Source organism: Urocitellus parryii, chromosome 13 (assembly GCF_045843805.1).
Source record: "Urocitellus parryii isolate mUroPar1 chromosome 13, mUroPar1.hap1, whole genome shotgun sequence".
NCBI lineage: Eukaryota > Metazoa > Chordata > Mammalia > Rodentia > Sciuridae > Urocitellus > Urocitellus parryii.
In genome coordinates, this window is record NC_135543.1 from 12,768,493 (window position 1) to 12,829,440 (window position 60,948).

The following is a 60,948-nucleotide window of genomic DNA, read 5'->3' on the forward strand; positions in this document are numbered from 1 at the left end:
AGGAAAGGAGGGGTAAGACAAGAGAATACAAATGGAAGAAATGATTTACAGTAGAAGGGGTAGAGAGAGAAAAGGGGAGGGGAGGGGAGGGGAGGGGGGATAGTAGACAATAGGACAGACAGCAGAATACATCAGACACTAGAAAGGCAATATGTCAATCAATGGAAGGGTAACTGATGTGATACAGCAATTTGTATACGGGGTAAAAGCGGGAGTTCATAATCCACTTGAATCAAACCGTGTAATATGATGTATTAAGAACTATGTAATGTTATGAACGACCAATAAAAAAAAAAAAAAAGAAAATTAACTAAAAATTGATCAAAGATCTAAATGTAAGAACTAAAACGAAAACACATTTATTAATCCATTATAGTTACTCATGACAGTGTGGTTCTTTTCTCCATAATCATACATACGTGGAATGTAATCTGCTCCATGTAAGTCCCCAGTACCTCCTTTTCCCTCCCCTTCTCTCACCCCTGTTCTCCTTTCTCTATCTTACTGGTCTTCCTGCCATTTATTTACTATATTTGTAGTTGGTGCTTTCTAAGTACATACAAAGGTGGAACTCACTGTGGTATGTTCACATATGTACGTAGCATAGCTTGGCCAGTTTCATCCCACAGTTCATTCTTTTCCTGTCCCTCCTCCTCCCCCCTCAATCCCTTTCTCAAAGCTAAGACATTCTTTGAAGAAAATATAGAAGTAAACCTTTGTGAACTTGGGTTAGGCAATGATATCTAAGATGCGATACTATAAATGTGCCACCAAAGGAAACAGTAAATAAACTGTAATTCATCAGAATTAAAAACTTTGTTTTGTAAAAGATGGCATCAAAATTTGAAAAGAACCAATTGGTGGCGATGCACGCCTGTAATTCCAGCTTCTTGGGAGGCTGAGACAGGAGGATTGAAAGTTCAAAGCCAGCCTCAGCAACTGGGAGGTGCTAAGTAACTCAGTGAGACCCTATCTCTAAATAAAATACATGTGGCTCAGTGGTCCAGTGCCCCTGAGTTCAATCCCCCGTACCAAAAAAAAAAAAAAAAAGATAGCTGAAGATATTTTCAAGCTATATCTTTGATTTTAAAAAAGGCTTGTATCCAGGGTTGGGGTTGTAGCTCAGTGATAACGCACTTGCCTAGCATGGGTGAGGCACTGGGTTCGATTCTCAGCACCACATACAAATAAATAAAATAAAGGTCCATCAACAACTAAAAAATATTTTTAAAAAAGACTTGTATCCAAATTATACAAAGAACTCTTAAACTCAATAATAAAAAAGAGAAATTACCCAATTTGAAAATGAGCAAACTCTTTCAATGAAAAATTTTTCAGAAGGAGATAGACAAAGGACCAATAGCTGCATTTTAAAATTTTCAACATCATAAATTGTTAGGGAAATGTAAGTCAAAACCACAAAAAGGGATCACTTCATGCCCCCTGAAACTTTTATAATAAAAAAGACATAATAGCAAGTGTAGGCAGAGATGTGGGAATATTGGATCCTCATACTTAATGTTTTGGAATATACTGTGAAGCCACTTTGGAAAACAGGCTGGCAGTTTCTCACAATCCTAAACACAGAATTACTCTATGACCCAGCAATTTCATGCCTAGGAGTATATGCCCAAGAGGATGAAAATACATACCTATATTAAAACTTGTATGTGAATGTTCATAGCACTACCATTCACAATAGCCAAAAAGTAGAAAAAACTTGAATGTCCATGAATTGATAAACAAAACGTGGTATGTCTATCTACCCAGCGGAACATGATTCAGCCTTTTAAAAAAATGTCATGTGAAAAAAAAAAAAAATGTCATGTGTTTGCCACAACATGGATGAGCCATGAAAACATTATGCTAAGAGAAAGAAGCAAGTCACAAAAGGCTACCTGGTGTCTCCTCCATTCACAGGAATGTCCAGAATAGGCAAGAGCCACAGAAAGCAGCTTAGAGGTTTCCAGCACTATAGGAAGGTAGAGATGGGGGTTGCCAATGAGCACCCCGTTTCTTTTGGGGGTGACGGAAATGTTCTAAAATTTGTTGTGGATTTAGTTGCACAACTCTATTGGTATAATAAAAACCACTGCATTGTACACTTTAAAACGGTGAATTTTGTTGCATGGGAATTTTATCTCAATAAAGGAGTTTTCTTTAAAAGAACGAAAATGTTCGATATGTTGCTTTCAACATGTTTCTTCCACCAGAAGTCCAAGTGCTTGAGATCCATCCATACTTCTGTATCTTGTTTCCATGTTGCTTTTATATGAACATAAAAGATTATTGAATATCAATTGTATAATAAGCTGGATGCTCCTAGAAATTAATATGACAAACCCAAAGTTAGGATCAGCAGAATTCCCATGATATATCTGGAAAGCGTCAACCATTGCCCCCAAGTCACCAGTTTCAAAACCATCCTCTTTCCCTATCCACTCCCCCAAATATGTTCCCTTGTGCTCTAAACCTATTATTTAAGTGCAAAGACTTTATAATATTTTAAGATAATAGTAGCAGAATACTTATAAATATTAGTCATTAAATATAAACTAATAATATAATCTATCTTGTGAAGATTATGTTTAATATGCATTTAATACTTGAGTATTTTTAATACCAGGCACAAGGAGGGCTTTGTGATGACCTTTGGTTCACATAATGTTATAATTTGATTGTCTATAGTTGCCTCCCTAGAAAATCAGGATTCTACTGCTTTGTTTTAGTTTCCCAAGCTTCCAATAACAATTAATTGGGCACAAAAGAGTAATCATACAATTCATTCACATTCAGAATGAATTTAGAAATATGGGTGTAGGCATCAGTCAATCAAATTATCTTTCAAGCATTAAACTGTCCTAGCTCTATCATTAACCACATCACATCACCGGTCAAATAAGCCTATTGTGCCTTTCTATTATTCTCCTTTGGTCACACCCGAATGCCATTTTTTCATGTTCTCAGTCTATCAAAACAGAGAACAGAGTGCACCAGGTGAATTAGGTACAAGACACCAGTAACCTACAGGTGAACAGGACACAGTCTTTTCCCAGAGTAACACGTAGTCTGTTGGGAGAGATGCAGAGTGGATTCTTGGCCAGCCTGATTTCTGCACACCAGCCCCCTCACAGGGCCCAGCTGACTCAAAAAGAAAAAAAGTTGAAATGAATATATACTTTTTTGATTCTGATAAACATAGTTTTATGTAATAAATTTAATCTTTTCCTTGATAGTTTCTTTGGTTACTTTATAAAATCTCCCCCCTTCCAAAAAACAGATGATGCTTCATTTTTAGTTTCTCCTAGGTTTTATTTTTTAACTTTTTCTTTTTAGTTCCCCCAAGAATTTATTTTGTTGTATGGTGTGAGGTAAGGACTTGAATGGATTTTTTTCCCATTAAATACCTAGTCAATGTTCCCAATACCATATTGGGAATTATCAACTCCTTCTCCTTTGACTGCTTCTCTTACTAGTCAACTAGTTTTTTATATGATAAAACTTTGGTAAAATGGAAATAATAATAATAATGGTACCAACTCTATAAAATTTTTCTGATGGTGAATGAATTAAGGATCGTCTAATATAATCACTTAGTGCCTCATATACAAAATCCCCCAGTAGAAGATACCAATTAGGTAAGTCCAGGGGAGATCAGGTTCCATCCCATCTAAGCAACCTTCCTTGGGAGGAATAAATGGGTGTAGAGATTGATGGAAGCCTTCATCCATCTCTTCTTCCTTCATGGGAATAGAAAAAAAAAAAAGAAGCTTCTTCTATGAGAAAGACAATGTCTCCAAATACTAATATTTCTAACTTTGGCCAAAATGACAAAGAAGAGAGTCTCTCTTGTTTCAATTTGCATTTCTTTGATTAATTCTGTTAAGCATCTGTTTGCGTTCTTTTTTTTTGGGGGGGGGGTAGTTGTGGATGAACAGCCTGCCTTTATTATTTGTTTACTTTTATGCAGAGCTAAGGATCAAACCCAGTGCCTCACGTGTGTGAGGCGAGCTCTCTGTCTCTGAGCTACAACTCCAGCCCTGTTCATGTCCTTCAACAGCTGGATTTTATTTCCTTTTCTGTTAAGTATGTCTTTGTATCCATTACCTCTTTGTTTCATGAGGTTGTATATATTAACTGACCTGTTGTGGAGGTTCTCCCATTTCTGTTATTTGACCTTCAAACTGACTGTTATTTCTTTCAAAGTACATACATTTAAAATTTGTGTTAAATCAAGTCTGTCTCTGGTTTTCTTAATGACTTTTCTGAGAGAACTTTTTTTCTTCTTTTTTTAAAATTTGAAACCAATTTCAAACCTACAGAAAGTTGCAAGAATACTACAAAAAAAATGACTACATACCCTTTACACAGTTTTATCAATTATTAATGTTTTGTCTCATTTCCTTTATAATTCCTTTTCTTCCTCATTCACACACACACACACACACACACGTGTGTGTGTGTGTGTGTGTATGTGTGTGTGTGTGTGTGTGCATTCAGAACTGTTGGTGAATGGTGAATAAGTTGTAGGCACCATGCCTCTAAATATATTGTTGTGAATTTCCTAAGAAACTTACATTCTCTTACATAACCCACAGTACAATTATTGAAATATGCTCATTTAACATAATTCACACTTTATATATCCATTTTTACCAATTGTCCCAAAAATGTCCTTCATGGCAAATTTTTCTCAGTCCGGGCTTCAATGCAGCATTGCAGGTAACATTTAGTAGCCAGGTCTGTTTTCTCTCTCTTTTTTTTTTTGAATTTGTTCTTTTTAGATAAACATGGCAGTAATGTATTCTAATGAGGATCCCATTCTTGCGATTGTACCTAATGTGGAGTATCTCTGGTCATGTATTCATATACGTTTCTCGACTTCCATGAAATTGACATTTTGAATGGTACAGGCCAATCATTTTGTGAAATGTCCCTGTTTGGGTCGTTTGTTCTTTTTTTCCAGTTTTTTATGAGTAGATTCAGGTGGCCTGTGCGGGACAAGAGCATGAACTAAGCAGCCCTGGGCCCTTCTCAGAGCCTCCCAGGGAAGACCAGCTCCTCTTTCCCCTGCTCCTGACTTTGCCTCGATTACCTCGTTGTGTGTGTGCCCTTTAGGTCTCTGCACTGTGAAGTTACTACTGTCCCTTTTACTGGGTAAATTTAATATAAAGGACAGAGGTTTTGAAACTATAAGTTCCTTGTTCTCATCAAACACTGTCAGTTTTCCCATCCATTAACATTTAAATCAGTTATTACTATCATTGTTGCAAAATAGCGATTTTTAAATCAGCATTCCATCTAATCTGTTAGTTGGTGATATGGAAAGCCATTAAAATCAATAAACCACTGGAGAAAACCCAGCTGAGCATAGTGTATTCTTATTTTGCTTTCAAACACTCATCTAAAATATTTTTCAGAAAAAAAAATTCTCCTTTTTTTTTTTTTTTTTTTTTGAGACATTGGCTCTGTTCCTGGGAAATCTGAGGCTGTCCCACATGAATCTGTGACTGGTCTGCACTAATCTGTTGGTCTTCGTGTGCTGTGAATAAGTCCATGTTTTGCAGTTTCAATTTCCAAATGAGTTGGTTGCCAAGCACACACCTTTACAGCCACCCAGTCATTATACCAAAAGAAGCCTGAAGACAAAAGGACTCTTACAAGGTGTAAACTACAGAAAAAAGCAACTCGCAAGACAAGTCCTGATGACGAATGGACAGAGGCCCCATATTCCACTGCCAAGGGGTGGGTTACTGGGGATTCTCCTTGGTGGGTTCCCCCTCAACACCACTTCTTTCTTCTGGGGAAAAGAGAGATGAGAGAAAAGAGGGGGAAAACTTTTATGAATTTCAGATTCTTTCCATGTTCCATTAAATTAAAACCTCAAAAATCAAATATAAGATCAAAATCAGTAAGAGTCCAGCTGTTCCGCCCTGCCAATGTCATGCATTCGTGATAAGCTCATAAGACAATTTTGTGAGTGGGAGGTCATTTGGAAAATCCAGTCCTTTTATGAGATAAAGGATACAGTAAGGAACAAGATCACTGAACTCAGGGCCCTCTAACTTCAGTATGCACCTGCAGCTGTCCACAGGTGGTTTTGACTTATTGCGTTTTTGTTTGTTTCTTTGTTTTTGTTTTTTTTTTTAATGGATGGTTTCCTTCAAAATAGAATATCAGTTATTGTTGACTTTACCATTGCTTTTGATTACACCATTGAGCCATTTTATTGGATTTTGTTCTTCATTTACACAGACACGTTAATTTGACAATATTGGTGAGAAATCTTTCACAAAGCATGTGAGTCGTCCAGGGAGTGGGATCAATTTTAATAATCATGCAGCAAAGCAAAGATGAATCAAGTCTGGGACAAGCAAAACTGGAAGCAGTAACGTGGTCCACGAAGTCCAGATTCTCAACACAGTAGTCTCTCTGCATCCCCGCCTACCACCCCCACAGACTTTTCGTCAGAGGTGATAAACAATACTGAACAATTCAACCCATTCTCATGCAGGAAGCATTCTTTTTATCTAAACCTATAGTACATCCCCCAAATTTCAAAAAGCCATTAAAATTTCCACCTGGAAAGATACCAATCGGGGGAAAAAGAAACTACCCCTACTCCAAATATGTATCTTTCCCACAGACTGGAAGGTTCCTGTAATTCTACCTTGCACATACATTATTTTGGCCATGAAAATGCAAGCGTTGGGAGTGTGCACTCAGGGGGAGTGGCCAACTCACAGCTGTGCTGTCATCGTTGTAGAAGGAGTTACGCAAACTAATCTCCAAAGCACAGCTCTGGATCTGCAATGGCACAATCAGAACCTGTTCATTATACCATGAGGGAACCTGGATTAACATGTTTCTGGAAGGATTAAAACTATCACTCTGTTTCATTATCTCTACAATTAAGGGGTTGGACACAGGAAAGTCTCATGCCTCCCAGGTCTGACACTCTGTCATTTCAGACTCAGCAGGAAGTGTAATAAGATACCACATTTGTTCACAGGAGAGTGAATGGGAGGATAGTGACTGGATTGACTGATGATCACATCAAGATGTCAAGGCTGGAAGACCCCATACTTGTGATTTAACTTTCTTAGAACCCCCAACATTAGAACTTAATTTTTTGCGGGGGAGGGCAGTGCTGAGGATTGACCCAGGGCCTGGTGCATTCGAGGCAAGCACTCTACCAACTGAGCTATAGCCCCAACCCTAAGAACTTCATTTTTGATTCATTCGTTAATAAGCATGTAGTAAGTGCTTACTATATATCAAAGATTTACATGATAAGGATCTTTTATTATACCCCAAGTCAGTTATTTCAGGCTTAAAAGGTTTGGGGACACTCTATAAACATATCTTGGGTCCCTGAAAACAAGAACAGTGATAAAGTTTGCAGTTCTTGCTGTGACTGCAGTCACAGTTGTTTTTTCCATCTTTTTAATCATCCTCAATATTAAACATCACCTAGAAGCCAGGATTTGTACCACCTGGCTCGTAGATGCACCCTGGAGACAGCAGCTCTTTAGCAAACTCTTTCCTACCGAACCCCAAGAATCATTTGCAGGTACCATGGAGACAATCTATTTGATCTTTAACACCCATGCTCTTGAAGATGAGTACTGGGCGGGATAAAAGACAGAACTGTGGAGTAAGCAAAATTTTTCCAAAGTTTATGTCTCCACCTCCAACATCTGCACCACTGTTCTGGACACCCAACCCAGGACTACATCATGTGAGACCCATTCTTCTCATCAGCATTCTCTTGCTGTCCCTCAAACTCCCACCATTCAGCCCCAAGCAGAAACTGACCTTTCCATCATTCCTACTGAGGTAGAAGATGTCACTCAGTAACTAAGATCTAACAAGGTAATGATAAGTGCCACTTTAGCATCGTGCATGTGGCCTTTTCTAGGTACCCCTGGCTATAATGGACACCCATTGATATTTGACTGTATGGAAATACTCCATGGGGAGAATCTTCAACCACATGAAAGAGGATCTCAGGGTCTTGATGAACTTGTAAATAGAAGGCGAGAAGTAAACAACTCCCAAGTCTTGGAATTCATGGATGACTGTGTCCTGCATCTGTCTGGCACTCTATGCCATCAAAATGGTGTCCCCGGTCACCAGGTGGATGATAAGGAATAAGCAAAAGTAAGAGCTAACATCCAAATGACCCTGTGAACTGTCTGATGGGTTCATATTAATTATAATGATGCTATTGCCAAGATATTGGATTTAATCTTTTGAATCCATGAGAATCATGCAATTTCATGGTATCTGCATGATATGGAACGGTAGCCATCTTAGGTCACAACTACTGGAGGTATTTAAGCTCTGCTCCCAGAATGCCCCAGGTGTCACAATTTGGATAAAAAGTTCTTCCACTACAACCAAATACTATTTCCTCAGTACCCAGACCGGAACTATTAATAGACATGATTATTTCATTTAAAGGATCCCTTAAATATTTGGTATTTATTGCAAATTATGCATATTAAAAATAGGTATAAGGCTGTGGTTGTAGCTCAGTGGTGGAGCGCTTGCTTAGCATGTGTGAGGTACTGGGTTTGATCCTCAGCACCAGATAAATAAATAAACAAACAAACAAATATAAAGGTACTGTGTCACCCACAACTAAAAAAATAGTTTTTTAAAGAAGTTATAGGATGATATTTAATTCAGGATAACAGAGAAATATGTCTTAAAGATTTACTGTTGCCAGGTACTAAACAAGGTATTTTATTACTTTTTTTCACTTGACCTTCAACAGAAGCTGGGAATATAATCTCAGTCTTACAGATTAGGAAATGAAAACTCAGGAGGTCCAGTGCACCCTCAAGGCCTGTGAGCTCCTTAAACTCTCGTGATTCAAACCTGCCTTTCTTACTCTGAAATCTGTGTTGCCTCTGTATTTTTCAATTGTACATCTGTATTTTTCATCCAACCAACAATATTTATTAGCTTCACAGTGAAAATCATGTGGCCATCCATCCCTAAAAGAGTGAAAGTTCCAGGTGTGGTCTATGTCTTTGACAGTTTCTCCTTCCTCTCTGTGAAGTCAGTGCTAATTGCAAACTCCTAAGTTGATTGGAATTCAGCAAAGGTCTCAAAAAATCAAGCAAAGGACCCTAGGATCAATAAAAAGAAGGCAAATTGAACAACCCAAAGGGAACACTCCTAATCCATTGTGTACATGAATTCATTATTATCAACAAATGCTAATTGAGCTCTCCCAAGTATGTGAGGTTCATCAAACCCCAGTTGTATCCCTGGCACACCCGTATACACTCTTCAGATTGTAATGTTGTCATGAAAGATTTAGATCCATAGTGTCCTGGGGAATTCTAGGATTTTCAAAACGTATTGTTTCTCCCTGCCATGCAGAGAATAGTGAAGTATAAATTATAATTCTTAGTGAAAGAACAATGTACATGGAAGTACCTGGGATTTAGTAGCTTATCCGTAATGTTTATTAAATGTGAATCGGAGTTGCTGAACTGTTCAAAGTCCACCACCTGCAAGAGGCTTTCCCAACTTGTTCTCCCCCTCTCTAGCCCACCCCTCCCATTTAAGGATACTGTTTTAATTATTGCTCTTTTTGTGACTCACTTAATTATACACTTGTCCCATGCATATCATTGAGGGAGTGCCGCAGTCTGTGAATGGCATGTTAAATAACCTGCAGGAGTTGATAAGTACTCATGGTCTCATTCTGTTGACTGACACAGTTTGATTCCAGGGGCCCAGGGCAACTCTCGGACAGAAGACATATTTTGGAGACAGCACCATGACAACAACTTCTGACCTTCACCAATATTATTCTGATCGAGGTCTCTCTCATTCTAGGATAAGAAATGGAAGCCAGCCCTGAATCCAAGGAAAGAGAAATCTTCCTTCTTCAAAAGCCGAGATGTGGAGGTCAGGGGAAAGGGGTAGGCACAGACCTGGCTGTCCTGCAGCGTCCCTTAGGAAAATGGCAGGGAGGGTGAAAATTGATGGACAACAGCAACAAAATGGTGATGTCACCATGCAGACCTGTGGCCCTGAAGTCTTCACCACTGAGACATCCCCCACCCTGTCCCCAAAACAGATCTCTGGGCTAGCCATGTTAGTGTAAGCCTCCGATCACCAAAGAGCTTTGCTTTAGTGGACGGAGACAAGGCACCCCTGCAGAGCCACCTGGCTGGGGAGCTACACTCCCAAGTCACCTGGATCGTCCAGCTGGGGTGACGTATCCAGGATCCTGGTGTTTCCAGGGGACAGTGACTATCACAACAGAATGGGACACCTCTACAGATTTTCTCATTTCCTTTCCTCAACATCACAGCATCGAATCAGGAATAATTTCTGGGAGGGAGCTCCTGAAGAAGAGAAGAAGTATGAAATAAGATGACTCATAACAGAGCCGCTTAATCTGAGTGGGGGGAAGGTAGCCTAACCTTGTGCCCAAAATCAATGAACAAGACATTTTTAGGTGATATATCATTTTTTAATTGCATGATTCTATTTTCTCTAATTTGAACTCCTCCTCCCACCCAAACCCCCCCCTCTCTCTCTCTCACACACACACACACACACACACACGCATTTATGCATGATACTCCACCAGTTCATACAGCAAAACTTGGCTGGTTGTTTACTCTTATGAAAAAGTATCCCAATACATGACTTTATATTGAAGTCCTGAAATCTGGGTAGTAGAAAAGTGTCAACACATGAAACTCAGCTCATGAAAAACTGAGATCTATCTATTTCCTCCAAACTGGCCTTCCTCCCGTGTGTCTTGTGTCAAAGAATGGCCTCGCCATCTGTTCCTTTACTTCTGTCTGAACATCTGGGGAGTTTTGTGGATTTCTCCTTCTGTTTTAGGCACTTCCACCATCCACTGAGCATCCGGGTGCTTGGTTTCTACCTGTGGGTTTTGCTGCCACTCCCTCTCCCCTGCTGTCCACCCTCCTTCCACTGCCTTGGTTGAGCCTTTGTGATCTTTATTCCCAACTCCTGCAACAGCCTCCCACCAGCTGTATCTCATCCTGAGTCCCCGAGTTCCTCTATGCAGGCTGCCTCCCCTTTTTCTCAGCACATCCATGTGCAAATGCACATCTGCCCCCGCCCCCAGTGTGAAGGATGATTTCCTGGTGTGCTGTCCGGAGCCTTCCCACAGCCTCCTTCCCACTCATCACACATACGCAGTATACTTCAGCCACATGGGCCTCTTCTGTGCCCCCAGACACATCTTGACCTTTCACTGTCCCTGCTTTCCTCTCCCAAAAATAGCTTCCACCCCACCCTCACCCTGCCTGAGCAATCCTCCTCATCCTCCAGGGCTGGGTGGCATCAGGGCTTCTGCCACCATTGTCCCATCCTGCAATTCTGGTCCTGCGCATGGTCCACATTAAGGCATTAGATCTCTCAGAGCTTGGGCTGTGCATAAGGCCACACCCTGCTCTCAGGGGACATCTCACCTGCAGGGGAGGGTTACTCATGGCAAACATCTCTGAGGAAGAGCAAGAGCCTCACACTTGGAAGCTGAGGATAAAAGCCTTGGCATGGATGATAGATGGTCCCAAGGGGCTTAGAGACAGCTCCCTGACTGGTGGGTTGCACAGGCTAACCGCACAGAGACAGGCAGGGGGTGCACCAGCCTCCAGGGGCTGAGATTCTTACCTGGGATCCTTGGAAACTGCCTGACTCAACTGTGGTGCTTGGCTCAGAATACTTGCTCCTGGGCCCCACCTTTGAAAATAACCAGAACTAGGAGATTCTGATGCACACAGAATTTCTCAGAGTCTAGGGAACAAAGCCAGGAAGGCAGTCAATTGGTATGACAAGCTGAGAGGGAGCACAGGGGTGGGACTGAGGAGGAAACAAAGAGCAATTAGCAAAAATCCAAGAAAGAAAGCCCCTCCCTGACCGCTCCCAGTCCCTACTGATGGGGTTCTCAGGCTGCAGGTAGATGCAATCATGTATATGAAGCATCTGGTGTTTGCCAGGACAGTGCAGATCCCCAGCAGGTGTCAGCTGACCCAGGATTGTTTCCAATAGGTTATCCTTTTAAGTGTATTGTGCTAAGCCCCTTTTGAAGATTCTAAAAAAGGTAAATCATGATGGTCACTGTCCCCCAGCCCTACACACCTGGTGCTCATGGAGCTACATCAGGTAAGTGGGGACTGAGCTCACTGGCCTCTGTAGGTAGGCATGCATGCAGAAATGAGGCCCTTGGGCATTGTCCCTACTCGCTGAGACCCACAGCTGCTGGCCTCCACAGGCTACTCTACCAAATACTCTGGTCTCCCCACACTGAACTGTGCAGGTAACCCATAGTCACACAGGATGCAAGATGAGGTCCAGAAAAACTGAAAGTAAAGAAGCTGTGAAATCAAAATGAATGTGCACAGAAGGCAGAAGTGGACAGTACTCACAGAGAGTCCTGGAGCTATCTTCCAACTTTCCTCTGGGCCATAGGACTCAAATAACCCAGGGGAGAAGGGGACAGACAGTGTAGGTTTGCACTCCTCTCCTGATGTGCAATGCTGTTTGCTGCGGCTCCCTTTAACTCAGCGTGGGACCGCCTGTAAGTCTTCCTATGTGGTACTTAAGTGCCTCCAAAACACTCCCATTGTTGCCTGAGCACCCCCAACACAGAGGGTCCCAATCCCTACTTATCTTCTTGTTCTTTCTCTAGTATTGCCTACTCTGACTTAAAGTAGTTGGTTTTCACACTATAGGACAGAGTCCTGTGGTTCTGAGAGCTGGAATAGCATAACGGACTAAGCAGTAACCTCGAACTCAGAAGATTCAAGGGTGGACCACCTCTCCTACTCTCCAGCTCTACTACCTTGGACAAGTGTTAAGACTTCCCCCAACAACATTTTATTCTCCCTTCAAATGCGGGGGAGAAATAATGCCTAACTCTTTTATAGGGCTTTTTTGTTGACTTTTTTATATAAAAATGTTTATACATTATATAAAAATAACATAGGAAATATAGAAGGTCAATTATCCCCAGAAGCAAAATCCAAGCACATCTTTGTAAGGAACAAACAGTTCCAAGAGCTTAGACCGGGACTTGGGAATGAAAACTCTCACTGGTCAATGTTAAAGTGGGTCCCCTGGGCTGCTGTTTGAAAGAGAGTCCAGCTGGTGCTCTGGCTGAAGGAAGAAGACTGCACCTGAACTCTAACATTATTCTCAAGTCCAGTTCCAGCACATGGTGCCCTGGAGACAACTCCAAGCAACTCCCTGAATGATATTGACATGTCTATTCAAGGCTATGAAAGTTAGTTGAACTCTTGGTATTAAAAAATCCATGAAGCCTACAAAGATGCAAAATGAGGAAAATGTTATGTTGCCTTGTAGGGGGTGGGAAGGACAAGACCCTCAGAAAGGAAGGTGACATTGAAAAAATTCTGGTGGGAACCCAATAAAAATGAGTGGGAAAATCAGCTCTGCCAGAGAAAGCATCTGGTCTCTTTTGTCCACCACTGTACACAGAGGCCTAGAACAATTTCTTGCAAGCAATAGGTGTTCAATTAATGTTTATTGAACTTGAGTTGAACTGAATGAGCCCAATCTTGTTGTGCCTTTCTTCCCTTCTGACAGTAACTGCAGTTCTTATTTTGAATTCCAAATTTTCCAGTAGTCAGTTTATATTTTCTACCAATGGTAAAACCCCAGTATTATAAGTAGCACATATGACAAAGGCATAACCCATCAATACCTTGCATTGCTCTAACCTCGACACTTCATACCCAAACTATGACACTTACTGAGTGTTTACTATGTTTTGGGAAGTGCTGTAGGCACAAAACACACAAGGTCTCTGCCCTCATGGAGATTTCCCTGGAGAAGAGGAAGAAACTATTGAACAATATATACATACATATTTCTTAATACATATTTATTCTTACATGTATGCATGTATACATGTATATAAGTGTGTGTGTGTGTGTGTGTACATGCAATGTAGACTGAATAGACAAAAAGTAACACATAAGGTAACTTAGGAATCTATTTCAGTAATCCTAAAATCATGGAATTTAGATCAAGAGAGGCTCAGCACAGAAGTGGGGGAATTCGAGAAATATCAGGATACAGCAATCAGTGCATGGGGCAAAAGAGAGGAATTATTGCAGAAAATTAACTGAGTACAACTTGGACAATCGGGGGGATGATGTTGCCATATAAAAATAAAAGGAACAGAAGAAGAGGAGCAAATGTGGGAAATCATGATTTCAGCTTGGGTGCCAGCACTCGGGTATCTCTTTGACAGTCTTAGGCAGGTGTCCATTGGGAAATTGGATATGTGGTTGGAACTCTGAAGATTTGAGAGCAGTCACTGTAGAGCTAGTAATTGTATTGATCAGAGACCAGAGAATGAACATATCAATAAGGGAATTGCATCAATAACAAAAGGAACCCACTGGTTTAACCTCCAAGTTACATAAGGAACTTCAACTCAGTTGTACTCTTCCCCCCAAAATAACTGATAACCTAATTTTAAAATGGGCTAATGACTTGAATAGACATTTCTCCAAAGAAGACATACAAATTCCTAACAGGTATATGAAAAAAAATGCTCAACATCACTAATCACCAGGGAAATGCAAATCAAAGCCCCCATGAGGTATCATTTTACACCCTGTAGGATGGCTGTTATCAAAGAGTCAAAAGATAACAAGTGTTGACAAGGAACTGAAGAAATGGGAACCCTTGTACACTGTTGTTAAGAATGTAAAATGGCATAGCCACTAGGGAAACAATATGGTGGTTTCCCAAAACATTAAAAATAGAATTTCCATATGATCCAGCAACCCTACTTCTGGGTATATATACCCAAAAGAATTGGGAGCAGGATCTTGAAAAGATACTGCAACTCCACAGTCCATGGCAGCACTACCCACATTAGCCAAGATATGGAAAGAGCGGCCCATGGTAGAAGGAGAAGGAGGAGGAAGAGAGGGAAAGGAACGGGGAAGGCAGAGGTAGGGAGAGGCAGTATAGACCAGCACAGACCCACAATGGAACCCTGCGCAGCATTAAAAAAAAAAAAAAAAAGAGTCTGCAATATGCAAGATCGTGGATGGACTTTGAGGACACTGGGCTCAGTGAAATACCCTGGTCACAGAACAACAAAGCATGATTCCACATATAAAGGTGTCTAAAATAGTGGAATTCAAAATGTGTACATGTATCAAAACATCCTATTTTACCCCCATAAACGTGTAGCGAATTATGTGTGAAAGTTTAAAATAATAGTAAAATAGTCAAACTCATAAAATTCATGGATGGTGGCTCGCAGGGAGGAGAGGTGTTCCTGGTGAGCAGGAGTCAAGTTTGGGAAGAAAAAGCCCTCAAGATCCGCTGTACACCGTTGTTGTTAAAGCCAATGTTACTTTTTTTTTTTTCCCCATTTTTTTTTATTGGTTGTTCACAACATTACAAAGCTCTTGACATATCATATTTCATACATTAGATTGAAGTGGGTTATGAACTCCCAATTTTACCCCAAATGCAGATTGCAGAATCACGTCTGTTACACATCCACAATTTTACATAATGCCCTATTAGTAATTGTTGTATTCTGCTACCTTTCCTATCCTCTACTATCCCCCCTAAGCCAATGTTACTGTATCGCTGTACGCTTAAATTTTTGTTAGAAGGGTAAATCTCCTGTTAAGCACTCTTACAGCAAAAAAAAAAAAAAAAACAAAAACAAAACAAAAAACCCTAACTCATCAGGGAAGGCTGTGGTCCCGGGGCTAGAATACAGCTCTAAGGAGTGTTAACATCCAAGGGGCTGGCACGCAGGAAGACTCGGAGGTGTCTGTATTTCGGCGGCAAGGGCAGAGAGCGCTTCAAGAATGTCCCCCAAGAAGCTGGGCAGAAGGTCCCAGCACTGGGCACTGCCGGAGTGGACAGGTCTAAAGGGCAGCGGTGGCTGCGGATTGGAGACCCTGCGCTGCGCAGCTATAGCGTGACGAACAGCGCCATCTCGTGGAACGCGAGGCGATCAGCAGCCCAGTGACCGGTTTTCTTGATGAATCTTCACCTTGAGTTTGGAAGGAACCTTGTAAGAGATTAATATCTTACAGAAGAAACAAACGCCACGGAGACTAAGTTTGATTTCCCCACGAGTTACAGCAGCTCTCGGGTGACAGAGCTGGGATGGACTCCTGGGTCATCAGCTTCCAAGACAGTCCCCGTGTTCAGGCCTCCCCGGGGATGCAGACTCCCCAGAGAGCTCAGAACCCCATTAACTGCGACCTGAATGGGGGCAGCGGGGCAGGGGTGTCATCCTGCTCCTTGAGGCCTGCACAGGTTTGGATCAGATCCACAATCTCTGCCCTCTGGAGTGTCCACTACCTTCCCCAAGCCCTGTGTGGGTTCCTGGTTATCTCTGGTTCAGAACCTTCCTCCAGAGAGTTTCCCTCCACAACTCTTGTGTCTTGGGGCGCTTCCCCTACTCAACCCAGGTTCCACACGAACGTGGAGACAAAGCCTTTCTGCTGTGTCATGGTTGAGCCAAAGCATAACCTCAACCCAGACCAGCACAGAGAAGAAGGAGATAGCATTTGAATACACTTTCATCCAAATTGTATTGTGTGCATGTACAAATACATAATAAATCTCACTATTATGTGAAATTATAATGCACCAATTAAAATGGGGGAGACTCTTTCTTTATATCATTTTTGACTAGCTCATCACACTACACAGAAACTGTGAAATATAGTTAATCTCCCAAAGCAAGACACTTTGAAAGTGAAAAGGGCACCAAAAATAATTAAAATTGTAGGTGGAAACATGGAGATAGATGAACTCCTCACCTGCTTGTCAACTGGTTTTATTATATCGAAGATATACATGCATATATCTCCTTTAAAATCATTCTATGCCCCCCCAAAAAAATGCTCTTAATTTTTTTAGCTCAATGTTTCTAAAAATGTTTACCACAAAATTAGAAGGTATGACCAAACACAATAAATGACATTGATAGACTCTCCCCATACAACATGTGACAAAACCACAGGTGTGTGAAGGCCTGTCTGTGTGCCTGGTAACAGGACTGCTCGGCCTCGATTGCCCAGTGTTTCACAAATTCTTCTCTCTTTCCACCCTCTTCCTGTCGACCTCACCCAATGGCAGCCTTGGGGCTTTGCACACATCAGGGGCTGAGGCCTTGACCCTGACACAAGCAGCCTCTATGTCCAAAGCCTCTTGCAGCATTTCTCCCAGAGCTCCCAAGGAACTGGTGTCAGCCCTTGATTTTACCTCCAAAGGCCTCACATAGTACCTTGAAAGAATGATGTTGGTTTCATCGTGTCCAGAAAGACTCCAGGGAAATCAATGAAATGAGTGAACAAATCGATGAATGAATCAATCAAACAAACACTGGTTTTGTTATTATGAATCACCTTTCAGATTTGACCATTTGTTAACATGAAAATTCTGTTTGCTGCATGTGAGTTTCACACTGTTAGAGAAGACGGAGGTAGAGCTAGAAGTTGGGAAGGAGGGTTCTTCCCAACTCATTCGGGATTATTTTGAATTTTATGCAAACATTAAGTGTAATCTATGTATTAGTCCATTCTCTGTTACATGAGGCTTAGTAGCTTCACAAAAAGCTGGGGGCAGGGGGTCCTTAGCTCACTTGGACTTCAGACTGATAGTCCAAGCTTAGGCAGCCCCATTGGTCAACCTCTGGTGAGGGCCAAGGGCAGATGGCAGGTGGGAGCACATGTGGGACCCAGAGGTCACGGCTTGCTCTTGTATGAACGCAGGGGTCCCACCAGAGCCACCTTAATCCCTTCCAAGGTCAGGTCCCCAGGGATCGACCTAAGGACCTCCACTGAGAATTTTCATATTAAATGATCAAATCTGAACAGTGATCCATAATAATAAAGCCAGTGTTTGTTTGATTGGTTGATTCATTCGTTCATGCCTCAATTTGTTCACTCATTCATTGATTTCCCTGGAGTCTTTCTGGACATGATGAAACCAAGATCGTTCTTTCAAGGTACTATGTGCAGCACTTGGAGGTCAAATTAAGTTCCTAACACATGAACCCTCTGGCGACACACTCCAACCACAGCACTACACTGAATGAAAATTTAAATCTGGGACAAATACTAAACCAGGCATTCTGAAGACAGAGGTAAAGTGAGCACAGTTGCTTGGCTTACTTAGAACAATTCCATGCTCTCCAATGCCCCCAAAAACATCTCCAGGTGCCTTTGCAAGTTGGACAGCAGGTGAGTTTGGCTGGGTTTTCAGCAAGCACTCTGCTGCCCTCTGGAGGTCACTGGAGGTGGTTCATTCTTCCCCTTCCTTCACAGAGCACAGAACTAAGCTGTAGACTACTCGCCAATGGTTACTTACAAAACCTTAAATTAGAAAGAAAACTTAGAAAGCTGGTGATAGAGCTCAGCTGGCTTGCACGTACAAAGCTATGGGTTCAATCCTCAACACCACAAAAAAAAGAAAAAAGAAAGAAAGAAATTGAGTGATTCCAATGTAAGAGGAAGCCAATCAAATTTTTCTCCACTTTCAGAAAAGGAATTACTTTGTATTTGCATTCTTCAGTCTTTGAAAATGACTTGTCAGCTCACAAGAAGATCCTTTGGATAACTGGTAAGCAAAAGTTGTTCCCTTAAGTTTGGGTGTTTCTGTCATAACTTTATTCTAGATCAGGAGCATGTAATCCAGGTGGATTCACGTATTATGTGGACGATATAATCCTCCTGATAGAGCAGGAAGACTCAGATGTTCCTTTCAAATCTTGCTCAAGTCAATGAGAGCCCAGCAGATGCTTTCTGCAGCTCTTGATGCTTTGAATCATGTCCTACTTGGTAGGACTCCTCCCACCTCTCTGTGGAGACCATTTCCCTCTTCCCACCCTCCTTCCCGAACTTCCCAGAGTCCAGCCGTCTGCCCACTTCTGTCTCCCACTGTACTACCAGGCCATGATTCTGTCTCCACCCTAAGCTGTTAGTTCCTGACCCTCTCTCAACCTCTAAACAGAATAATAAATGTTGGCAAGGATGTGGGATAAAGAGTTCCCAACATACATGTTTGGCGAGACTACAAATGGGTATAACCACTCTGGAAAGCAGTATGGAGATTCCTCAGGAAAGTAGGAATGGAACCACCAATTTGATCCAGTTATCCCACTCTTTGGTTTATATCCAAAGGATTTAAAATCAGCATACTGTAATGACACTGCCACATCAATGTTTATAGCAGCTCAACTCACAGTAGCTAAGCTATAGAACCAACCTAGGTGCCCTTCAACAGATGAATAGATTTTTTAAATATGGTATATATACACAATGGAATATCACTCAATCATAAAGAAGAATTACTTTATGATGTTTGCCCGTAAAGGGATGGATCTGGAGATTATCATGCTAAGTGAAATAAACCAACCCCAGAAAACCAAAGGTCGAATGTTTTTTCTGATATGTGGATGCTACTAACACACAAGAAAGGGGGAGCAGAGAATAGAAGTTCAGTGGATTTGACAAAGGGAAATGAAGGGAAGGGAGGAAGGATGGGAGTAGGAAAAAGAATGGAATGAATCTGACCTAAATTTCCTATATACATATGTGAATACACCCCAGAGAATCTCACCATCCTGTACATCCACAAGACAGGGATCCTAATTAGAATAAGATATATTCCATGCTTGTATATCAAAATAGATTCTATGGTCATGCATAACTAAAAAGAACCAATAAAAAATAAATAAACCTCTGAACGGAAGTCTTCCACCCTGTCTCCTGTTGAGCATTCCCTACGTACCTCTGACTCAGCGTGGCTAAAACAAAAATCATCATATTAAAAATTAAAACAAAGAATCAAAACAATTCTACTGCTCACCCTATACTGCCCAGGTATGGTTCCTGATGTTGCAGAAGCCTGAAGTCTACCGAGGGCCGCACTGCCTCCTATAGGGCCTCACCTGTAATCCATACTCAGGAACTTGCCGCAGCCTTTGGACTTACATTAGGTGAACAGCTCTCTAGAGGTGTGTGTTCTGTGCCCTGCTGTCTGTCTCCACCCAGCGGCTCAGGCCGTCCTATTTTCTCCTGGGTTCCTGTCAACGGCCTTCTTTCTTGCCCACCACCAGCCAGCAGCAAGGACACCTTTCACAATGCAGACTGAAGCTCTCCTTCCCCTCCCTGTAGTTTAGAGATTCAAAGAGGGTTTCCCTCAGGGTCGGCCTGTGGATCCTGCAACTCAGCTATCTTTTTTTTTTTTTAATTTTTTTTTTTTAAAGAGAGAGTGAGAGAGGAGAGAGAGAGAGAGAAAGAATTTTTAATATTTATTTTTTAGTTCTCGGTGGACACAACATCTTTGTTGGTATGTGGTGCTGAGGATCCAACCCGGGCCTAACGCATGCCAGGCGAGCGCGCTACCGCTTGAGCCACATCCCCAGCTCCAACTCAGCTATCTTGAGACAAGATAGAAATGGAAAGGGCGTGCGCAGAAACCTCAGGGCAACCCACAGAGTGATCTTATCTATGGCAAATCTAATCATAAAAATCTGGGGCTTGGATTTTGAGTGTCTTCGTTTTTTATTTTTTATTCTTAGCAACTTATTTCTGTTTTGTTTCATGTGGATCAAATATTGATCCATGACGAACTGGAAATTACAAAGGAAAAGCAAAGCCTGTTCCTCTCCCAGGGATGCTGGAAGGGCACAGTACCCTCAGCCTCCTTCACACACCCTCCCTCCAGCTCCCCTTCCCAGGAGTCCTTCCCAGCTGGCACCCAAGAGCCAGCCCCACCTCCAGCTCCTTGGCCCTGTGATTGCTGCTCCCTTCCCTGGTTCCTTCACTGACTAGTGCTCTCCCACTCAGCTCAGCTCCTGGAGGCTCCCTCACACGGAGCCCGGGGTCCTCCTTCTCTGCTCCGTGCACCTCCAAGACCCCCATCAGGCTCTGACATTTGCTCATCTTTGTTACATAACTTGACTTCAGTGTCTTCTTCCCATCTCTCATCTGCACACGTGGCCAGTGTCCAACACAATCAGTCAGTATCCAGTGGGTCAGTGAGTAAATAAAGGGTCGGATTGGTGAGAACTTCCCGGAGAAGCTTGTGGACAAGACGAAGCTAGGAAATGATGGTCTGTTTGGTAGTTTCATGGTTGGCTGTCAGACAGCGGCCTATGGGACACTCCATATGATTTTATTAAGGGAAGAAACTATTGGATACAGAAGTGTAAGTCTCATTCTCTGCTGATGTTCCCACTGAGATAAATTTTGGTGACACTCAAGATGACTCTGGTGTCAGCGGTTTTGCAATGATGCCTCCCCAAGGATGGGCAAACCTGTTCTCTCCATGGGAAGCCACTGACCTAATTACCCTGCCCATCAAGTTCCCGCTTTCCCCTAGGTCAGCAAAGAAGAAGAATTAGGAGCAGGGAAAAGAGCTCACCTGATTCCCATAACTGGCCTTCGGTGGCTGACCAACTGTAGCAATCACCACTGGCTCTTGACAAAGGCCTGTGCACGAGTGCCCATCTCTCCCAATACCCAAGCTTTGGTTCTTAGGCATAAAACTTCCTTTGTGCCAATGCCCTCCCTAAGAATGAGGGAATTAGAGATGGTAATGACCCCTTTTGGGAACCACATACTTAATGATGTGGAGGCAAGGATGAAAACCAAGGAGTTAAGATGGTCTCAACTTGCATCACAGTGAGCAGGATGCTCCTTGCCACATTCCTGCTATTATAGGTACCCAGCCCAGTGCTCCCCACTAGTTCCCTCCCCAGGGGAGGCACAGTCTCCTAAGCATGACCTGTGTCCTGAGCTGATTTCCTCCTCCAATCTACCCACTTTTAATTGGTCTAATTTTACATAGGATCGTTGTTAGCAAGGCAAGACCTGGAATTGATGATGTCGATATCAGCCATGGTAGTAATAATAACAATATTGATGAGTGACTGGTTTCATTTCTCTTGCAAATGTTACCGAGGACTGAACATGCCATTGCTGGCTTTCACGGCACTTTCTGGGAATTCAAAAAAGACATCTCCTCCATCGCTCCTCAGACAGACCCAGCCCACACCCGGGTGCACTGCTACGCCAGTCAAGGAGGAGCTTGACTCCAGCCTCTCTCACCCTCCCCCAAGGAGGCCCTGGTGTAAGGATCCACCTGCACAACTGTAGGCAGCAGTGCACAGATCAGGGGAAAGCCCAGATGAAGAGAACAGCCTGGCTAGCCTGCAGGGAAAGATGCAGTTCTGGTTTTTATAATTAGGAAAGCAACTACGTAGTAAGGGGGGAAAGCTGGTTGTTCTGCCTTATGACTTCTGACCTCCCTCGGTGACTTTTCTGGGGCACCTGGAAGGAGAGTCGTTTCCGCACTAACGGGAGGTCCTGGAAATGGCACACTGAGTCCTTGTCTCAGATGTCCCCGACCACCTGCCAGTGGGAAGGGGAGGACTCCACAGCCATCACACCTGCTCACCTGGGGGAAGCCACCGCGGTTCCTTGTGTCAAAGAGGAGCCTCAGACCCTTGACCGTGGTTTCGGGGTCAGGGGTGGTGGTGGGTTCCACCCACATGGATGGAAGATTTGAGTTGTCTTTGGACTGTTGGTGTCGAGAGGAGTCCCAGAAATCCCTAAGGAAAAGGCCTCTCCCTCCGCTGCAGGGACAGCCTGAGCCCCTGATAAAGTGGGTGGGTGGATGTTGGGATCCAAGGCTTCCTGCCTCCCTCTGTAGGTCAAATCTGGGTTTTTCTCTGCAGGTCAATTTCCCAGGTAAGTGGACTCTCCCCCAAAACTCAATACTTTAAACAGGAGTCCTCCAAGACGGGGTGTGACCAGCAGGTTCAGAGGTCATAGCAATTTAAGGAACAAGCACTGCACCCTCTCTCAGAGATTCAGAAAACAGACTGCCTTCCCAAAAGCCTAAAAATGGATTGCAGAACTTGCTTAGCGATGTTCAACACAAACTTTTCAAGGTTTCTCTACCATGGACTCCTGTGGTTCTCATCCCCTCCGCTCAGGCTTTTGGAACACTGAAGACTCTCCTTTGCATCTTGAAGAAGAAACCCCTTGTCCAGCCTAGGGGGTGACCAAGACAACCTCATACATGGACGATCCACCCAGTCAAACCCTGTTTTCCATCCTTCAAAAATATGCCTTGATATTCACTGTTTGTGAGAGTCTAGACAAGGAGAGGTGGCAGGTACAAAGGAGCCAGCGATGGACACAGGGAGAGTCCTCTCAGAGACAGGGGCCTGGCGGGACTCCGGGAGGCGGTTCAGAGACATGGCCACGTCCTTCCCCTCTCTAGTGGAGAAGGGGTGCCATTTGCTTGTTCTGTTCCAGGCTTGGGCAGGAGCAGCGCTTCAGTGTGGATGAAAGGCTTCCCTCTCCTCACTTGAAAGGCTCTCCCAAATCCAAGCAGCTATTATGGTCAGGGAAGAGGAGGGTGACAGAGACAGAAGCCACCGAATGGGAAACGCCCGTGTCCTAAATCCTCCTTGACTGTGGGGTGGGGCTAAGGGTAAGAATGTTGTAGAAGTGGTTTCCAGTCCAAGAGCCAAAACCAGAAGAGAGGAGGCTTTAATCCACTGTCAATCGCAAATGGCACACAGTGGACTGAACAGTACCCCTGAGGGAAAATGGAACTTTTGAAACATGTTTCACTGTTACATTTAGCCAGAAATATTTGAAAAATAAACACTTATGGAAGGTTTACTATTACCATGTAAATAGTTAAGTGTGTTTTATTTTTATCCACATTCTTCTAATATAATAGAAGAAACTCTGCCTTTGAAGGTAAATCGTTTAATTCACCAAGTAAAAGTAATCAAAGCATAATGATCAAAGGTAGGGATGGCTGAGGGGGCGAGAGAGCTGGGGATGGAATCTTAAGCATAAAACTCCCTAGCCATGTGGACTCCGCGTGATTTTCTATTAGGTTTCTGAACTTCAGACCTCAAACAGGTGTAGATAAGGCTGCTGTGGAAGCCAGATTCTAATGTAGGTCATGCTCAGCCAAGTTCCCAGCTCACAAGACTGACTCCAGGAATGAGTGATGATGGCAGGACTCATAATTAGGAAGAGTCATGAAAGTCAGAGAGAGGCACCAGGAAGAACTGCTTTACAAGACCATTTGACACTAACTACCCGAACAGTGACACAGTTTCTGACACAGAAATCCCATCCCCAAGTATATACGTGTGTACATATGTACGTATGTGTGTGTGTGTCAGGATTGTGAACATATTCCACCAAAATAATTTGCTATGAAGGCTAGATTGTTCAAATAATAGTACTCCTCGTAGTTGCCCCAAACTGGAAACACCCAAATGCCCATCAAGAATAGAATGGATAAATGTGTTGAGATGAATTCACAATTCATACGACAGGGTACAAGATAAAAGATGAGATGACCTACAGCCACATGCAAGGACATGGATGACACTGGCACAGCCACATAGAAAAGAGAACATGCTGTAGGGTTCCACTGATATGAAATACAAAAACAGATGAAAGAGAGAGAGAGAGAGAGAGAGAGAGAGAGAGAGACAGAGTGTGTGTGTCTGTGTGTGTGTGTGTGTGTGTGTGTGTGTGTGTGTTAGAAGACACTGGTTCCCTTTGGAGGAGGGTGGCAAGGAGAGTGACAGGAGCCCACCTGAGGAGTTTCAGAGGCTCTGATCTGGGTGCTGGTCACGTGGGTGTGTTCAGTTTGAAAACGTCACTCAGCTGTGCACCCACATGTACTTTACTGTGTGTATTAGACTTTTGAAATTTTTAGAAGGAAAATTACAGAGAGAGCACTGTGTGTTGTGCAGAGACAATAACTCACGGATGTTGTCAGCAAGAGCCATACAGCCTCGACTTCCCAACTCCTGCACTGGGGTTTCTGGATCTACCATATGTGACAGCGTTCTTGGGGGACTGGGTAAAATTAATGTCTGTGAAAACATCCAGGTGCTTCGGGTCCTCTGTGAAAGGAGGCGCCACCTCACACTGCCGTGGGGGATTTTCTGATATTTTGATTGACATGAACGTGGGGTTAATGTTGGAGATTGAAATGTTATTAAATGTCATCTTTAATGTAACTTCCTTCCTCAAGTATAAAGTTTTGAAGAAAGAAACCAACTATTGTCTCTCTTTTAAATCTTCACTTTCCTTGCAGCAAGGTAATTCAAACATCACTGATGGCTCATTAATTAAACAGCTTAAAAGAAGAACTTAGGGCTTGTGAGGAAAATTATTCAAATGCAGTTTTGAGATCATTAACACTTGATGTGCTTTGGCAATGACTCACCTATCCAAAATTCAGCTATACGTAGACTCATCTTTTCAAAATCCAGTTGTGAATCCAGAAGAAAGGAAAATCTGAGCTGCCAAAGATGATGTTAAATTTAAAAAAAAGTTATTCATTGAACCTGAGGAATGTTATACCATGAGAAAGCCTATTTGTTACTTTCTCAGCCAATTAACTTTTACTTTACAAACAATGCCAACAAGTGAATGCCTAACTTCCCAGCAGCGAGGGTAGCTAGAGGGAAGTGGCGGCTGTCACCGGGGTCTCTGTGACCTTGAGAAGGGAAGTTTGCCCTAACCCTACCTGACAGGACAAAACTGGAAAATGCTAAAATGCACCTGACCTAGAAAGCTAAAACTTTGTACAGGGAAAATCAGTTGGAGACATCTCAAAAGACCTTGGAGATCATCACAGTGGAATAATGAATGAGAACAAGAAATGAGCCATAAAGAAAGCGAAGGTATGTTTGTTTTTTCTAAATTTTCATTCAAAATGGTTCAAATAAATGTACTGAAATTAAAATTCAGAGGAGCAGAGCTTTCACTTTGGGAGGCCCTGACCCAGTTGGCGTGGGCTGGAGTCCAGAGCCTTCCTTTCCATCTTTCAGGGAAGAAGCAGCAGGCCGTGGCCGGGAGGTCTCTGTGCTGCTCCATCTCGCTCTCCATTCATCAGCAGACTCCAGAAAACTCCCCTCAAAATGTTTTCTCCAGAACTTTTCTTTCCAACTTGTCCTTAAGGGACAATCAGTTCATTTATTTAGAAAGAGAAAGGAAAACAAAGTTTCTGTTTTTACGCCCCTGGGGACCTGAGGTCGCATTTATTCTAAATTTCTCAGTCATTTGAGATGTCAAATGAATCAGAGACCTAGAACTCAAATGCCTGGACTCTGGCTTCTGAAATGCGGCTCACCAACGGGGCCTCCTGTGGGCAGGGGGATGCTGGAGGAGCACTGGGTGGAAGGGACGCTCCCCTCAACCAGGCCTGCGTTCAGAGTCCCAGGCTGTGCTGCAAGCAGCCCGGCCAGCATCTGCCCTCCTCTCCCGGGAGGCTTACCACAACAAGTCGGTCAGCAGGCTGGGTAGGTGGCACTGGGCTCCTGTCCTTTCACAGGTGCTCACCCTCCCAATTTCAAGCACTCGGGAAAGCACTCTGAAGTCTGACATTTCCTCGTGATGTGAAGGGGTGGCGTGGAGCAGGCTGCCTTTGGCTGTCCCTCTGGACCAGAGCAGGGAGGTGCAGAACTTACTGAGCTACACGCTGGCCCATCAGAAGACGGCACAGGCAGTAACGTCCTGGGCCCTGCTGCCATCAAGCCATGGGGTCCCCAGTACCTGGGGCAGTCACAACTTTGACCTGGGTTCCTGCCCTTTCCCTGCAGGGAAATTAGCCCCTGACTCTACAGTTGCTGTGAGAGTAGGCAAGTGCCATGACTAAGCCCGTGGCTGGTGGACCCTCTGACACGGAGATTATTCTGGATGACAAGAAAATAACTGCCAAGATGAAATGATTATTCAGAAACTTGTAAAGAAAGAAGGTATGAAAGAGAGAGGAACTCTCTCCAGGTACCCCGATGTCCATTTGCCAGGGATTAGTGCCAGTTGGAAAATGGGGGCATTGAGCATGGGAGCTCTGGCTCTGGCTGCAGTGTGCATGGGTTCAGATCTGGCCACCAACACTCAGCTGTGACCGTGAGCTGATCAAATGTCTTGTCCATTGTCAGATCCTCGTTGGTGAGAGGGGGTCATGGTCTCCTCTTTGAGTTTTTTTGAGGGGAGCATAGTGGTTTATCAGCGGGCTGCCCTGGGCAGGGTACTGGCAAAGCAAACCCAATTCTTTCTTTCCCATGCCTTTTCAGCCCTGCTCTGCCCGATCTTCTTCCCATCCCCTAGACGAAATCCCCCAGACTAAAGCTTCCCCAGCCATTTTCAGACATTTTCAGAAATGATCAAGCCCAGAAATCTAATTTTGGATTCAGTCTCTTCTGACTTAAAGCCTGGCCATCCACCACAGCTGGGCTGTGACCGAGGCTCACTCACCCACGGGGAAAGGCAGCAGAGGTGGCCTTGCTCACCATTTCTCCCCTTCCCATCCCCCCCATTCTCACACCTCAGTGGGGCAAGGGCAGGAAGCAGAGGGCTGAGCAGAGGGGCCTTAGGAGACTGGTGCGTGGCCATCTCCTGTGGGACTTGCCAGGCTCCCAGGGCTGGCTCCTCCTCACGGTGCTCTGTGGGTCCTCTGGAGGCCCCTCGCCCTCACTGCACAGACCCTCTGAACAGAGCCTCCTACAAAATGACCAAGCCCGGCTAGTCCCACCTCACTGTGGCTGACAGCACGCAGGTGTCCTTCCTCCTCCATCCAGCTCCAGCCCTTCTTCATGCTCTGCCTTAGGGACCCTGCACACTGCACCTGTCCTTTGGGTAGAGGCCTGGCCCTCTCTCCTTTGCACTATTGGTCTCGTGGGCCCAGAAGCTCTGCAGTGGGACCCATTCTGGACATTTTGGGTGTTTAGAGATGTCCTCCCAGAAGTCACAATAAAAATGACCCCTAAAGGACAGAACAGCCCCAAGCCCAGTTGAAAACCACCAGTGTAGACTGTCCCAGGCAAGTGTTAGTCAAAAAGTTCAGTGTTTCCCAAGTTCCAGGAGACAGTGGAAGCGCCCTGAACACTTGACTCAGGATACTGAGCCTTGACACTGCCCTCCTCTAGACACTCACGGTCCGTTTTCACTGTCATCCGACTTCTCTGTCATAACCCGGGAAGATAAGGAAGACGAGCCAAGAGTGGCAAAGGTGAGTTGGGGCCACTCTCAGGAATCCTGCACAAATGGCCTTTTTTTAGATCAGGGGGGTGTTGATCAGCATTCAGACTCCACTTTTATTGCAAGAGGACACACATCAGTCCAAGAACGCCGCAGCAACCGAAGGGGGCTGATGACTCTGAGATCCAGAAACGACATGAACCATTTAAAACAAATGAATGTGGCACTGAGAAAATGCACTTAAGAAGAAAAGCAAATAGCTTAAACCTGCACAGCTTACTTAATAAAGTTACATTTTGAGGGAAGGACCCAGGAGAAAAGGGCTGGAAATCAGCTCCATGTCCTCCTAAGGTTTGGAGTCATGTGACTCTTCAGAGGTTGAAAGTCATATGACACCTCCCTCCCCACCCCTGTCCTTTCTTCCCTTGGAGGAATGGTGCACAAAAACCCATGGCCAGAACGGAAGGAGAAAAGGGTAGCATTGCAGTTCGGATCTGGAATGTCCCCCAGAGGTTCCTTGGTGAAGTCGTGGTTCCCAATGCAGCAATGTTCAGAAGTGACTTAGGATGTGATTGTACCCTAAGGGAATCTGATCTCAATGGATTAACCCATGGATGAGTTCATAGTTGAAGGAAATATTGGGAGGTGGTGAAAACTGTAGGATGCTAGGCCTAGTTGAAGGAAGTAGGTCTCTGGGAGCATGTCCTAGAAGGATCTTATCCTTGGCCCCTTTCTCTCTCTCTCTCTCTCTCTCTCTCTCTCTCTCTCTCTCTCTCTCTCTCCTGGCCACCATGAAGTAAGCAGCTCTGCTCCACCATGCCCTTCCACCGTGATGTACTGCCACCACCCCAGAAACAATGGAGCCAGCTAACAATGGACTAAAACCTCTGAAACCATGAGCCAAAATATTGTTTATATTGTTTTTCTCAGGTATTTTGTCATGGCAATGGAATACTAACTAAAATAGGCAGTAATTATCCTTACTCCTTTTTAGTTTACCTCAATCCCTAAAAAAAAACATTTTTACACAGGAATGTAAACGCATGGCTTGGTTCTGTTTTAAAACAGTAATTCTAACATAGTGAGAAAGAAATCAAGACACATAATTCAATAATATTTTATTGTCAATAGCACAGAAAAAAATGCAATATTGAACCATCAGATGAGGAAAACCCTATTTACAAGGAACAGATAGAAGGAAGGCTGTCACAAAATCTGCAGTAAATATATCCTTTTGGTAGTGAATTAATACATGAGCCTGCAACATAAATAGCCAACTAGAAACACTTTACAATTACTATCAATGTAAATTACAAAGTCACAATCTAAATTAACTATAGTCATATGGTGAAAAAAATGTGTCAAAACATTGTAAGTATTTTAATAGCTTTACTTCTAAAGGTTTTGGGTTCCTTTCCTTTTCCACTATTTATCACATTAGACAAAGAGACAAGTTCTTTTAACATTCATAAAATGATTTTGTTGACTATTTATGAATCCCTGTGTATTCCAAGCCCATGGTGTCCAACATCCAAACCATTCTGAGTCAGCTAGAAGACCCTGCCACCAGCCCAGCAGCAACCAAATGACCAGGTGGGACAGCTCTCAAAAATTAAAGTCAAATTTTTTTTAATAAAACTGAGCTTCTCCTTGGGGTCTCATATTTCAGCTACTTTATCTAACATTTCACTCTAAAAGTTCTGCAAACTGTTTTCATAAGCTAGTGACATATTCATTTGTCAGCAAAATTTGACCACTTATGGGCTGGAGTCTTGATTTGTCTATTTTATGTGAATATTTTGTATTTTGTTGCAGAAATAATATTAGGGTGTTGATTTACAGAGTACTGTTTCAAACCCTGTTGATGGAGCTCCATAACATACCAAAAGTGCTAGGCCCGATGTGCAATATATGTTTCTAAAAATCCCAAACATTCAGAGTTTGAAAATACATGTATCTCTCAAGGCTTAACATAAGGACTTCTGTGCCTACAGTAGAGAAAACAGGTGTCCAAGTTTTGTAGGTCCTATGCACCATAGTTTCTTTAGACTTTCAGGAAGTGAGAGTATCTAGAGTATTCTATATCCCTGTGAAGAAAGGCGAAGTTCTGGCAATAAGATCCTACAGACCTTCCTTATAGGAATTTCTGTATGGAACACTGTATGTCTCTCCAGAATCCTGGACAGTTTGACAAATAATGAATAAATATTTTTCCTCTAAGGCAATTCCTTTTCATTAAAAGCATATGTCCTTTTTTATGGGGGAAAAAAGGAAACAAAAGAAAGAATTAGAAAAGAAGGGCCTGTTGTGTGAGGGCTACACATGACAAGGACCAGCTGCTTCCTGATCTAGCAACAGTAACAATTTATTGTTTTTAGGAAATGAATCTCTGGATGCAGAGTTTATAGAAATCTGCATCCAGAGACAAGTCAAGTGGGTCTTAACTTGGGCTAAGCCACTTCAGGAGAACAGAACTTGCCAAAGAAAATGATGTTTCGGGTTTTGTTGTGCCTGATGATGTAAATAAATGGGTGGTCGGCGTTAAATTCATCCTTGTGTTGCAGGATCCGGGATCCCGGTACCTCGATGGACTCCCCACCATCTTCGTTTATTTCTAAGCACGCTCTGTGAATGACATTCGACAGGGCCACTCCCTTGGTCTCTGACATTCCAGAGAAATCAGATGTATCTTCGTTAAAGGTATTTTTCAGCCCTAGGTTTTCCAGACTAGACTTGGGGTCAATGATCTTTTCCACCTTAAACTTGGGAAGGGAGAGTTTGACTTTGGCATTGGCCATGGTGCTGGGATTGGTCCACTGCAACAGCGTCTCTGAGTTGAGTTGTTTTTCAATCTGAAGGACAGAAAGGAAAGGAAATTAGTTTGATGTATCTCCCACTGTAAGAGACCTTGCTTGATGGAAAACATAAAAGTTTTCGTGAGTCCGATTCTGAATCAGTCTGGGTGGAGCATCATCAGAGATGGTGGAGTACTTATGATAGGAACCAGTGTCTCTTGTAAGACCCACCAGCCACGGGCTCTGTTCTCCTCCTCCCCTACCACAGTGCTCCCTCTGCCCTGAAAGTTAAGAGGGCATGGTTTTAATTGGTTTGCTTTAAATTACAAACTAGCTTTTCAGAAAACAGATGCATGGGGTATGATGCTGCACACATGAGAGTTTTCTGGATTATTATTATAATTTCTCTGTAAGGAAATCTAGAATACCCATGGGCTGGGCATGGCATAAAATTTAACAACTCAAGTTAAAGGTAAAGTTATTCTTTTTAAAACTGGAACTTGAACTTGAGTCATTCTTCAAGTCATGGGTGGTAAAGTGAGAAGTACCTCGAAATGTGACATTATTTGAAATAAGGTCAACTTCAGGTATAATTAGCTAAAATGAGGCCATTAGGGTGGGCTCTAATCTGAGTTCCTTATAAAAAGTAAGAAATTGTACAGAAACAGACACACACACAGGGAGAATGCTATGTGAAGGTGAAAGAAGACGCCAGGGTGGAGTGTGGAACCGCCAAGAGACAGCAAAGGCTGCCAGCCACCACCAGGAGCCGGGCGAGAGGCACAAGCCCGCTCTCCTTGCAGCCCCCAGAAGGAACCAACTTGCCAACACCCCAGCCCCGGGACTGTGGCCTCTGGAACAGTGAGAAAATAAATGTGTGTTATTGAAGCCACCCAGGTGTGGTTCTTTGTTATGACCGCCATCACAAACTCATCAATGTGTATTCTTACACATTCCTTTCTGAGACTCAAAAGACCGTTTTCTTTAATTCTATTTCCTTAAGAAAAATATTGACACATTTATGAGAGTATTTTAAGTAAGATAAAATCCAAGACAACCGAATAATAGCCGAAAGAGCAAGACATGAAATAAGAGAATAAAAAAAAAGACTAACACATCAAAGAAGAATGAGGGCAGAAATTCATTCAGGTCATAAAAGGATGGAGGCAACAGTAACAGGTAAGAGGGGGACTGGTTAGACTGCCCCCACCCCCCACACCCAGCAAATCAGGGAGTACCAGATGCCTAATGGGAACATACACAACCTCTGCTCTTCAAGAGCCCCCCTTCATAGGTAGACCCCTCTTCATAGATATGTAGACCACGGCCCACAAGGCCTAGGGCTGAGGCCCAGGTGAGGAGAGCTAGAACAGAAGCCAGGGAGGGGAGGTCCCAGAGGGAACAGGGGGGCCTCAGGCAGCTGGGCAGAGACTGAGCCCAGGGGGAAATTAAAGCTCATTCACAAGCAGATAGATCTGCCACTTTCATTGAACTTTGTGGCTATAACAATCTGTATAAGTGTAATAATATCATAATTGATATCACATAAAAAAATATAAACTATACATAAGTATACCTTTTATATTATAAAATAACATAATATAATAACCTGCATAATACATAAATTTGAAGCATAATAAAATCTTGTGTGGGGGTATATGTATATATATATGTGTGTGTGTGTGTGTGTGTGTGTGTGTGTGTGTGTGAAATTTATTACACAGAATTAACCCTAGGTAAGCTAATGATAATGTATCAATGCTGGGAGGGGAAGGAAAGGTACTGGCGAATGAGATTGATCAAACTGTTATGTGCATGGATGACTATGGCATAATGAGTCCCACCGTTAGTATAATTATAATGCACCAAAAAATTCAATAAAATAAAAAGCAAAGAAAATTTCAAAAAAATATTTCAGTATTGGCTTTTCAACTATAACAAAAGTATCACCCTAATGCAAGATGCTAATAACTGGAAACCAATAGGATTGGGAGAGGGAGAGAGAGCATACGGGAATCCTCTGTACTTTCCACTCGCTTTTCTGAAAACCTAAAACTAAAACAGTGTGCTAATAAAGAAATAAATGAAGCTTCTGTTCTCCAGACGGTGGGCCATTTGGGCTCTTCCTGCTGACATGAGGGAGGCACCCTCGCCTAGGGGAGAGAACGTACCCAATTTCCCAGGCTCAGATCCTGGGTCTACATATCATTGACTAGTTCTGTGACCATGGACTGGGTACCTACCCCTCTGTGCCTCAGTTTCCTCACTGTTTCTAACCACAGGGCTGTCGGAAGAATTAAATGAGATCATACACACGGGGAATGAAGCACCATTCCTGGCACATCCTAAGTGCCAAATAAAAGTTGGCTGTTTCTCATATTAAAGAGGAAAGGCCCCTGAAGCCCATGGAGATGACTGAGCCAGTGGTGTGTGAGGCAGTTGGCCACAGGCTTCTCACGGCCCCACACAGCACAGTCCAGGGGCCTCTCTGCCCTCTCTGCCATGGCAGGGGCTCCTGCCTCCCTGTACATAAGCACTGCCTCCTCCTCACCTTCTCCAAGCCCGTCGACTCATCCTCCACATCCTTGGGTAGCAGGATGAGCATGCTGAGGTGCTTATTTTGGAAAGGAAGCTCAATGATCTTGCAATTGATGTCATCAATGTTGCCCATACAGAATGTGGCCTCCATGTTCATCATCTGCACAGGCTTGGTGTCTGTCTGTTACAGGAGACAAGTTTGGAAACATTAACAAGCAATTACTTTCAAGCACAAATATATATACACCATAAATACACAAAAATATAAATACACACACCACACGCTTACATAGGAACATATATAAATACATAAATATATAAGAAGATACCTATATACACACAAATTTGTTCATATGGTTTTGGATCATTGTGGCTCATGATCCAGCCTTTGGGATTCAAGCCACACTGCACCCAAACCATCAAGCACTGACCTGTGTTGAGTTTATAAATCCTTTTCAAAAATTATCCATGTCCTTTATAATTCCATGTGCTATATATTATATAAACTATATATAATACTGTACTTGCATATATAAAATATTAGCAGTAAGACAGTCTGAAAATATATGAAAAGTTTAAGTTAGTCTCTATAGACACTTATGATTTTGAGATCTTTAAACAAAGTCTTGGTGGAGCTGACTTCAAAGTAAATTCTACTTGCAAACCCATATACCTATTTGCTTCCTAATCAAAAAAGATGTGGCATATAGAAGGACAAAACCTTATTTGGTCTGCCCTTTCTGTTCATCTTTGAGAGCCCTCCCCCTGTCTTGTACCTACTCAGATCTGAGCAGATGGAGAGTCTGGATTGGAGATATGAAGCCCAGGTCTTGGTCCCAAATGTGACACAAGCAGATGCTACAACCTAGAGCAAGTCTCTCAACCTAAGTCTCTGCTTCCTTGTCAGTGGAACGAGGAGATTGGAAAATTCATAATAATAGCTATGGCTGGGGAGGGAGGAAGAGAAGAGAACCAACGGGGTGGGAGGTGGGGGGACACACACAGCAGCCCAGCTGTTGTGACTTTTTTTAAAAAACTCTCTAAAATAAGTAAGACAAAATGTTAAGTTCATGAAGTTGGTTGGTAGGTACACTGGTGTTTCTTTTATTATTCACTATAATTTTTGTGTGCTTGAAATATTTCATGATTTTAAAAGATGAGAGTGCTTCTTTTTTTTTTCCTTTTTTCTGAAAATCCCTTCCTCCAGCTTCCATACACTCCACACTCCTCTTGCAACAGGGCCGTGAAAGGGCCATAACTATCTCAAGGGACCACGCAGGCCTTTCCCTCTCTGGGCTCCCATTAAGATCCAGTCTCCTATCTCTGCTATCGAGGGTTTCTGAAGAAAAACTAATTCATACTAAGAAGCGAAAGACTGATAGTAGTTTAAGGTAACTTACTGTCTTCATATGCACCTCCCACAGGATAGTTTCCTGTTAACCTAATCTCTTTAGGGGGAGACTTCCAGCTTCATGTCAGTCCTTCAGGGATAACATCACAGTAAAACCTGTACCTCTCCGGAATTTTTCAAACAGTAAGCCGCACCTTACCCAGCACCGCTCTCAAAACACAGCTATGCCTTCCTTATTTTGCTTTTTGTACATACCTCTATCTTAGCACTTGCCACAGTGCTAGGAATATTTTGTGGTTATCTTTTCACCTCCCACCTCAACTGGAATATAGTCATGGCAGATACAGTCATGTCTTGGTCCTGGGATATCCCACCAGATAGTACCTGTTTACTAAATATTTGACTGATGGATGATTGAAAACTTCAGTGCTAAAGTGTTGAGAGCCACAGCCGAAGGGGCCCCAGCAAACTTTCAGACTGCCAGCTGATGATTGGCTCACAGCGGCCCCAGCAACATCTAGCTGATTGGCTCCTCTGCAATGATGCTCATTGGGCTGTTTCCCTGCCCTTTCAGACCACGGAGCTGCTCATTGGGAGACTATTTTGGCTCCGCCCACACGACCCAGCCAATCGGTCTCAAGAGCAGGAGGATTGTGGGAGGTGGAGAGGCTTGTATTTGTGGGAGAGGCTTGTGGGAAGCCGGTGGTGGCAGTTGGGCTCTGAGGGTTTTTCCTGAGGAGCTATTTTGTTTGGCTTGTGTGGTTCTAAAAATAAAGTTTGTTTCTTTTGACAAGTGGCTCCTGAATTGTGCCCAGCCAGACTGCGGCACTAAAGTATAACCAGAAAGCGAATTATGATAGGAAAACACGTTGCTTTAAAAATTTACTGATAATTCTTCCATTTTTTTAAGATATAGATTTGTCTAAAAATTTCCATCAGGCTAGACTGCCAACAGTTTCTGAACATGCCACAGAGTTGTGTCCTGTTAGAGTTTGTAAACAAGTCAGGACGGCGCCTGGCAAAATGCCAGAGGGAGTGGTTTGTGAAGTAACGCCAGCGAGCCATTAAGTGTGGAGATTTCTTATTGGTTGACTGCTGTATCTAGTTTATGTTAATTAAGAGAAGCTGTGTGGAATGTATATATACCCCTCCTGTCCTACAATAAGGGCTCTCACTCCTGCTGTATCAATGTACACAAGTTGTTCGTCACCCCCCAGCTATTTTGCTGCAGCCGGACTGTGGCAGTGTCCTCCAAAAGCTATCGTCGATTTCACTTGTCAGCACCAAATTTAGGCACAACAATCCCATTTTCTGAAACACGCATTGAGACATATTTTGAAAACAGGACTAAATAAAAACTATCCCAGAAAATACAATATAAATACAGATTAAGCACCCCTAGCCTGAAAACCCCAAATGCTCTAAACTCCAAAAGTTCATGAGCACCACCCTCATGCCTATATGAAAACTATGCCTAACATGAAAATTCCACACATGACCTCATGTGACAGGGCAAAATACAGAGCACTAAAAATGCTGCATGAGATCACCTTCATCCTACGTGCATAAGATGCAAATGAAACATCAATGAATTGTGTGTGGCCCTGGGACCTTAAGAGTGACACCATTAAAACACATGTTAGATTTCACTTCAGCAGGCCCAGGGACCCTCTGCCAGCTCTTCCTATGAAGGAGAACCAATCACCGGTCAAATGAGCCAGAGGAGGCTGGCTCCAGGATGGGACAGTGGGGTGGACCACACTCCTCCAGGACTCTGTAGAGGCTCTAAGGTCACCTTCCACTTCAGCTCCAAAGGAAAGACAACACTAAGAAGTTCCAAAGCCATGCTTAAATCTCAGGAAACGGTAAGTGAAAACTTCAGAGTATGAAGAACCCAATGTGTCCTTGGTTCCCAGGCAGGCCTCTGGTGCAGTCAGTCCTGTCCCTAGCAGCTAGCTTTGAGAAGACCACTGCAGTTGGGAAGCTAAGCTCAGGAAGAGGAAGGGGAAGGAGGACCTCCTGGCTCCCCTCCACACCCTGGATATTTGAGTAGGTAAGAAGCAATAATGGTGGTTGTTGGCCTCTCCTGGGAAAATGTCCCAATAAAACCCAGTGAAGTTTCATCTCATATTGAATGTTTTGGGGCTGGGGGTGCAGCTCAGTGGTAGAGCTCTTGCCTACCGTAGGTGAGGCCTTGGGATCAGTTCCCAGCACTACAAACTGAATTTGGGGGATTGACAGGTCATTCATTCAACAAATTTGCAGACAACCTTAATGGCATGTCAGAGTCTGCCAGGAACTACAGACACCGAGATAGAAAAGCCATGGCATCTGCCATGATAAAGCCCACACACCAGTGGAGGGTCAAAAAAGGGCAAACAATTAGATTTTACTGGGAAAAGTACACTTGAGGGTGGGCAATGTATGACTAAAACCCCATGGAAAAAAGCAAAAGGCACGGAAGCCGGTCCCATGAGCCTGTATCCCAAAGGGCTTTTCTCCTGGATTCTAGCATTAAGGTGCTGCTTATTAGGCAAAAACAAGTGATCGATGCCAGGTACTCGTGGCTCAGAAAAATTAGAATTGATACGTAGATTCATCAGGGTAAATAAGCTACCTTCAAGTATGGCAGAGACTCAAAGACTGCTGTGGGTCTAACTTCTTCACGCCACTCACCAAACCATATCTTCATATGGATCCCTGCGTTGTCCTGGGTTCTCCCATGAAGTGGGTCAATTTTCCAGTCTCAGCTATTTCGTTTCTTTTACAAAAGAGATGCTTCACCTATGTCTGAGTTATTTTTCACATAGTCATCTCAACACTATTAACGAGACCGCCCTGCAAAACAAACTTCTCACCCTGCCCTGGTGCAGATAGGTAAGCTGGACTTTTTTCTTCAGAAAGTCAAGAAGTGCTTCAAACCATCTTTTAAGTTAGACTTTAAAATATCCAAACTGGGCTGGGGGTGTGGCTCGGTGATCGACAGCTTGCCTAACATTTGTGAGGCCCTGGGTTCCATCTCCAGCATTGAAATTAGTTAATTAATTTCATATTCAAACCATGTGCTTCACTGTCAATAGGTGAGAAATTGAGATCATAGAGTAGGTAGTCAGGAAAAAGATTCCTAAGTGGTCCGGGTCTCACAATAACTCAAAGGCTTCTGCTAGAAGGATTTAGTTTGCTCTTTTTCTTTCCATTCCTCTTCCTTTCTTGCTGAAGGCCCCATGCCCTCATTTTCCTTATTGGAATGAATTCCGATACCTCCTCCCCACACACACACACACCCCTCCATTGCCATAGGATCTGTGCTAGGATCCTTTAACCATCCCATATGGCCACATACCTTGCTGACTCTGAAAGGGCATTCTTTTGTTTCTGATTCAGGGAATTTCTTCATCCACTTTCCAACAAAGTAGGCAGCATTAACCACGAGGATTTTGGTCTGGTCATTTATACTGTTGTCAGACAAAATGTTCTCAAAGTGGCCTGCAAACAATTTTAGAAAACCAAAAACAGCAGTTACCCTTCCAAACTACATCGGTTACACACATACATGTTCAGTCACTGGGGATTTACTGCTTGCTGGACTGGCACCATGTAAGGCCTGATAGGATTGCAAGTCAGATTTTCTTGTGCTCCTGGGCAAATTCATGGTCCCTTGCTGTATGCCTGGCCCTGTGCTCAGCCTTTTCATATATATTATCTTACTTTTTTCACAATGGCCCTATAAGATAAAGATCATCATCCCCATTTTAAAGTTGAAGAAACTGGGCTCAGAGAGGCCAAGGGGCTATCAGCTGAAAAGCTTGTCTGACTCCAAGACAGGCCCTTCCCTTCACCCTACGCCTCTCTACTCCTCTCCCAGGGGTACTCCTTGCAGGCAGGTTATTTGTCCCAGAGTCAACTTAATCACCAGAAGCTCAATCACAGCTGCAATTATTAAGGCTCTCAAATTCTCAACAGACAAAGCAATTCAACAGTGATAATCTCGTAATACAAAGAAATCCCCATATTTGAATAGCACTTGACATTTTTACAAAGATTTTCACATCAATTCTTGGATCCCACTTCCTGGGCTTGGACCATATGAAAAGGACCCTGTACTTGGTTTTATGTTCTGCTATCACATTCTTAAGATTTTTAATAAAATTTTCAGTAAAGGATTTTATTGAAATCCTGCATTTTTGTTTTCTCACTGACTGTGCAAATTATGTATCTGGTCCTGCCAGATATGTGTGTTGAACACATAATCGTTTTATTGGAGAAACTTGAAGATTAAAGATGTTTTTAATCCAGTAAGTGGCAAAGCTTCAATTTAAATCCTGAGCCTCCATTTCCAAATTTAGAAGTCTTTTCATTCAACTACCTTTTCCAGTCAAAAACGATTTTAAAACAAATGTCTCTTTGAGAGAAAATACAATTGCTTAGGAATTCTAAAAGTAAAGTTATACTACAGCTATTGAAGCAGGAGCTGCCTTTTGTTAATAATTTTTAAAGATGTGCTCAACCTAGTATTATATATATATATATATATATATCAAAGTTTCTCTTTACAGAAGAAATCAAGAAAATTTATTTCAATAATATAAATATAGGTAGGTAGGTATGTGTGTGTGTACATGTGTATATATCTATAGCTACCATTTGTTGGTATATGTTATCTAATTTGATTCTAACAACAACCACATGAAAATTAAATAGATTAAATAGCATGCCCCCTCGGCCCCCTCCCCTGACGTTTTACAGTTCCTTAAATTGAGGCTCCTTGTCCAAATGCCATAGTTGATAAGTTGTAGTGCCTGGATTTGAACCTAGGTCTTAAATGACTCCAGAGTTCCTGTCGATTCCATGCCCTTACAGGTGGACCTTGTTATTCGTGAGTCAGCACAGAGGCAGACCACTCTGGGCTCTGCTCATTCACGAAGGAAGTATCCCCGGAAGAGTATCCTTCCACACCAGCAAGGTCTGCCTTAGGCTTCCCTCCCTAAACTAACACTATAAATATAGCCCCTGGAAAAGGACATAGTCATTGGCCTGCCATCCAAGTCACTTCACTTCCAACTTCTTCCTATCAAGGAAGGCAATTCACTGGGAGGTTTAATGGAGGGTGGAGGGGTCTAAACAGGGAGAATCCTGGGAAGCACTGAGCAGAGGTGCTGCCAAGGGACATGGGACCATCAGGGAGCACAGCAGCATAAGGATGGCGAGGTTCAGGATGTACCTCCACTGCGTTTGTTTTCTCATTTTGTCTTCCTGTGTTTATCTGTGAATAAGACCTTTTGTCCTCTTTAATAAATTGGTAGAATTTTTGAGCCAGAAATGATATCAAGGATCATCAAATTATACCAATCCTTCCATTTCTAGACTTTAAGACTTTAAAACTGGCCTCATGCTTTGCCCAAAACCCCACTCTGTTAGAGGCACAGCTGTGGCTCCACTGGGGCGGGTGGCAGCTTGACAGAGGGCAAGGCAAAGCGGACCAAAACTGAAACTCCACTGATTTCTGCCAAGCGATGAGATGATACAAGAAATTTCTAGAAAGGCAAGTTGTTGACATGTCTTGATGGACAAAATTGAGCCTGGATAAAAGCATCCAAGGAATCCTCCAGATGCTCAATTTTTATGAGTGGCTCAAGGATTCAGGAGAAAGGAAGGTCTGTTATTCAGCAGAACAAGTAAAGTATACTTGCCGTCGGTGAGATCCTTAATGGAGCTGTTGATCTGACCTTTCGTTTCTTCCAGTTTATCCTTGAAGTCCACGGTTTCCAATTCTTTTGCATACGGTCTCTTTGTAGAGCTGATGAACTCCTAAAAAACATCCAGTTTTGTAAATTCACAAAGTACTTATAATCTATAATCAATCTATTACATTGTTACACAGTTCTAACAAAAGGATTCTTAAATATCTATTACCATGGGTACACTTTCCAATTTGGTAGCATGAACTGTTTCATTTACTCAATTATAGGACAATATCAATTATTAAATGCACCCACCAATTTAGTATCTGCTTCCGGGAAACAAAAAGAAACTATGCTAAATATGCACAATTACAAAATGAATGGCAGCTTTCTGTTCAAACTCCACTGAATAATATGAGAATTGAGCAAATTGAATTGAATACGAGTTGTATTCTGATATAAGAAAAAAATGAATTCCAATTTCAGAAACATTAAAAATGTGTATATATCATAGAGAAAAATGTACAGAGAAGAGAACTATGAGCAGAAAATCATTATCCTCCTTGAAATAAATAAATATGCTAAAGACCCTCGATACTCAGATAACCGCCCAAGGATGAGGAGCCATATCACCATCTGGGATCTTGATAGAAATCAAGAATCTCGGGCCCCACCCTAGACCCACCGACTCAAACTGTACATTTTAACAAGACTCCAAGGCATTTAATCTGCATGTTAAAATTTGAAACATAGTGCTATAGACATCACAGCGGTGGCTCTAACCTTAATGCTTGTTTAAAATGCAAAACCCTAAACACTATTGATCAAGACGTCTGAGGCCAAGATTTTGCTTTTCTGACAAACACCCAGGTAGTTCTGATGCAGATCAGCCCTCTTCAAACCTCAACTGTTTGTACTAGTTAACTAGAAATTTCCAGGAGCTATGAGCCCAGAAAGAAGAGCAACAGAAAGCAATCTAAAAATATATAAAATTCAATTAAAAACAAAAACTTTGCAACTCCTAGTTTGGCCGAAATTCCAAATGTTGAAATGAAGGTTAAACCAAACTAAAAATAATGTCATGTCCCTTCACTTCTAAGCACAGGGCTCCTGCACTTCTTCAGATCAGCTAAGGCCTGAGCCAATTAACTTAGCTTCAGATAACTGCAACTCAGCCTTGGGACTGACTGAGTCAGCAGGCACCAACTAAGAACTTCAGAAAGGCTCAGCAAGAGGAAGGCCCTTCATTATCCTCTCTGCAACAAAGATGTATTAAGTATCTCCTGAAGGACCACCTGGGGGCCATGAAAGTTTTTCCATGCCCAGCACCAACTTACATCTCAATTTTGTTTAATTTCCCAGATGATTTTAGAACAAAAACGATCGCATATGTGTGTCTTCAAGGAAGGAGAATAAACTCACAACAATATCTAGCCACTTATGGGTCCTCAAAGGGTCTCAACAAAACAAATACCTAACACAGAAAGGTATAATATAATGACAAAAAGGCTTTGATGGAGATCAAGCGTTTAGATTTAGGAAGTTTGAAATTCTGACCAACCAAACAAGAACTGAATCAACTCTTACTAGAGAGAGAATCTCCTTGTAATCTAGACTGTTGGCTATGTGTTTCAAAATAGACTTTAAAATATTATGTATGATACACCCTGGGATCGAGAATCACAATGTTCTTTACAGGACTGCTTCAAGAAATGGCTGAACTTAAATAACCAGAGCTGCCTTATATAGACCCACATCTGACCAGCCTCATACAACAAACAAAACCAACTTGTGGCTGATGAAGAGTGCTAATTTATGGTTTATTTTTTGAATTGATCTTTGAGGAACACCAGGAGAACATTCTGTACAAAAACAAATGAGATGGGGATCCTAAAACACCCTGGAGCCAGATGTCCGGCTATTTAGGAGTTAGAAATTTAACTCAAGAGTTTTTTTGCACTTCTTGTCTCCAGGGATACATTTTTTTTTAGGCAGTTGAATACCCCATTCTCTCAGAAAAGAAGCAGGGAAGAGGCATAGGAGGTGTGAGGGTTTGAGAGGGAAAGGGAAGCCCACAAGCCTCTCTCCATTTGGAGCTAGAAGGTGTTGAGCCCCACAACATTCAACCTCTCCAGGGGGACTGGTTTATTTTAAGAAGTCTTAAATCAAAAATGAACATCTTCGAAATGAATGTTGCAGGTCTGACAATGTGAAACGCCATTCCTGGAGGAAAAGGATACATTTTGCTAATTGCTTTCAACAACTTACTGTAGAAGGGTTCAGTGATTTGTCTACGTAGAGCCGCTTGATTAGTTTCAAAGAGTAAAAGGAACTGAGTTTATTTACGTCCGAGGTGACTGTTTGAAATCCGAAGGGCACATCTTTGACATTGTCAAAATGAAGGACCTGTTAAGAGAAGCAGCTCATTAGCAAAAAGCATTTCCTCTTCCTGATGAAGTGGACACCTTGTGACGGCAGCCACCTGTGCACGCAGAGCCCTTTTGCTCTGATGCTCCCATAAAGCCAAGCCTCTTGGCCTCCGCACTGTGGACATTTGGGGCTGGGCAATTCTTTGCTGTGAGGGCCTGCCCTGGGCGTTGCATACGCTTAGCAGCCTCCCTGACCAAGTAGGTGCCAGCAGCACTCCTCCTCCTGTGCATGACAGCCAAGACACGCAGACATTGTCAGATGTCCCCAGGGTGGGCCAGGGAGGGAAAAATTGTCCCTGTCTGAGAAACACTACCATAAAGATTCTCTTCTTAGTAAACCAAGGAAAATGTGCCCTTTCTTCAAAATGATGCCACTTAGCACTCACACAAAAGGACCTCCCCCCGGGGAAGATTAAGCTGGGTTACAATTTCTATCCAATTTAGAGACCGAAACAAGAGATTCATGCCAAGAGAGACAATCACTAGGCAGGTGTGAGTCCGGGAGGGAGGTGCCCTGAGCTGCAGTCCAGTCTCCCTGAGATGCTTTAGCAAGTGCTGAAGGGGCTGTTGCACCTCTGACAAATGGGGGAGGGGGGCTGCCTGGGAGAGTGAGAGTCTGATAGCCTTGCTTTGAATCCCAGCCTTCACCTATTAGGAAGGTAATCTTCTGTAGGCCGTCAGATCCTCACCAGCCCCTCTGTAAAATGAGCCGAGAATGCCTACTTTTCTGAGTTCTGAAGATTTACAGGTATTACATTTAAAACACCTAAAATGCATGGATTCAAACTGTCTATTATCCTTACAATGACAGTCTAAGCCATTTAAAATTCAGATGCTGTCATTTGAAGGGCTTAAATCCTTTTATTTTCTTCCTAAATTATATTTTCTTCCTAACTTATATTTTGTTCCAAACAACAGTCAAGAATCTCTTCTGCTCTGTGGCACTGCAAAAATGTGACATCAGCTAGGACGAGTCTCTCCTCACTCCATAGCTCAGGACGGTCAGACCCTGACGCCACAACTCAGGTTGCACCACCAAATGGGCACATGGTGCCAGTGAGTCACACAGCCTCAGCACTGCAGGGCCAAACTGGCTGGCCCAGGCACTGCTCAGCTCTCCTGCAGAATGATGAGCGAACAAGCCCAGAAGGTGACAGAGCCCAGCACTACTGCTGGGACACCAACAGCCTGTACGGAGACCTTCCTTCATTGTTGCTGAGGAGCAGACCCCCTACCAGGAAGTGTTCTTCTCAGCCCTTCTCTAAAGGGACCCAGGAAAGGAGGAACAGGGCTTGGGGTAGGGAACGTGGGAGGGGCAGTTCAGAGACAAGACAGATGGGAAGGTGCAGCTCCTCTGCCCAGGACTGAAGTTTCTCCCTCAAACCTCACTCGGTGTCAAGCCTAAAATCTTCCCCCTGACCTAAATGACATTCATGGGTCATAACATCAGGACATTTAGGAATAGAAGAAGGTAATCCCTTTTTAAATGCTTATGAGTTCCTGGAAAGAAAGTTCGCTGAACCTGGAGCAATCAACATTAGGGATAATAAAGGAATGAAATTGGGAGGACACTCACCTACTGTCTACAAAAACACGATGACTTAGAATCATAACCATCAGGAAAATTATCTCATCTAAGGTCTAAGACCCACACAAAGCTAGATAGTCAATCACAGCCAAAAAGAAATTAAAACATCTATGCACATATGTGTGCATATATAAAACACATCATCTTAGCCATGCTTCTTAAATAGGATGGTAAGCCTCCCACCGAGAGAATTCCAAAACATGTAAACACAACTCATTGTATTTGTACCAGCTACTTGAAGGCAGATAATTTAAAATGTGCTTCTCTATTAAAATAAGTGAGGATATATTCTAGGACAGAATGCTTGCATTATGCTTGCATCTTAAAATGAAGCACAAAGCTATAAATAAATTTTGCACTAATGTGGAAAGCTTTGTTCTGTCTGAATGTAGGATGGAGGTGGAGGGTAAATTTACACTCTTTCTGCTCAGGGTATTTTCAGTGGAACATTTAATATACCACCTTGATTAATCTTCACAATATGACAGATGAAAGATATCAGGTGACTTGCCGAAGGCCACCAGCAAATGGCACCCTATGATTGCCTAGCAGATCCCCAGTTTCTCCATCACGACCAGGTGTCCATACTAAGCACGGGCTGCAGGACACAGAAATGAGCTTTCACATTTAAAAACAGGTTAAGAGAATCCTGGAAATGACAGGACCCTCCACCCTGATCGACCCAGACCACCAAGTCTCCATTTCTTTCTCTAGTTCCTGCCTATGGATTCTGATAACTGCCCACTTAAAGTCAAAACAAGGCATGGGGCGGTGTGGTTACCTGTCCAATTTCACTTGCTGTGTCACCTTTGGCGCCTACTTGAGCGAGTGACAGAGAAGTGGAGAGACAGATTGGGGAGAAGAGGACATTGCCCACTGGCTCCTTTTCACACAGTTGTTTGAACAAGTCAACAGCAAAAGCCGAATTTGCCAGTCGCAAGGCATCCATCCTGGGCCTGGAAATGAAGACAGAGGAGAGGTGAATTTTCAATGTTTATTTAAAGTGTTCTCAACTGCATTCTGTCAGCACAATAAGAATTCTATTTAAACAAAGTAATGGTCTTGGGTAGGAAGAAGGAAATTCCGAAAGAAAGCCAGTTGTAAAGAAAGCTGTGGACAATGTGAGGTCTTCATTGTGTGCCACTCTGCCGAGAACCTCCAAACTTGGGCCTGGTGAGCCACAATGGCCATGGTCTGGAGCCTAGACGTCACACTGTCTCTTCACATTAGTGGTCAAGTGGTTGACAGCACCAATCAAAACCAGTCGGTTTTATTTACCACATATTGTTTCAATTAGGATTTTGTTTAGGTCATACAAAATTGACTTTTTTGTGAATTGCAAACAGTCAAATTGCATCAGTTTGACATGGTTCAGTTGATATTTATTAAGTGATATAAGTGTTTCCTCCAAAAAGACATGTTGAACTCCTGATTCCTAACCTGTGAATGTGGCCCTAATTGGAAATGGGGTCTCTGCAGATTTAATTAGTTAAGATGATGTCATACTAGAGTTAGGTGGGCCCTGACCCAGTATGACCAGTGTCCTTGGAAGGACAGGAGAAAAGTCACAAAGACAGACACACCAAGAGGGAAGATGGCATCACACCAAGAGGGAAGATGACATATGTGTACACAGACACAGAAAGCAAAGATGGCATCGAACACCCCCAGGCAGCGCCTGAGCCCTGGTGTCAGGGAGAAAGCTCCACTACTCCAGATAGGGGACTTCCCTTGGCCAGGACCAGCAGATGCACAGGATGGCAATGTACACCTTACCCCCGAACAGAAATTCATAATGCAAAGCCATGAGAATAAGATCAAGGAATGGACCCCTGATCATCAAATATTTCCTCAGAATTCTTTGATAGGACATATTGCTTGCATAGAATGGACTCAAAAATATGTCTATATTTCAGGTCTGGAAAAGCAAGTTCATTAGCAGGAAAAAAAAAAAAAAAGCCTGTTGACCCTATTCATTTCATGCTCACTGGTCATCCCCCCAACTACTGACTTCCTCCTTCTCTTTATGTCTCTGGTAAGTACAGCAAATGCACTCAGCCAGAGCACCCCTTACAAACCTGCTACAGGTGATCTAAAGTCATGGTGAGCTTTAAAGCCCACAACCGTCTTCTCCTCTTGAAGCAGGGGCAGACCTTTCCCAGTGGAAGCTGACCAGCGTTAGGTGTTACTGAGACCACTAGAGCGTCCTGAGACAAAAATGAAAGACTGTGGAGTGTTTCAACCAGCACATCCACCACTAGGGAAATTATAAAGAACTCTTCACAAAAGGTTTGGGGGAGCCAGGCATGGTGGCACACACCTGTAATCCCAGCAGCTCAGAAGGCTGAGACAGGAGAATTGCAAGTTCAAACCCAGCCTCAGCAACAGCGAGGTGCTAAGCAACTCAAAGAGACTCTATCTCTAAATAAATACAAAATAGGACTGGGGATGTGGCTCTGTGGTCAAGTATCCCTGAGTTCAATCACCAGTGACAAAAAAAAAAAAAAAAAGGTTTGGGGAATGTGTGCAAGAGACTTTCAGGAGATCTGGTTCTTCCTGCAGCACATTTAACATTGACAATGTTGAATTCATCTACAACTAACATTCAACATGTACATGGAGTCATGAGCTATTTCTTCACCAAACTTAGATCCCTGCAAACTTTTCAATGCTTCCACAACTTGAGGCCTAATCACACTGAGATTAATATTAAAACATACAAACTGCTTTAGCAAACACAAATAGTTCTCCCTAGCAAGGGTTTACTAATCCCCCAAGAAGACAAATGGTAATAATTTTGCATAGGCAATAAAATCAACTGTGATTTTAGTGATTTCTTTTGGGCACAAAAATTGTGCTGAAGACCATGAATTAATTTGTTGAAGGAGTTTGACTACAAACACTAGGAATGGGTCCAGGAAGTGGACCAGAAGTAAGGAAATACCCATTTTACCATTTTGTTCAACTAAAACATCATTCACTCATAATAACACTTTGAGATACATTTACCCTAAATGACTCCATGAATACAGCTTTTATATAGCTGTATACACAACACATGCTGTATTTAATGCAAGACTTAGACATCAGGGTGCATGACTTACATTCTCCATCAGGGACCTGGATCTGAGAGGCTGTCCTTCTCAGTGAGTTCCTTTCTTTGCATGGTTGTTCTCAGTGTGTGAGTCCAAATCTGTTCACCTTCCTGTCCTGATGCTGACTGGATCTTTTCTCAGAAAATTTTCTATGCTAGTGAGTAAGAGCATACAGCCCTTAATATTTAAGGTCCCTATACAGCATCACGGGTTGATGCTGGCCAAATGTATCAGAAACGTTCTGTACATGGAAAGATTGTACTGGCACACAACCACCAATTAAGAAATCAATGAAACACTGCATGATAAATCTCATCAGCTGTTCAGCGTTTAGTCCCAAATGACTTAAAATACTATAGAGCTGATCTGTGACAGCTCAAGCCATAACTTTGGCCCACTGCCACCACTGTGTTGCAAGACAATCAAAGCATTTAAACAAATCTCAGCAATGTTAGCAATATATTTCCAGGATACTGTCAAGCTCCTACACAGATCATTTTGTATCAAACAAATGTTATAAAAAATTTTAGGCACAACAGTAGAGATTAGCAATTCCCACACAGTGAATTTACACATCTAATCACTTGTGTTCAAAGTATTAAAATTGTTATAATATTTTTCCATTTTATTATCATCACCTTGATACAGATAGATTTATTTGTCTTCATGAAAACCTGGTAATGACATTAATAATGATAAGTTTGTTCATAACTCCAATATAGAAAACACCACACCTTTCAGGCACTTCAAAGTTTTGAAAGTTTTTTTGTTTCTTTCTTTCTTTTTTGTGTTTTTTGCGGTGCTGGGGATCAAACCCAGGGCCTCATGCGTGCCAGGAAAGCACTCCACCACTGAGCCACACCTCCAGCAAGGCACTTTTATTTTATCCAGAGAATATTGAGATGGAAATTTAATCAGTAAAACAAATGCAGTTTTAAGAATGTATATTAAAGCCGCTTATTTTTGCAATTTTTTGCGAAGGTGTTCTAAAATCATAAACTTCTAAAGTGGTTCAAAATCTTGGAGTGGGATCTAATCTGGCTCCGCCTCTTCATTTTGCAAATGAGGAAAGTGAAGCAGGATGAAGATGAAGTGATTCTCCAGGCCACCCACGCAGGGAGTGTGTGGCAAAGCCAGACCTGGAACGCTTTTCTTCTACCTCCACGCCTAGTGCTTCCCACCACACCTTACTACCTTCTTTCTTGGCAATTCTGGCTTTGCTGGCATTTACTCTCTCAGAAGTTTCTCAGGTTCCAAAATCCCATGTGTCCTGAATGACCCCACTTAAAAACACCAAGACATCCTGTGTATTTTTGTTTCATCAACCCATAACTTTTTTTTTCTTTTTTTTTTATTGGTTGTTCACAACATTACAAAGCTCTTGACATAACATATTTCATACATTAGAATCAAGTGGGTTATGAACTCCCATTTTTACCCCAAATACAGACTGCAGAATCGCATCGGTTACACATCCAACTTTTTGCTAATGATTTTCTTACTTGAAGGTGCTCTGGTTCTTTCTGCCATTTACATTGCAAACTCTTAATATTATAAAGCTGTCATTTAATAGGCAGGTCAAGCACTGAGGCCGGCATTCAGAAAGCAAAGGTGAGCACAGCAGGCACCTGCCTCTATCTATCTATCAGTCTACTGGCTGGGGCAAGTGAAGTGTTTAGATAAGGAGCACAAGTTACCATGGAAGCACTTAGCAACACCAAACCCATACTGGAAATGTCAGGGTTACCTCCTCATAGACAGTGACATCTGAATGAGTCACACTAAAAGTGAGTCCTAAAAGAAAAGTAGAACTTAGCCATGCAAAGATATGGGCCAGAAAGAACTAGCACAATTCAGAGACTGTGAGTGGCCCCAAATGAACAGAGACTCATATAGTAGAATGGGGGAGGGGTACTCATTTCCCTAGATTGCTAGCTTATCACTGCCCCCTCTATAAAGTTTGTAAGGCATCTAATCCAATGGGCCCTAAACTTTTTGTCTTTAGGCCATTTGAGTGAAATGAATGTCCTTTGGAGAGGGTGACTCTACACCCCACTTTGCCTGGGACAGTCCTGGTTCACATCTATTGTGCTGGCATTAGGAACTGTGCCCCATCACTGATAAGCATGTTATCTGAACACTATGGATTCTTCTACTCATAGACCATCTATCTCACTCTTCTGCACACAGGCATGTGTGAACACACACACACAGCTATGTGCATAGTTTTTTCATTCTTTAAAAACTGAATATTGACTCTGTCCAGGTACTGAGGTTTCTTTTAACCTGCCTCATTTTACAGAAGGAGCCATATGTTGAAAAACTCTTTCTTGGGTCTTTAGTGCAACCAATACTTGGACAACACCTCGAGAAATCTTGCTATTATAATATAATGGAATGGAATGCCTAAATACCATAATGGAATGCCTAAATACTCAGCCTCTCTGGTTCACATTCTAACTCTAGGAGTAAAGTCAGTACTTGGTTAAGAAAATGAGATTCTTTTTACCTTTTTCAAGGTGGAAGAATATTATGAGGATTAAATGAAGTGATTATGGGAGTAAATGAGTATGGAAAGTGCCTTAGTAGGAGGAAAGTAGCTGCAGCCATGAGTAATAAAGATCATTGCTTAGCCTTCCAGTGGTAGAGGAGCCTCTGCTTGGCCAAGATATTCTGAAGCATCATGTCTGCTCCTGTTTCTTTAAAAGCCTGACCTTGACCACAGACCATCCCACTGCCACCTTATAATAAATGAGTGCCGAACTGGGCCACATCAGAATGGCCCAAATTGCTGAGACTGCATGCCCCAAAGTCAATTTGCAACCCAGAAAGACTGAAGTGGCACAATTCAAGGCGTTAGGAAGCAAAGATAAAGCTGCTGACTCATTTTCTATGGCTAGTCCTTTCCTCAGACAGACTCCCTTCTCTCCACTCATCAAAGAACCCTCCAACACTGTCCCTGACTGACGGAGACTAAGGTGCAGAACCCACCTACTCTTATCGAAAACCTCTTGGGAGATGGAGGGGGTCAAAAGATGTTAAGAGCCTGGGGTGATGGTGGAAAGCCGGATCTATTTCAGCAATCCCACTACAAGCTGTGAGTCTTCGCGTGGCACCACTTCCACCCTGTGGTCCTCATCTACAAAACAAGAGGGCTCCACACACGTGTCAAGTCCTCTAGTTCTGAGAATTCAGTTACAAGTCTATGGAACAACATGACATGTTAAATGGATTTTAGGTTTGATTAGCTTAAAGGAAGCCATAAAAAAAATAATAAAATAGATCCTATGAGGAACAAAACTACAAACCAGCTCAATCTAAGACAACTTAAAAGTCCAAGAATCCACTTTGTTTAAAGTATTCCAAACCCCAGAAGTGGAGAGGGAAAATACTTTCTGCCTAGAACCATGCATTTGACGAGTAGATGAACATTCATGTGATGCTTAAAGCGCCATAAAGTAGAACGATCCATAAAGTCTGAATTTTGACCCCACAGTGCGCACACACCTTCTCAACTTTCTCCGGCTTTAAGCACCACGCCCTTTCTGGGACGAGCATTGCAAAATCCACCCGGAGTTCCAAAGCAGGGCTGAAAACGTCCTCCGTGAACCACTGCTGCGCTCCACCACCACCAAACCCTCTTGGCTGGCTATTTCTTCCCGTACTGACCGTCCGTGGAGTGATTTTAAACCCCACAGAGCGTTTCTGGGATCCAAAGGGCTGGAAGCTGGAACCACCGCTATGGGGGATGCAAGGCAGCGGGCCACCCACGAAAGAAACCCATCCCGTCCACTGGTCCACCATCTCGAGTCAGCTCCAATAACCATCCCATGAACTGTCCTAGAGGGGAAGTCCCAGGCCCTGTGTCCCCACTTTGCTTACCTGGAGTGGCAGTTATCCTGGGGAAAGAGCGGCGAGGGAAAAGGCAAGCGCGGAGCTCAGAGGCCTGGATGTGAAAGAGACGCGCTGGCCTGGAGGAGCCGGCTCACCTGAGCCCCGCCCGCCACTCCCACCTGGCCACGCCCAGCGGCGCCCTCGGTCCGCCCACCCGGGCGCTCTGGGCTCTTACTCACGCCTCTTGGCAGCTAGTCCGCGATTGAAAGAGATGATTCAGGCTGAAGTTGCTGCTGTCTGCACAGCTTCGAGGGCCTCGGACATGCTCAGGCAAGAAGTGGCTGTCTGAGGGTCCTGCCTTGAGCTAAATACATGCATGCATCAGTAAATAAAGCCAACCCTACTAGACAACACAGGTCCAGAACGCGAAGCATGAAATAGAAGGAATCTGTGTGAGGTGGTCGGAATACTACAGACCAGTTAGTGGCACGAAAAGTACTCTCCTCTCCTCCACCCTGCCCGTGTAAATTGTAGTAGCTCGTTCTGCTAGATGTGTGTGTGTGTGTGTGTGTGTGTGTGTGTGAGAGAGAGAGAGAGAGAGAGAGAGAGAGAGAGAGAGAGAGAGAGAGAGAGAGAGATCATTAGCAAAATACTTAATACCAAGTTGATAGGAGAAATCATGAATCATGATGGGTGGCTGAGGGAGTTCCAACAGATTGCGCAGTGTTGCTCTGAAATCTCCATGGAGCCTGCTCTTGACATGGTCTAGGTTTCCCACCTTCCTGCAGCACCTTCATTCCATGGACCTCCTCCCCTCCTATCCTATCTGTACTCAGGAAAGTACCTGAAACCCCGCCAGTTGCTTCTCTGCTGTGCTCGCCCTATTGTTCATTGACTATGTTTCATCATCACCTATTTACTTTACAGTCTCCTCCTCATTCATTTTGAAACACATGCACACAGCAAGGACTTGACATACAGCATGCAGTCAATGAATGCTTGCTGGTTAAATGAATGAGAGCCACTCATTAGCTAAACTAAAACTAATTGATAGCTTCCCTACCTGCTTGTGCTGCCCACCCCCCTTCCTGTATTTTATTATTAACTAGGATCAAAGTCATAAACTAAAAGAGTTGAACTCTGAAAGTAATATTTCAGGCATTAGTGGAGCAAGTAGAGGCAAGGTCATAGGAGGGGGTGTGGGCAGAATGCCTCTTAAAATTTCATTATCCAGCTGTAGTGAGGAAAATGTGTGTTTGAGGGCAGAGTCATAAATTTGCAATCTGACTCTACCACTCATTGCTAAAGAAATCCTAAACAGAGTACTTACTCTCTAGCCATGATTCTTTTTCTGTAAAATAAGGCATACATATATACAAAGAGACCATACTTGTGAAGTGTCTACACATGTGCTCCCTAGTGATGGTAGTTATTACCACTTTGCCTGTTTTTCAAATGGACCCGGGAATATCACAGTGGCCAAAAGGTTGGAGCATGATATTGAGATCTCATTTACCACAATTATTTATTAAACACCTACTGAATGCTTGCTACTATGGTCCATAGATTGTAAGTGATTTGCACTTAAATCATAGAGCTATCCTCCCTTCTGATGTTTAATTCCCTGGGCAACACTCTGATTCAGTGCTTGCCCACTCTAGGCAGAAATATTTCCAGTGACAGAAGTTCAGCAACACCCAAAGAGGCCTGAACATAATACCTTTAAGTGATTCTGACTGTTCGAAAGTTGGAGGCACCATTCCATTAGGGATACAAGACACCCTCCACAGAGATCTTATAATAGTTCCATCAGAAGATCAGAAATGAAAGCAGTGAAGTGTCTTGCAGCATATAATAAAGAATGTAAGCCTGATGCATGGCACAAAGGGAGTTCAGAGACAAATATGACCCTTTTGTCCTTGGAGGCAGGGTCACTGGACATCAGAAGACCATTCAGGCCAGGAGCAAAGCATGAGCAAAGGTGTAGAGCTGGGATGTCCAAAGGTATACTGGACAGGGATGTTAACCAAAGGTTCCTGCCAAAAGCATTCATGTGTTGAAGTGTCTGAACCAAGCAAGGCAAGGACTCTGAGTCTCAATGTAACATCATTGACAAGACAAACACTGATTGAGCCAGATCAGTGGCATCACTCAGTGGCAAGAGCATTAAACTTGTGATTCTACTTGACTGAGGAGAACTTTTCCTCAGTAACATCTTCTCCACGGTGGCCATCAACTTAATTCCTTTTAAAGTCCACCCCAAAACAGAAGAGTAGGAGAGAATGGAGTTATACCAGTAGTTCACATTTATAAAGCCACATTTTCAAACTAGTTCCTAGAACACAACAGCTGAGAAATTCTGGGGGAGAATGGCCTCAAGAGTTTCTCATGCTCTCAATATGGGAACTCCGCCTCCTGCTTTCAACTGGACACTCTGACTAGAGTCTGTGATTAATTGATTAAGTACCTGTTGAACGTGTCAGACCCTGGGCAGGACTCTGGAACAAACAGCAAGAAGAGTTAGACCTAGGGATGGCTCTCAACAAGTCTACAGGCTAGCAAATGTCTATGAATCTGAGATCTAGGATGGCTGTTACAGTGTAAGATATATACAGCTCGAAGGAAAGACCTGGAAGGAACAATACTGTCAGTTATATTGCAGGAGGAGTTTATAGGCAGCAGACATAGAAGAAATAAGTTCTACTGTAGTCAGAAAGCAACAGTATGGAAACAGCTATAGGTTACTATGTGCAGTTATCAGTCTCTTCTCATGTGGAATCTTGAAAATCCAACTCCAGAGCAGTTCTGATCTTTCTTCCTCTGGGTAAAATTCAAACCTATGAAAACAGATGCAAAATCAGATTATACAGTTTCCTCTATTATATAACATACAATTTCCTTATTATGCCTACTATTAATGGCCTCTTCCAGCTAAAATCTAAGCAGGATTTTTTTTTCTGTTTTATTCTCTATTCCAAGGACCAAACAGCATCTGACTCATAGCTGAGTACCCAGCACACAGTGGAATGGATGGGAAGATAAGATGAGGAGGTGGCAGACTGTATAGAATGTGGCTGATTCAAATAATGATGAATTCAACCCACAAATTTCAAATCAGTTTGACATTTTCTTAAATACCAACTATCTTTCCTCCAGTTCTCTTTATAAACACCCAAGGCCACTGCATCTGATCCATCCCAAACAGCTTGCGTTTATAAAATAAATTTATCTTTTTAAAATATTGAGTGGGCAATGATATACCTGTTTGTAGGAAAGTGCATTTGCTTTATAATTCCAAAAATAATTCATAACATTCTCTCTTTCAATTGCCACAAAAGCCATTTTGTTGACTAGGTATCAAAAAGAGCTTTTTTTTGTTGTTTTTGGAGAGAAGAAATACAGTTAAAGAATTATCCATTCATTCATTATATAATTTTATCCAACAATAATTTCCTCTAGTTCAACAAAAGCAGTCATTGGCCCAAATATTTAATAACCTAGGAGACTGTTTTATTAGTGCTTTTTCTTGCCCATAGGTTGAAATATTGCAAACATTATAAGTGGATTAGTCAGCATTCTGGCTGAAGAGGGCTTGACACACCCAGCCACTCCCAGGAACAACCAAAGGAGCTTTGTTACAGCATGCTACCATCTCCTGTCTCCCTCTCCCTCTACACACACACACATACACACACAACCTTCCCTAGACACAGAGAACCATTATCTTTCTTTAAAATGTGGAGAAACTGAATAGAAAAGGATCAAGTAGTGCTGGGGACATGGCTCCGTGGTGAAGTACTTGCCTAACATGTGAGGCCCTGGTTGACCCCCAACACTGCAAACTAAAAAGATAAAACATTTATCTTGAAGTTTCTGAGACAGAAAAAAAAAATTTTTACAAAAGCTCAGATTTATAATACTTTCCCCTAACTACTCCATTTTAAGACTCCAACAGTTTGATAAGACAGTTTTTTTAATCTTATCAATGTCTAGAAGAATTTTATATTAAATGATAACCTGAAAATAACTTATGAAAATTTTCTATTAAGACAAATACTTGTGGCCAAAAAAGCAGACAATGATGAAAAATAGAGTTAAAGCAAAACCCCAGAGTTAAGCCACAGACAACCAGGTTTTCTTAAAAGTGGCACAGTTTGCTTTTAAAATGCTTAGTACCATATGAAAGGCACATCCGAGCAGGACATTTAATATCAAATCACTTAGGTTTCGTTATGGATGCAGAGAAGATCGAGGTGACAGAGTGGAAAAGGGAAATCGTCTTGGAGCTGATCCTGAGCCACACTCTGCCACTCAGTAGGGACTAGCCATCTGTAATCTGCAACTTCTCTGGGCCTCAGCATCCTCCTGTTAAAAAAGAAGGGGGTGGGGGATGCGGACAGTCGTCCTTACATAACTTTTAGAAGCAAAAGTCCACCAGCAAAATCCTGTTTTTCCCTTACCAAAAAAGAGCTTAACTTCTCTCTAAAATGAGTGCTGTGGAATGTATTTGAATGTGACACAAAAATGAAATAAAAATTAAACATGTTAATCAGTTCATTAATGAGTGGGTTTTAATTTATTAGTAATAGAGCTATATGATCTTGTTACTTACCATTCAGTTGTCCTGATATTTGTATTGCTAAATGACTTTATAATTTCCTTTTCATGTGTAATTCTCAGAGGACAAAAGGCATAAGTATAAGAACAAAAATAACAACCTTTGCAAAGTATTCAGTAAAAATAAGAATTTTAATACAGCATGTAAGTTGATGAATTCTTCCAGGAAAATATTTGACTGTATAACAGTAATAATTTATTTATAATAATTGGCTGTATATTTTAATATCTAGCTCCTTTGACCCAATAATACACCTTTTAGAAATCTTTCTTAAGGAACTAATTACAGATTAGGTCAGAGATTAAGACATAGAAACGTCCATGGTAATATTTGCAACAGAAGAACTGGAAAACAGCTGAATATCCATCAACAGGGAAGTAACTAAGTATGTTTTCACAGTAATGTTCACAAAACTGGTTTGTGTATGAGTAGGTTACACGGCACATGTAAACCACAAACCCAATTTTAATTTAAAAAAAAAAAAAACACAGTAACCTGTGGAGTAGGATTTAGGAGCCTTGGCTTCTTGCTCTGATGCACTTGAAGTTTGCTTAATTCCATATTAGAAAATGATACGGTTAGAGGACTTGAAGAAAATTTTTTTAAAAAAATTTAGCAACAGTTATTTCTGGCTGATGAGCTTAAAGATGATTTTTATTCTTTCTATAGTTTGTGATATCACCCAGATTGTCTAGTCCCCATATATCATTTCTTATGATTAAAAAGTTAGGTTTCTTTTTAGAAGTAGAAATTCCAGAGCTTCCTTTGGTGAGGAAGAGAGGACCTCGCAGCTGCCCAGTAGAATCTGGTGTCACAGGTAAGACTCCACCTGCCTCAGGCTGAGAGGGAGTCCAGCCAGGGGCGCAGGCCTGCCCCTCTGCCTTCCCCCTCCCTCAGCAGCACCCACCAACGTGCTGACCTCAGCTGTGGGCAGTGACCCTGCATTGCTCCTTCCTTCGAGGAGGAACCCAAAGGAAGCTTGGAGATCACCAAGTCTACATCCCCGGTTTTCAACTGGTGAGAAGTCCACCCACAGCGTCCTGCGTGCACATTTTAAAGTGATATTAGTAAGACCTTTTATAAATGCCCTTCAAGGACATCTTACATAAGGCCTATTTTTATAGCATTTTACAAATGAGAAGGAAAAAATTCCTATGTTTAGAGCTGCTGAGTAACTCCCCAGCCCACACATTAGTGAGTGGTAGAAATCAGACTTAAATCCAGGCAGAGCTCTTAACAAATACTCCACATTCTGCTACACAATGTACGTTTGTGTTCGACCTGAGATTTAATGTCCCCATCCCTGTGTGGGCTGTAAGAATTGATCCTTCCTCTAATAAGCACTCTGTTCTATGTGATGATAGGACCATTCAAACAGAGAGGGAAAGAATTATAGGTCTCAGAGCTGTGGAGTCAACTGGCTTCATTTGGAAAGGGAGAGATTTTTCATGAAGTCTTCAAAGGAGTTTTGAGGGGTAACAAATGAATCAACTTATATTATGTATGCAAGGCACCATGCTGTGGACCTTTAGGATGAGAACGTAAGTCCTGGTCTCTCTCTCTCCTAAAAAAGGGTCTTAAGAGTGATTCCTTCTATCCATTACCTTCAACTTCCCCCAGACCTGGGGAATCCGGGGATTCACTTATTGTAGCTCCAAGTGCTTCTAAAGTACAAAATTGAGACCAGAAGTTTCTTCTTTGAGTCTACCCCTGCGCTCACACCTACATGAGCTGCATTTGAGCAGAGTCCCGGCCTCCACCCTAAGCCTCATGGAGGGCAGGGACTACGGTTGCCGTGTGCATCCTCACTTCCTTCTAGAACTCAAAAAGCGCCTTACACACTAAACGTTAAGTAAACATATCTTAAATTTTTAAAGGACTCAGAAGCAAATGTCTAGTAGAAATCAATAAATCATCTGTAACAACAGCATAATGAAGGCAGTGGTTATTATGAAAGGAAGAGGTGTTCAAGAAAGACAGGGTGGCTATTTTAATATTTTAAAATAAAGAATCCATTATAGTAAATAAATTAAAGGATTTTTTAAACCCCATTAAGTCAAAATACTGCTATTAGTGGGTATTCAACATGACCATGTGTCAGAAGCCCTAAGAAGTGGCAAGCAGAAGATACTGTGATTCCATAGATCTAGGGTGAGGCCAGGAATCTGAGCTGGGTGTTTAAACACCACACTTTTGGATTTTCAGCAGCTTCTGCACTGACTTGAGCTGTCCATGACTGGCTCTTTCCAGCTCTACTATTTATTCCATACCCTTGAGCAAAATCACTGAATCTTACTTTGCCTCAATCCCCACATCTGTTCAATGGGGGTGACAGCAGAACTCCCCAGGGGGTTATAATGAAGAGTAAATAAGATAATACATCTGCTTAGAATGTTGCTCAAAAAAGCTTTAGTAACGTTATGAGTCTCAGAGAGTAGTTTTACATCTATGGTAAGAGTATGGGGAAAATAGTAGACTGTTTTTAGTTAGGAGAAAAACCAATAGTCTTTAAAGTTTGAAAGGCATTGAGAATCTTTGATCAAATGTGCACACATGTTTATGTGAAGTTTTCACTTTCTGCCTTTGGGTCAGAGTCTTATAAACAAGAAAAATAAGAATAAAAGTGAAATTTACTCAGAGTTAAAGAGGAGGATTAAGATTTCAAAGAGGGGTTTATGTTTACTATTTCATATTAAATTTTTATCAAGTAATGAATAGTTATCATTACTATCACTATAATAATTTATATCATCATGATTATGGTGCTTGTCATTTATAAGCTGTTATTGCATACCCACCACCCTTTACCCCAAAGCAGTTATGTAGAATGTATTTTTTTTTTCTTCAAAGCTGACAGTAACCTGGTCAGTTATATATTATGATCCCCATTTTACAAATGAGAAAAGTGATATTAGAAATGTAAGTAATTGCTGGTAGGAAGAGTCTCGCTCACACTGGGGACTCAGTGAGCAAATACCACGCCACCTTCCACTATTTAAAAAACAGAGTGTGGTAAAAAATAAATCTGGAGTCCTAAATATAGCTCAGGAAAAAGAAAATGAATGAACCAAAATTAATTCCCTTGACATCTGTCATCAGTTTCTTTTTCAAGGGAGATGTTGAAAGGGAAGCCCAACAGCTCATCCAAGGTCACAGCACCATGCAGACACCACCACATTCCACCCACTCCAGAAACTTGGCGTCTTTCAGCCCTCGGGAAGTCATGGCTGCCCCCGTCAGTGAACTCTCCAGGGTCCCGCCTTCCAGAGCTGTGATTCTGACACTCCTGCCACGGTTTGGATCGCCAGTGTCCTCAAAGGCCCAGGAGCTGGAGGCTTGGTTCCCAGAGGGGTGTTCCTGGGAGGTGGTGGAAAGGTTAAGAAGCAGAACCTAGTGAGAGGCCCTTAATCGTTGAGGACATACCCTCAGACAGGATTGGGGGACCCTGGCCTCTTCCCCTCTCCCTCTGTGGCTTTCCCACCCTGTGGTGAGCGGCTTTGCCCTCCCCTGTGCTCTTGCCATGATGGGCTACCTCAGCACAGGCCCGAAAGCAGCAGGGCCAAGCCCTCAATGCCTGGAACCTCCAAAATGAGAGCCAAAGCAACCCTTTTACCTTTATAACTTCATAATCTCAGAAGTTTGAAAACGGATGGCCCAACTCCTCCCTGTATTACCTTGTTAGCTAGACCAGTTGTGGGTGTAACAAAGATGGTACATTTGCTCTCCTTTTGCAGCAGAACGTGTCCCTGATACTTGTCTTAAATCTACTTTTGTCGAGCTCTTAGTATTCCAGTGTTTCTCTGTTTTACCGCTCACAACTGCACAGGAAGGTGTCCTTAGCCAGGGAAGGAGGAAAGTGGATTCAGAGTAGGAGGAGGCTGTGTAGGAGGGGCAGGGTCCCTCCCCCTTCCCCTCCTGTGCAGATGACAGGGCATCTGTAAGTGGCTGAGCAACCCTAACGTCAAAGCTGGCTTTAAGTTAGGGAAGGAGGTAAAATAAGGGAATGCAGTTCCTGACGCAACAACAAAAGATAAGTCAATAACCATGAATTAAATAGAAGAAACAGAAGAAGCAAATTAAGCAGACTTTTCTCATGCAGTAAGTCAAACAGGTAGCATTGGAGTCGGGAACTAAAAGCCTTCCACAGTATGTGGAAGGCATTAGCAGCTCTTTCCAAAGAGAAGATGAATTGGTGGCCATCGTAAAGCTCTCCAAATGGGACTGAGGGTAGGGAGTATTGTCAGACGACTAATATAAATCTAATGTTAGAAGGAGGTTTCTGAGTTCCTTTCCTTTGAAACGCCTAAATTGACTTGCTTTCCCTCACTCTGCCATCACTACCAGCTCACCAAAGTCAGGCGATTACAGGCTGCTGGGGCAATTAGTGTGGGTGGAGAACACAGATCCCAGGTATTCCAGCTCCAAGATGCTGGAAGTACTGTCTCTCAAACATCTCCACGTTAAAAAATCCAAGCCCCAACTCAAATGGGGAGAAGGTTGATATCCAGGAATTGTATCATCTCTTATTTTTTCTAGGCTCACAAATAACGTGATCTTTCAGCAAGAACTGACTATGTTCAAGGAATAGTGAAAATATTACTCTCGCTTTACAGGAGACATAAACAGCATCCACTAAATAGTTCTAACCAAGGTGGGGGGAGGATATTACTCTAGGCTCCCAACTACCTAATGTACAATAACTGGGGAATTTAAATACAATTTTGTGTTCTTATCACACCTTAGAGAGATCCGTAGTGGCAAAATGTGGCATATTATTCATTTACAGTCATCTGACAAACACTTTCTCAAAGTCCCCTACCCTTTGTCAAGTAGTACAATATCAAACACTTGATCAATAATGGCCACACCACAGCGTATCCTCAAGTTTCTGCACATAGCGCCTTTTGCAGTATCAGAATTGAGTCAGAGAGCTCCAGCTCCCTTTTTCTCTGACC

The 60,948-nt window shown here is 42.7% G+C and overlaps 1 protein-coding gene across 1 annotated transcript; it reads right to left on the minus strand.

Moving 5' to 3' along the window:
- Window positions 1–30,514: 30,514 nt before the first annotated feature.
- Serpinb5 (serpin family B member 5) lies at window positions 30,515–45,395 on the minus strand. The gene is made up of 6 exons (XM_026404630.2): window positions 45,228–45,395; window positions 42,698–42,835; window positions 40,439–40,556; window positions 38,092–38,234; window positions 33,411–33,578; window positions 30,515–30,916 (listed from the first exon to the last, which is right to left on the minus strand). Exons 1-6 carry the CDS (start codon window positions 45,393–45,395, stop codon window positions 30,515–30,517), a joined length of 1,137 nt encoding a protein of 378 aa, XP_026260415.2.
- Window positions 45,396–60,948: the final 15,553 nt, after the last annotated feature.

Excerpts from the sequence above, each read along its gene's own strand:
- Serpinb5 (XM_026404630.2), bottom strand. The coding sequence starts at position 45,395 with ATGGATGCCTTGCGACTGGCAAATTCGGCTTTTGCTGTTGACTTGTTC. Across the intron at positions 38,235-40,438 it reads CATTAAGGATCTCACCGACG|GCCACTTTGAGAACATTTTG; the intron begins GCAAGTATACTT and ends AATTGTTTGCAG. Across the intron at positions 30,917-33,410 it reads AGTCGACGGGCTTGGAGAAG|ATTGAAAAACAACTCAACTC; the intron begins GTGAGGAGGAGG and ends TCTGTCCTTCAG.